Below are 72,089 nucleotides of genomic sequence, written 5' to 3' on the forward strand. Positions count from 1 at the left end.
TTCCAAATGGCTAATGACAGCTATTTTGGAATCATTACAAACATTGTATTCAGTGGAAGAGTGAAATAAGACTAATCATTCAAGTCTCGTTTAAGCGTTTGGCAACATAACCTTTAGTTCAGTAAATAACTTCTTTCCAGTATAGAGTAGGAAGAAAAAAAAAAAAAAAGCACAAATGTTTAGATCTGTATGGGAATATAGTGGAAGATTTGGTGAGGAAGTTAGTTAAATGTAAATACACTCAAGTGACTTGCACCTGTCTGTAGAAAAAGCACATACATCACACTAATTGTTTTACTGACTTTGTGTGCTTGATGAGTAGAACCTCTGTGTTAGATAACATAGGCCTGTGAGAAACTGTAGGCACCTTATCACTATGTCTGAGATTCCTGCTTTGTTGTGAGAAAGAGCGGGAGGCTGCGCCTGCCTGAAGCCTTGAAATACAGGCGAGCTCAGCAGCCCCGGTGATCTTCCAGCAGGGCTGAACTTACCAGCGCCTGCGTCCCCGCTTGTGTCACCTCTGCCTGGGAGCTTAGGTGTGACTTTGGAGATCTCCAGTAGAGAGGTAACTAAAATAAAACTTGCTCTTTGCAATGCATTCATGGCCTCTGGCTCTTCTTGCGATGTGCCTGCGTATGTGTACACAAGATCTTTTAGATAACACAGAAACTCTGATGCATAGACTAACTAGTGCAGTGGGTGGAACAAAATCCCAAAGAGATAAAAAGAGAAGTTAAAAATATACAGAGGGACTTTTAAGCTGGTATCAGAGGGAAGGTGATAATGGTGTAGTAATGCAGGTTTATCCGTTTTCTTTCCGCTGCATGATGCCTTTTTAACAAAGACCATAGCCAAGAAAAATCTGTATGGCTGGTATTTTTTTTTAAATAGTAGCTTTCTAAACAATTTGAGGAAGTTTACAAAGAACCATAACTAGGTAACAGGAAAAGTTTTCATATACAATTTGGAATTTTTTAAACTGAAAGTTAAATTTGGAAAGTAAATCCCATTTCTTTATTTTTTAACATCCTTAAAAGGGGGAAAGAGAAGGGGAAAAAATAATGAAATCTGTTTGTTTTGTAGTAGCTGACCTTGGTTTGAAGATTTTTTTTTTCAGCTGCCTAAATAGAATAGGACAATGGCCCTCGTAGATGGTCCTATAAAATCTTCCCTTTCTTAATTTTTTTATTACTTCTCTAGTCTGTGACCATCAGATAGCAGCCCCATTTTGTGATAAAAACATGAAGTGAATGACTACTGTACAAAGCATGATTGAATTTATTCTCTTCACAGATACAGTCTAACCTTGTTAAGGTTTATCCTGAAAGGACAGCGTTTGCATATCAAATGTATGTCTGTTTGATGACTGCTATAGATGTGTCAATAAATTAATATCTTTATTTTCTAAGAACAGATAAATGTGTTTCCAGACATGTAAACGTAACCATGTATTTACTGAAGGTGGCAAATTCTCATGAGTGAATTCTGAAAATCACAAGGGGACATATTAAAACTTCAAAACAGATGAGAACAAAGCTGGTTTCTTTCTCAGAGTTTTCCTTTCATTACTGAAGCTGAGGCACTAAGCTTGTGCACATGTCCGTTCCAGACTTGGTACATATACAGAAAGTCGCAGTGCTTTGAGAAAAGACATTTGGCAGCTACTAGTATGTTAATCAACTGAGTATTGGATTAGCCCAGCAGTTCCCTAGAGCAAGTGCATTACTGAGAACAGCAGGTCAATTGCCAACTTGCTTAATTTGCTTCTGTAAGAATTTCATAACCAATGCTATGAATATTTATCTGACTTTTCTTTCAGATAATTGATCAGTACTCCAGGCTGAAGGCACATATTTACAGATAATTCACGGAATTGAGAGTATGGCGTTTTTTTAATTAAACGTAATTTATTTACAAGCGAGTCTGAAAACAACCTTTTCCCTCCTCAGCCTTTCCCCAAGAATTACAGATAATAGCCAGACTCAGTTTTTACCCTCTCTCCTTACATTTTCTTTTCAGCTTTTGAGTTTAATGCTTCATATTCCTGAGTGGTAACAAAATTGTGAATAAGGCAAACTAGAGCATTCAGCGTTCTTCCTGAGACTGTAGCATCTGCAAAATCATCCAAAACTACTATCTCTCTGGTTTGCAGATATATTAGAAATTATTTTTCATTTTGGAAGTATTCAGACACTAGTCAAGACAGCTTAATTCATGCTGAACTGCCAGGAGTGCATGACAAGGATGTTATAGCTCTTCACCAGTGACTGTTTCTTTTTTTCAAGCTCAGCACCAACCCCGCCAGGGTCTGCACTCATCAAGCCCTTTACACAGAAAATATTTTATTTTTTTTCTATTGACATTTTATGAGCATTATGTTCTCTCTAACACCATCTTTCTCTGTTTTTTTTCCCTCTTTCAATAGCAAAAATTCACAAAGAAGAGGATTTGAGAAGCTGTGCTGCGCAGTACATGTGCAATATCAGCCAGCATGCCTCACAGACTGAAACTTCAGGCAGGTTCCCTACCTAGAGCATTGAGCAACCAGCATTTTTTCTGGTTGGGAAGAAAAGCTTCCTTCTTGAGAGCATATGCTCTGTTCCTGCGGCCCAAGGGAGCATTGAGCTCTAAGCAGCAGCTGCAGTTTGTAGGTGCAGTTTGGGAAATCACCTTCAAATGTGTATTTCTGTCATATTTTAGAGGATATAGTACGATGTACTACAAAGCCAGAGTTTTACTTGGTCTGGATATTTTCCTGGCCAGAAAATAGGAATGAAAGGTAGGGGCTTAGCTTTTTCTTGACAGTAGCCTGTTAATTTGGTTTATCTGATTCTAGGGAATTCTAACGGTAATGTGACCACTTGGCTCTGAAAACTTAGTTTAAAAAAAATCACAGGAAAACACCTTTGTTTAACCTATTTCACTATTGCTTCTGATTGTAATTAAAGGAATGTAAGCATTGAAATTGACAACAATTTCAGATGCTATAGTTATTTTCATACCTTGAAGCCACTTACTTTAATTTTTGTCCAAAGAATTATATCAGTTCTTCCTGCTTTTATTTTTACCCAGGAAAATTAGTTTATCCCTATTAGAAACATAGTTACAAAAAGTCAGTGGAAAATTGCCTTAAGAAACACAGATGCAGCATTTCAGAGTAAACCCAACACTCTCTGTCCTTGGTTTCCACTAGTGTAGGCAACATTACCTCCATTTTCCATTTCTCAGTGAGCAAGACAGTATTTGTTTTTGTAGCTTTCTGAATCACTTTAAGATTTTAAAAGATCAAAGTAGTCTCCAGTGTTATTGTATATATGCATCAATCTGATCTTCTTTAAACGGAAACAAACCAGAACTGACTCCTTTGAAATCCTGAGGTTTTCTTTGTATGGAAAACAGACCAAAACCAACCCTGGAGCTTATGAAGAGTGTTGATAGGGTGTGGAACAAAAGACTGTCTTGTTTAGTGTTAGCTTTCAGCTGACTTGCTAACAGATGAATGAAAGTACATTTCTAAATAATTGGGTGCTTCCCTTGACATATTTGCTGCTGCATACTATTGAGCAGCAAAGTAAAAAAATTTCTCTGTTACTCAAACCATTGAAAAGTGCCTGACTTTATGATAGACAAGAGTTTACAATTCTATCAACTGCAGTGATGGGAAGTAGGCCAAGACAGGGTTGAAAATGTGGAGGTATAGTTGAAGGCATAGAAATGTTTTTTTCCTTTCCATCAAGACTGCAATGGTTTGGGGTTCTTTGAATGGTTTTGGGGTTCTTTCTGTGAAGGAAAACCACAAAAAGTCTAGGTAATTACAATAAAGCCAGATTGTGCTGGCTAATGCCCATGAACAAAAGTAGTACTGAAGTTGTTTATTGTTGTAAATGATGCTTTGATGTGTGGATCCAACAAAAACTTGGTTTGAATTAGCAGTGTTTATCTAAAAGCAATGAAACATGATGTTTGCATCTGAGATAAGCAGGGAGTCATGCTTAAATGGTTGTATAATTTTTATGGACACTTGAGTGGCAAAAGTTCCCAATATAATAAGGCTTTTATAAAGAAATAGAGAAGAAATAAAGAATAAATCTCCACTAGGAAGTGTTTAATTCAATTGAGAGGTAGAATTTCTAATTAGTGCAGAAGCCCCAAAGCTGCCATGGTGGATTTTGTAAAACTGGTACACATATACACACCAAGAAAAAAAAAAAAGGGAGAACAGCAGCGGGAAAGGTTAGAAGTGTACAGACAAGTACTAACGGAGAATTAAATTTTACATCTGACAGATCATGAGGGCTTAAGATGTTTTCTCTATAAAATCTGACTGACAAACTGAATTCCCAGAATGAGGATATGCTAGGTAGAGAAGTACCATCCAATGAGTACCAGTCTTGAGGTGTCGGCCGCCACATAATTGTTGAGTTAATAATGGGTTTGTGCTCAATGGTGCAGAATCAGAGACACTGAAAATTAGCGTGTTAGAAAGGAAAGGTTGTCTGTGTCTCCTCCTTATGTACATTAATTAAGGATCAGATTCTGTACTTCATTCACACCAATCAACATCTTACTCCAGAAGCAGATGTCAGTGGGATGGCAAGGGAATAAATCTTCAGGCAATGAGCAGCACTGCTGAGTAGCATGATGCTCCCTGTCATTAACTCAGGGATCCCTTTAAATAAATAAATCGGTTTACGGGGCACCCATTTGTTTTATCCTGTTGCCTATTCAAGTTTGTTTATAAGCTTATCCTTGTTCAGCCTCCTCAAATCAAGCATGAATTCTTAAGTTTGCAGCAAAAAGGAGAATGTGTTAACTTGAAAATTCCATTAACAGTTTTCTGCTTTAAATGAACTAATACAAAATGGGAAGTAATTTTTAAAGTGTCAGAGGGAAGCTTATTAGGCATGAAACCAAGGTTTAAATGACAAAGACAGGCCATGTCTGCCCATCTTCTTTTTTTCAGTCTACTTTTTTACTTCCATCTGAGAGCAAGGATGAGCTGTAGTTGTGCTGTCACTGTAGACTTTGTCTCCTAGGCACTTTGAATTGCAAGTGAAAATTATACATTACCTGTCTGGTGAAAAGCTCATTTTACCTTGTGGTCTGCCCCTATTCTCGAATGTTATCTGGGAACATGGCGCCATAAATGATATCTTCAGAAAAATCACCAAATCTAAGAAACTATTAGATATTTAAAACAACCTTCATGCACTTTTAAGTCCCAAAGGGATTTTCACAGGCTCCAGTCTTTGAGTTTGTGAGTTTCAGAGCCTTCAGAAAAGACCTATTCCTTTTAACTCATAAAATCTCATAAAGTACAAAGATATCCACAGTAAGACGTAGGATATGTCTTCCAAGTCTTATTTCAGAAGTAGATTTTTATTCAACATGTAAGGCGCTTTATTTTTGCTGTAGTCTGAACAATACTGAGACACTTTAGCCTTTTTGATTTACTGATTTATTTTCAGTGTTATTTCCTGTAGTACATTAAGGAAGAGTATTTTTTTTGGTTTTTAGAGGGTTTTTTTGAGTCGTGACACCCTGCTGTGGCAAGCCTACAATTAATTAAGGAAAGTGTAAAGCGAAGGAAAAGACTTTGGGAAAGCAAAGCATTTAGATTTTTTGTTTTGTACCCTCAGAATGCACTCTAAAAACATGCAGAGAGATTAAAAACAAGTATTGAGAGAACTGACTCCTACCTGGCCCTGGATAGAAGCCTGAGCCAATAGTCAAGCCTTACACTGGAAGTGGAGAATCAGCAAATTTTGACTGTCAAATTTTGGCTTCAGTGAATCCCAGGTTAAGGGAATGCTGCTGTCAGTCCTTTGCTTCCCAGCTGCACATAGCTTACTGCACAGGCTCTGTCCTGAGAAAACGTGACTAACCATAGCTGCTGAGGTGCCTAAAAAAGGCAAAGTCATTTCTCAAACAGCTAAGCTACAAAGAAACTGAAGAGCTACAGATCAAGGTCAATAACTGATTTGACACCAAATATGATCTTTTTATGCACTGGTACCACATATCTCTATCTTTTGCACTTAGATACAATAACATTTTTGCACTGGTAATTACATTGAAGCTGAAGGGATGCTTGATTTTATACCCCTACTAAAACCTGGCCTTTGGATCTCTCAGCTCCTTGTGAAAGGAAAAGCGGACCTGTGAGGAAATGCAGAAATCTCCTTCCAGCAATCAGGACACTTAGCAATTGGTGCTGAGCCAAGCTGGTATGGAGAAGCTGATGCTGATTCAGATAGGGATTGGGAGGTGGGAATGATGTGAGTCCCAGATCTGACTCATTACTGAAGAATTTCTGAGACATTGTGAAGTTAATGAAAGTAGAAGAGTGCTCATGGCTGGATGGATGTAGAACTGAACCACTCTCACGTTTCTTGATAGCCCGCAGTGAGTGATAAAGCCTGTTTTCTATAGTCAGATTTGGTTTATATGATCATATGTAGAATAGCCCCAAAGACAAGCGTGGAACATTTTAGAGAGTCAAAAAGTGGTGAGTTTGTTTTTAAAACTGATATTTTCAAAAGTCATAAGAGAGAGATTTGAGGAGTTACAGTGCTCTGGAATTATAAAGTGCATAGACTCTGGCCTGGAGTCACTTCATTTTAGATGATCCCTGGAGGGCTGGTGCTGCCTCCTGTAGTGTTCCCCTTATAGCCTTAGACAGATGGACATATTGAGAAATGTTTGCAGAAGTGATTGAATTGGATTGCAAAAAATCCCACCAACAAACCCACCTGTTTCCTACTTGTGTATAGCCTTTGTATTATTTGATCTGTGCTGTCTGGGATGCTTGCACTATCATGAACCTACTCCGGAGACAATTAGATGATTTCAGTAAGAGGGGAAATAATTTCAGAGCACAGGGTGAGCCTTTTCAGGTTCAGCTATAAAAATGTTAAAATGGCAAGTATATATCTGATTTCTATTTCTGTACAATTATTTCAGGAAGCAATCACAAAAAAGCAATCACACAGACAATTCCCTGTTGTTAACTGCCTTTAGTAGGTCAAGATCATGTCAGACTGAGGGTCAAGTTGCTTCCCAGAGTGCCTTCCCAGTGGTTTTGTTCTATTCACAGCAGTTTACTTCCAGATTCCCCCCTGGCTGGAAGCTGGAAATGAGTTAAAAACGACTATAGCTACATGTTTTGCTGAGCAGTCTGTGGTGTTTCTGAAAGGCATTCTGCCAGCACTTTGTCCAAAGTCTTTGGGTATAAATCTTCACAGGAAAATTCTATGAATATTCTAAGGCTGCAAGTATTTGTCCAATTGTGTTTATAACTTGGTAAGCCATTCAACACATGTTAATGCTTGGTTTTTTTCATTCAGGTTTCATTAGTGAATGAAAGGATATCTTGTATAATACTTGCTATGCTACATCAAATTTTTTTTTGTGCATTTAAAGTGAGTAGATAATCATTATCTTTTCATCATTAGCACTAAAAACGAATCGGAGAAAAGCAGTAGGTGTCAGATGTGATACGTGACTGATTGTGGTCTGCTCTTATATTGAAGTTCACATATCAAAGTGTGGAAAATTAAGTTTGAAACTTTCTCCATTCCCTAACCTTAAGAAAGTAAAAGGAATTCATATGTCCTGAAGACAGAAAAATCAAATAAAAGGAAAACAGCTTTTTTGGATGCAGTTTTCTTTGCTTTTTTTTTTTTATGTTGTTGTTCGGACTTTTCTAGCTGTTGTTAAACTTCTCTCTTTTGCCTTCCAGTGGGTCCCAGATACAAGAGAATCAACAGGGAACAGGAGAATCAGCTAATTTATTTTCAAACTTAAACAAAAATGTTCTCCTCTAATAACAACCGGAGAGAAGAAACAGCACTGCTAGGGCAGTGCTTATAGTACACTGCATTTTGCAAGAAGTGTTTAGAGTGCAAGTTTGGCAGAGAGATCTACTATATATATAGACACTGTGACAGGGTAGTCAGTTTTGATTAATGGAGGGCTCTGAGCTTAAGACATATTTTAGTGGGGATTTTTCTTAATACACATCTGTACTCAGGTGATCATGAGAGAATCTGGGTTTGTTTGCTTAAGTGGTTACAGCTCTTGCTGTTACAAGACTGAGAGCTCAAACTATGTGGACTCCAAAGGTTTAAAATGAAAGTTCACAACATGAGAGTCCTTAAATGTATTAGACAGTCCTTAAATATTCTACCATTCTTTAAATCAAATGATTTTCTGAATACTTGGATTTGAGTTTTTCATAGAAACTTGGATGAGTGTTTCATAAAAATCTTTATGATACATGTTACTCTATTCCTTAGAACATGCTGTCTGTTACATGTTATTTAAACTACAATTCCCACAGAACACAAATGTTCCCATGTGTGTATTTGGTTTCACCTCCAAAAAGAGGCAATTAGAATACTGAATAGCCAAGGCTTCCAGGCTTTCTCCTCCACTGCTGTCCCATGTCCCAGCCTTGATTTCTCCCTAAGGCAATGAGGAGTGGTAACAATTGCAAGCTGGCCATTACCTCCTGCAATGTGAGTGTGACAGTTCACCAGGAGCACGTGTCACCCTTCCCTGAACGGTGTGAACAGTCAACCTTGCTGCCTCCTCTTGCCTTGCAGTCCAAATGCAGGGAGAGCTCTGCTCAACATCAGCAGAAACGCAGCCTGTGGGAAGCACAACACTGGGTGCCCAGATCACTCTGTCCTTTGTATATGACCAGCACAACATAAAGTCCAGATGAATTTTTTTCCATCTGTCTTCTCTAAAAGCCATATTGGCATTTCCAAGCAAGTAGAAGTTATTTTGTTTCTAAACACCAGCAAGACTGCTTAGAGGGCAGATGTTTTTATTGAAAGCAGCTGGCTCTGTGTGTCTCTCAGTGTTCTCTGGGAAGGAGTTGGAGTAGGAATAAGTAAGAACTGTCACCTGTAGTTAAGCTATGTAAGTAATATTACCTAAGGTAAAGAAAAGCTGTGGAGCAACACTAGAGCTGTCCTTTGAACTTGCTGTGTGCCTTTACCCCTTGAAAAACTTTGATTAAGGTTCAAGGGTGATTTGAACAGCATACCACCAAGTCAGCAAAGATATTCACTAGGTGCCAAAAGCCAGAGCACTGCTGTTCCTAGGTTAATAGGCTACATTTCTGAAGAAAACTAAATTTCCTGGACACAGTGCCACGAAGACATAGCTGGTTGTGATTCTTGCTAGAGGTGGCTCAGACCTGAGGCACCTCATGGCAAGGTGTGGTGGTAGCATGACCTTATGCAAATGTAGGAGCTGAAGTGCACTTCAACAACCAACAAAAAACAATTTAAAAAAGCCAAACAAACAAAAAACCTCAGCAGTCAAGAGCTTTGGCTCTATAAAGCGTGTCTAAAAATGATAGGGCAGCCTACAAAAGTAATAAAGAAATCCAGTACTGTGAAGGCATCTCACTACAGTGAGACAGCAGGAAACACATCTGCCACCTCTAAGAGTTGGGTGTCTGAGCCATTGCTATAGTGGAGGCAATGGCGTCCATTGAGTTTGATCTCCAGCTTATCCCAGAAAGCAGGATTTACCAGTGCCTTTTGAAAGACATAGGCTGAGCTCACCCTTTTTCAAGAGGTGGTAACAGTGTGAGTGGCCATATTTAATGTAATGACTACTGCATCAAAATACAGAATCTCACGGCTGGATGGATATGTAAGCCCAGCTCTCAGCCCTTGTCACTTGGTACTGGAGTGCATGCTCTGAGCAAGGAGTTCACAGCAGCTGGAGCAGGTGGCTCTGTCCAGATGGTAGCTGCAGCTTGAGGTACATTAGTGCCAAGTATGGAGTTACACCAAACTTTCTTAGACCTTCATTAGACTTATTACCCTAATCATCATCTTTTTCTGTCACATACGAATTCAATGAAAAGAGTGATTTCTATATAGCAGTTAAGCAAGCCATCTGTTTTCAGGAAATGGTCCAGGATAGAGGGATACACAACCTGGAGTAAGGTGCCAAAACCCTGGAGAGACACAGGGTCTGTCCTCTGTGCAGACCCTGGGCACCATATCTGACCATATCTGTCTCAAGAAGCATCTTGACCTCCCCCAATGGCCATCATGAAGCATATTTTGATACTCTTTCCAGGCTTTGCATAAAGCCAACCACAGCAGCAGGGAGTGGATTTTCCTTGGGAGGGGTCAAGGAAGAAATATACTAGGACTTTGGCATTGCAAGGCATGACTTTCAGAAATGTATATTGGTGATGTGAAAAAAAATATGATGTCAGGATCACACTATTTCATTCTGAAAACATTTATACATACTCGAAGATACCGACATGAAATTGTCATCTGTTTTATGAGGTCGTCTGTGTAAAGCTTTTAACAAATGTTTCTGTTAGACTGGGCAATGAAAAATAACCTATCATTTGTTTCAAATTATATCACTATCAAATAACTATTTAATAAAGAGATTATATCTTCCCATGGAGTCACCTCAGTATAGTATTTGCTTATCAGAAATTTTATTGCAGTCCTAGAATAAGTCTATTATAGACTATTTTGTCAGTCATAATGGACTTCAGCCATTTCAGAATAATGCACTAAATTGGTCCCAGGTGGCACAAATATATGGTTGGTCTAACTGGTGGCAGAAATGTTCTTGTTCACAGATATTAACCTTGTGAAATAGATGAGGAAATGCAAGTAACTTCAAAAGAGCGGAGATTGTTTAGGTGACTGAGTAAAGTGTAGCCATTATGCCACATAGTCTGTGAGCTAGAGGACATGAAGTGAATCAAAGAGTGTTCAGAAAAAGGAGGCAGATGTTATTTCAAGAAAAAATTCTGAAACTTTCCTTTCCATTCAAGCAGGCAAATAAGGATATAGCTTAAATTAGCTGAGATTTTGTGGTTGCAACTGGTGTTTATTTTGAGTTCATCTGTAATGCTGGAGAACATTCTTGATTGCCGTAGGGTATTCCTGAGTCCATAAATATCCAGGAGATCCTGTCACTGTTATTCAGTGGGTGCAAATACCAAATACATGCTCAGCCTGACAGAAACAGCCAGAGTCACCATCAAGTAGGAGCCACTCTGAAAACAGCCTAGGAGAAAAATGTAGGCATTTCAGTAACTTCTCCCTTTTTTTGACCAGAGAATTTTGTCTAGATGACCACAAAACTATGGTGTTTTCTTGCAATCTTTCTACTTCGGCACTTCTTCTTACCTGACATTTTATCTTTTGGTATGCTTAGCCCATAAACTGTGCTGGGCAAGGACTGCCTGCTCAGCGGATATTAGCACAGCATATCCAATCTTGGCATCCTACAGCAACAAGATTTATTGCTTAGGTGGGGTGATTTTGTTTTCCATAACAGGATTTATAAAAAAGCAGCAAAATTGTGCATACCTGGATAGAAAGTGGTACTTACTCATATTAGAAAATAAATTACCTACTGAAAAATATTCTTGATCTAGGCCCTGACATAAGCCTTTTGTTATTTGAGAAATTAGCTTCTTTATATTTTGTTTACTCTTGTGATATTTTTAATAGGGGTAAAATAATCACTTCTGAAAAAAGTCTGAAGGTTTACTTAAGAGCTCTAGTTTCAAGTGCTGCAGTTACTGCATGAAGCAAATATTCCCAGGTTATGTATTTTAATATGTAACATAAATTGACTGCTTAAAATGAAGAAAAAGAAAAAAAGAAAAAAAATTAGAAGCCACATTAATTTGACGTTGGAAAGTCTGGTGAATGATTTAAAAAAAAATTGAACAAGGTATACGATGAAGAGGGGAAAAATGGTGGGAATGTTTCTTGCTCTTCCAGTTTCTAATGTTCTTATGCGAAACCTCATTAAAACATATGTACTTCCTTAAATCATGTTTGGTATTAATACTGGTTCTTGTTTACTAAAGATGTGAACAAACACCTTGTTATTAGGCAAGTTCTTATTCTTAAACAAATAAAGGGGATCCAAGGCTTTTGAAACAAAGAGTGATTCATGGATGAAAAAAAAAGAGCAAGTAGGATGCAAAATATGATCCTGTGCATGATAACTTCTACATAATCATGACAGTCAACTTTTTCACCAGCTAGATATATACTTCGTTACCTCCCAAGAAAAAGAGCCCTGTGAAGTGACAAGCCAGAAAACCAAGTAGAAGGCAGTTAGTCTAAAAGCAATGTGCTAATAATCAAAACAGTCTGATTTATCATAATCCATTAAAATGTTTTTAGGGCAAAGATTGTTTGTGGGAAAAATCTCTCTTTGCCCCCATGGTTGAAATCACTAAATAGAATGTTTCTGTCATTCACTTTGGGACTGGAAAAAGGTGGGTGGTTATCATCAACACAACAATTTCTGCTACTTTAGCACAAGATGTTCTTAAATGAAACAAAAAATTACATTTAATATGCCTACAACAGGAAGCTCTTATAGTGCATTTCCAAATGATTTTATTTCTGTGGTTGGGAGATATGTACTTCAAATGGAAAAACTCTTTTTCATTTTTATTTTGCCTTTTACTTTGTCATTTGTAAAATCAGAACAGTAATTGCTGTTATGCTAATGTGTTGTTTTCTTAATAGAAGTTATTGCAGAGAATTTATTCCAGTATGCTTTAGACTGAAGTTTCCAAAATGAATGAAATTCACAACAATAGCTGGGATGACAGAAAATCATGATTTCAGAGAAAAAAAACTCGCCATTATGCTTTTCCAGCTTGTTGTGGGGGGTTTTTGTTTGTTTTGGTTGGTTTGTTTGTTTGTTTGGTTTGGTTTGTTTTTCTCCTTTTTGTGTCCTGATTATTTTGTTAGCATCCTTGCTGTTCAGAAAGAAAGATAAAACCACTATGAGCTTTTCTTTCAAATCTTTACGTCTGCTGTCTCATTGCAGCTGATAGGCAGAATGAGTACGCAACCCAGCCAGGACAATTGCTGTGCCCAGCTTTTAGAAACCTGATATGGAAAGAGTTCTTTCACAGACTCAGGGGAGGTCTGAAAATACAGGGGAATATTGTATGTGTACCAGCAGAAGTATCAGACAACAAGTCGGTAATCTGTTCAGACCAAAGCGATATCCTTTCCTTAAATATATTTCAAATTATAACTGTTTTCCCAGAGAGTCATATGATAGCACAAGATAATGCCTAGGTCCCATTGAACTAACTAAAGACATAGCATATGACTGCCTAATTTTAATATTTCTGGGGTTTGCATGGTTTAAGCTCTTCAGTTTAAGCTGCATATTCCACACATAATACAACACTCAGATAATTCAAGCACCTTCATTTTTTAGAACTGGTCTTTAACTTTTGTCGAGAAACAGATTTAAAATATTTTGCCTACAAACAGTGAATTATTTCCAGATGAATTTGATTGGTTGTGCTGAGAAAGACATAATAACTCATACAGTCTGATACAGCTCAGTTATTCTGATCAGTAATTGATGATAGACATCTGGTTACTGAGCAAAATACCATGCAAAGATAGCTGCATATGGCCTTGTCACAATTACACAGATACTGGAAAATGTCAGCAATAGGCTGAAGTTCAAGGCTCCCATTGATAACATTTTGAATTAATAAATCATTACTTAAATAGAAAACTACAGTCCCCCCGCCCCCCCTTTTTTTTGTACTAAACCAGCTTTTTCTTTTCACTGCTTGTTCTTTCATTTATTTACCCATGACATTCTGATTGATATGATAATGCAGAAATAGCCTGGTCAGGTGGTTACAAAACCATGTTCTCCAAGGAGATCTCAGTGGCAAAGCATGGGAAATTTAGCTCCTGACAAGGAAAAGCTGTACTTGAGCAGGAACCAACTTTGGCTAAGAAGAATTTTAGTAGAAATCTGTGACATGAGAAATTGGGGGTTTGTTTGTAGGGTATCGTTAGGTATTACAATGGAATTGTCACTGACAGAACTGTGAAAAATCAAGCTAAGTTGAAACTAGAAACCACACTGCATTTGAGGAATACATGCATTTGGGACAAGGCAACTAGATTAGATGAACTAGATGGCTTAGCAGTCTCTTAGCAGAGAGTTTCCACCTCTAACATACATACTCAACATTGAAGAACATTTACTCTTCGAGTCATGTACTTACCCAGGCTAATGTAAAGAGGATACATGTCTAAGGCAGAAGCTGGGTTGAAGTTATGTTAATGCTTGTTTATAAAATGTTCTGAGATATTCAGAACGGAGAAACTTTAGAAGAGCAAAGCATTTCTATGTATGAGGATGATTTGGGCAATGTCCTTTGCCTGGTTCTGCTTTGGTTTTGATACAATGCATGTCTGAACACCCACCTGCAAAGTATTTGAACCCCAGAACTAAACAGAGTAACATCTTTCACAACAGTAGCTGCAGAGTTTAACAACGTCTTACTTTAAAGATTAACAATGTCGCATTTTATAACATTTGCTTGTTAAGAGGGCCTGGTACCCCCTTGAAGTACAGATGACAGAATACGATCAAGTTCTCTGCCTCCCTTTGCTGTAGCTATGGTGCAAAGAGATGTTCAAATTAGCACAGGCCCCTCGAAAGTGATGACAATAGCAACCAGAGCAGTTTTTTTGGAGGGCTGATGGCTGGTGCCTTCCTTTGTGGTGGGAAGCCAGGACAGAGTTCCAGATCCTCCTTCCATAGGTCTCTAACCAGCTGCTGTTTAAACTAGCAGCAACTCAAAGTTTCTAACTAAAACCCTTGTTGCAGGAGAGATTTGAAGGCACAAATTGACTGTTGTCAGCATCGACTCCACTACAACAGAGCAAAGCCACAAAGTTCCACTGCTAAAATGACAGGCTTTATTTCTCTGGCGTAGATTTTTTTTTTGTCTTACAAGCTCAGTTGAGTTGCCTTCCACTTTCAAAACTCACAAACAGGCTGTCTCTCATTTTGCTTGCCTGTAAAATGAGGCCTCCACACAGTCAAAAAAAAAAAAAAAAAAAAAAATCAGCAAAACCCACAGACCACTGTTGTTGGCAATACTTGCAGAGCTGACAGTGGGTTTTGTGTTAACAAATACTTATCACCAATTACATCAATCTAAACCATTATCATCTCTATGCTACATCTAACAATCATATTTCGTTACTTTGGACATGGTTCTGCAAGTGTTTTCAAGTTATGCTTATCTGTATGCACACAAGTGGGCTCAGGAAAAGCCATGACATTGTGCTTAAAGATAACCCTGCAAGCAGTCAGGTATTTGTTTTTATATTACAGTTCTAATAGCTGAACACAGCAATGCAGGATTTTTCTCCATGGTAGACACGCCCTCATTTAGTGGACTCATTAAAGTTACAGTTTGTTACCCACTGTGTTCAGCTGTAAATCTGACGGTATATATATGGGGTTTTTTTAAATTACACTTTCACAACATAACAGTGTTTACAGGACAGCTATATACGGTGGCAGGAAGGTGACCTGGGTTTTACTGTTTTCTCAGACCAAAGACAACACTGATTCTAAGAACTGTCTTAGTTCTTCTCATTGGAGGTGAGAGCAATATTGCTACCTTTCAGCTGATGGCACAAGGTTTGACACATTGAGCATAATTATCCCTGTTGATTAGTGCAGTAAAAAGACACCCAGAGAAATGAAGCAACTTGTACAAGGAGAAACTGGCCAAATGAAGCTCTTTTCTGATACCTCACTTAGTACAATAAAGGGTGCCAACTGTGTCCTGTATAAATGATCATATCCTTGGCTACACGAATTCTGACAGCTGGTCGTAAATGCAAGGTATACCCAGACTTATAAGATGCTTCACAATTACAAAAGATTGAAGGATCACTCAAGGAGACATCATTCTTAAAATATATCCCAACATTTTAGGCAAGGAAGAACTTTTGCATTTAGTCATTTTTTTGTTTTGTTTTGTTTTGTTGTTTTGTTTCAGACTCAGGTTTCAAACAAATAATCACATTGCTCTTGTTTCCTCTTGTTATTATCTGTTTTACAAATTAAAGTGTCTGTTGAAGATGTTTATCAGCAGTTTCATGATTCTCATAGAGCAAGTGTGAAAAGAGGGCTGAGGAAGATTTTTCAAGAGTCCATGTTTCTGTCCTGAGGCATGATCAGCAGCTTCTAAACCATTCCTGATACCATCATTCCTGATACCAACATGCCTGACTCTATTCTTACAGTTGCTGACAGAGTAGTCTGGCAAACTCCTGAGATAACCTGTTCCTAACTAACTCCACTGTTAGAGGATATGTATTTGTGTCTAACTTAGATGTACTAGCTGGTAGTTTAAGATTATTATTTTTGCTCTATCCACAGTAGACATTATTACCTCCCCTTTTGCAACAGCCTTCTGCATATTTGAGGCAGTTGTCATGTCTCCTCACAGTCTTTCTTCTCTTTAACAACAAACAAATACTGTTCTTTCCTCACAGGTCTTGTTCTCTGGACCTCTGACCTGTTTGTAGCTCTCCTCTTCACTCTCTTCACTTGATCTGCATTTCTCTTGGGAAACAGCTGAGAACTTGCCTGCAGCCCATGAATTGAAAGGATTATTCCCTCTGCCTCAGATGTAAAACTTCCGTTTGGACATGCCAATAAGTTTGGGGGTCTTTTCCACTTTGTGTAGTTTGTGATCAGTTTTAATAACCAATGCCTTGTCTGAAAATCTGCAGCCTACCATTCATTTCTCAAATGTTTCTATTGAAGCATAACATTTTATAGCTTACTCACATAAATTCATCTGTGAAGAACATGTTGAATCTGAACTCTGGTTCTCAAAATAGCTGAAACACTGGCTGATATTAAATCATAGACAGACTCTCTTTAAATCTTACTTCATACATAACTACACAGTGTTACAGTAAATCTGTGAGAACTACTCTCTGAGTTTCCAATTAACATGAGCTCTTGCCTAACAAATATTCAACCTAAGTAAGCTTTTTATTAATATAGGTGTGCAGACGGAAGAGGTCATCCACAAGTTAGTTTGATGTGCACGTCTCCTTTTCTCACAAGCTGTCGTTTTGTCATAGATAGATATAAGATTTGGTTTATTGTTCTTGACAAATCAGCACTAGCTGTTATTTATTTCTATGTTACCTTTGGGCTGCTTACAATGGGTCCATTTTTCATTTTAGCATTTTCCAAAGAATTTAGGTTAGGCTGGCCAGTCACCAGTACCCTAGCTGCTCCCATTCTATTTTTCAAAACTGGTAATTCTTTTGCTCTTTTCCATCATCTGGAACCTCACCCAGCCATAAATTGTTCCTTGAGTTCCCTGGATGACTTCCTTTTTACCCAATCCAATTCAAACACGTAGCCCATGTAAACAACTTCTTCTCCAGGCTGACTTTTCCCCCCTCTGTCGCTCAACTATATCAGATTTCTCACCCTGTCAGTCTTCTTACTAAAGGCATAAGATAATGTATCCTTCATTGTGTTCACTATTGTTAACTTTCCCTTCTGACTTTCTCCTGATCAAAAAAGTGATTACAGAAATTTCCTATTTGCCCTTTTAATTTCTTATGCTTGATTTTGTTCCCACAGCTTGAACTGTTCCTTGAAATACATCCACTGGTTTTTTACATATTTTTTGCTGATGTACCCATTATCCTGAGCTTTAGGTAGAAAGACGGTCTCTTGCTGTGCTTCCCATATTTCCTTTGTGATCAGTAGTTCACACTTCCATTCTTAGTTTTGTTGAGAAACCACCAATACCTCATTCATCTTTGGAACTCTTGAGACAGAGTTCGTTTCATACATTTAGTTAGCATGCATGCTTGTTCCTGCTGAGAGGCTGATCTCAGTATACTGGCATTTGTCCTGCTTCACCCATGCTGGGGTCTGATGCCACAGAGATTTAGGCAGAGTGATAAGAAAACTACTTATTTTCCCCTTCTCTCCTTCCACCTTTGCCTATCCCAAGCTCTTTCCAGTTCCAAGTCTCTTTTGCAATATTATCTCTCATCCTTCAGTAGCAGCTGGCATGTCCTGGACGTACCTGCCCTATCCTTGTACACTTGTTCTCAGCCCTTGCTTTAGCTCTGCAATCCATCCTGTTTACCTACCCAGACTAATTCTGAAATAATAGGATCAAAGGGCAATTTAGGTGGGAAAGAATGGCTCTAGAGGTCTCTAATCCACCACGTTGTTCAGAGCATGGCCCACTTCAGTCAGATCAGTTTAGGGCTTTGTCTAGTGTTGGAAATCTTGAAGGATGGAGTATCTGCAGTTTCTGTGGGCATCGGGTTCCAGTGTTGAACCACTCCTACTGTGAAATATTTCTTACTTATATCTGGCTGGAATTTCCCTTTCTGCCACTTGTGATCATGGCCTCTTGCCTTTGCTCTGTACAGATATCAGCAGGCAAGACCTTATTAACTCTTTTTGCATGTTGAGGGGTTTTGAAGCTGTAAGGACATGCAGAATCCAGGCATGGTGTGTGTGGACTCGTTAATGATTATTTTTGTCCACTCTGTACTTCAGATGGTATTGCCTTAAGTACTGGTGAGTTTTTCAACCAACCCATTAATTTGGAAAAAAGTAAAAGCTGAGGAGGCATGATGTGGTGATACTTCTGGCTAGCACAAATACTTCTTTGAAGGTGCAGAGACAGAAGGAAAAAATAGTCTTTCACTACAAATGCAAAGGTATTGAATTTTCCAGCTGAAGTTTTCCCCAAAACTCCGAGCAGATGTAACAGCAAAGCAGAAAAAATAATACAAAAAAAAAAAAAAAAAAATAGGGACCTGTAATCAATTAACGCATTATGCAGGTTGAATAATTTCTCTGGGTATCTTATCTCCAATCTTTGGTGAGAAACAGAGCTAACAGAAGAGAGACTCAGAGAGTAGAGATAGAAAAAGAACACATAGTGCTGGAAAGCAGCAAGATATATCATTTTTTCCTTCAATGAATTGATCTCTCATTATGAGAATGTTTCTTTTTCTCTCCACACACATTTGAACAGCAAGTACTGATGATAGAGACTGCTTTTGTTAGATGAGAGACTATGAGCTTTAGAAAGGAAACTGCATGGCACTATGTCAGAACTGAGATTAGGATAAGAGGATGTCATATTTTTTGTTGAGCAGCAGTGCATTAGGTGATGATAACTACCACCTAATAGTACGATGAGGGTGAACCACACCGATACAACATCCCTCTTGTCCCTCCACCGAGGGTTAAGAATTGCCTGTAGTAAAGTGGTTTATGATTTTCAGTTAATTTGCTAGATAGTGGGTTAAAATATCATATTAAAATACTAACTACAAGTGATGAGTAGATCCCAGAAACAAATAATGTGCAGTCATTGTCCTTCAGCAAACAGAGCAAGCTCTGGGGAGTTGCTGAGGGGTATTGATAGGGTTTTGTAAGAAAGCCATTCTTTAGGGAGTCTCCTATTGGCTAAACACTACTCCAGACATAAATCAGGACATTTCATCAGGGTCCCTGTGCTCTTCTGTAGCTGTTTCGTCTTGTTGTCTAATAACTTGGACTCTACAACTCCATATATGGCAAAACATATGTATTTGTGCATAAAAATATATAGCCACTGTCAGAGGGTGTGAGTAGATTGAGTGCAATATCTATACATTAGGAGGTCCTTAAGCATCAGGAAGCAGTGCTCCCTCAGGGGCTATCATGTAATCCATACCCCTTGCTGCATTAAAAAATGAGCAAACAATGGCAGCTGAAATCCAGATCACAAGTTTGCCTTGATTCCCATTTAGCCCAACCCTGTCTTTGGAAATATGGGATTTCTGAGTATTTCTATGGTGCTACTAGGGTACTGATAGATAACAAACAGCAAAATCTTGGAATATAAAATTATTTTCTAATTTAAATGCATTTCAAAAAGTAATCTTTCCAAGAAATGTTTTTTTAAAAACTGATGAAACTTACTGCTTCAGTGAGGTCAAAGCACACTATTTCAATTTTACTGCTCTTTCTGATCACTCCAAAGGATCATTTGTGTTGCTTCCATGGAAAATTCAGCAAACAATGAAAACACTTAATTTCATATTCTGATGAAAGAATGTCTAAAACATATAGCCAAATTCAGTTGAATTCTGAAGTGAAATAACATAAGAACACTTGGAATTGTTTATTCATGCCATGGTCTTGTTTTTCAAACTTACCACAAAGTCTTGGAAGAAGAGTAAATAGACTGAATTATAGTTGTATTAGCTGTGACCCATCACAGGTAAAGAGCTATCCAGAGAAAAAATTAATCAAAAGTTTCTACATTATACCAAAAACTATTGTGATGCAGAAATAATGGCACTTGAAATTGCTTATAAACTACAGAGCAAATATTTCAGCATACATCTTTTGGATAAAGGTATGTGTAAGGAATATATGAAACCTTTAAGATCTATGATCTTCCTAAACTAAATGTTAGTAGTTAAAGTGTCTGTCTGATGTAATAAAAAATTATCCCAGTCTGCCTGGCAATTTTTTGCTAAGCATATTTGATGGGAAGCCAGACTATTAAAATACCAGCAAATTTCTGAGCACTATTGCCCAGACTCCTGATATCTCTCTGGAGATAGGCATGTTCAGAAGAGTGTGTGGACGTGCATATCTGAATGCACAAATGATTCTTGTGAAAGTGTGGCACTTTGACATTCATCTCAAAACAAGGATATCTGCTTCATTTCTATAAACCTGGTTGCCAAGACTCTCAGCTTGCTTTCTATTTCAACCATGTCAGATGTTGCTCCTTTCCTGTTGGAAATGGAAAAGAGCACATTAGCTACTTTGGAAAACTGAGTGTCTTCTTTTCTCATAAGCTGTATTTTCAACAGTGACCATTACTCACATTGTCCAAACACACTGAAAAAGAGACCTCAGTGTGTAGGTCTGTTTTTTATAATCAGGTGTCACTGAATGACTTCCATCTTCTGTTGCATGAAATCATCCCAAAGCCTTTCAGCTTCCACTAGCAAGGATAAGAATACAGTATTTCTACTCTTGCTCCTATCTGCATTGCTCCCACAGAGTTCTGAGGAATTCAGATTGTTGTTCACTGATGTAATTCTCAAAGGATGCTGGATATGGAAATCACCCTTTGCACTCCCAGAACTGTGCAGAAATGCAGATTATTTTCATGAAAAATTGGAATCTACTTTCTGGTTTTAATTAGGAGTGTCTTCTCCACATTTGCTTGTCTTCTTATTAACTCAGTCATTTACTTGTAAAAGTTTGTCTTAGGAGATACTCTAAGGAGGAAAAAGCATACAAAAATACATCCTAGAGCCTTTAGAGGCATGGAGGAGCTGCAACAGATCTTAAGGAAAAAAAAATGGCAGGAATGGTTAAAAGAAGGTGAAGACTCCTTCAGCAAATGGCGTTTGTGCAGACAGGGCCAACATGGAGAAGATCTGCTCTGGACAAAGATAAATGCAGGAAAGTAGGACATGAAATGCTAAAAACTTTGCCAAAATGTTACTCAACTTTTTGTAATTTGGGGACTTGACTTGCAAAATATCAGATCGGTTGAACAACATTTTTTTTCCTCCAAGAACTGTATAGAGGAACCACAGCAAAGAGCAATGAATAGAGCTTAACTCTACAGTTTGGATACAAATCAGGATGTGGTGAGGTCTGTTTATCAGTCTCAGATGTCTGATGTTCTCCTATTACATTAAGGATATACTTGAAGTAGCTAGGATTGTGCAATGACTGATATGAACTGACCTTAGTAATCGCCATCTCATTCCTGTTAGGCCTTTGTAAAAAACTGCCTTTGTCCCATTTGGCACTTAGTGGAACCAACTTGGGGTTGCATTTCTCATGTCAATCCAGCGTCCTTTACTGTCAAACATGGACAAGCCACTTTTGAAAAGGGAGCATTGTCTGGGACATAGATGGATACCTGCTCATTTTGCATGAACATATTGAAGAAGGTGTAAGGAAGTGGTGAGTGGAACTCCTCTTGGGGGAAGGTATCAGAGAAAGTAGCAGTGATATGATGATGATGATGTGAGGTATAAATTATTCTTATTCTGAGCCTACTTATAAAACAAAGAAGATAGGTGACTTAAAAAGCTTTTCTGTGGTTTGCCGTGTCTGCTCTTTTGGATCAAGAAAATATCACAATCAGGCACATTAACTATATAGAAATGTTGTTTTCAGAGATTTGTGGGGTTTGTTGAGAACAGTTCCTCTCTGACTCAACACCAAGGCTGTTATTTTAGCCTAATTAGGTGCACTATTAGCAGAGGAACATTTCTGGTTCATGCAAAATGCTTCCTGCCTCTTCACTAGAATACCTCAAGAAAAAGTTTCTGAAAGCAAGTCCAAAAAAAGGTGGATAAACTTGTTGACTGACTTAAAAACTAGAGAAAATAGAGGAAGAAAGAGAAGTGAGCAAAAACACTGAACTTTGTTGCTGCTTGACTTAAAAGGCCATTGTTTCTATGGTAAGCAAAATATATGGTTCTGCCTTTTAGTTCCTACAATAACAGATTTACCTGGGGAGTTGGTCAGCTTCTGTTGCAGAATTTCTGTGTCTATATTCATGATTTTGTGAGCTCAGTAGTTTCTCAGAACTTCATCGTATTAATAAATTTATCCCCATAAATCCACTTTGGCAATAAGATTTAGTGTTATTTCTTTTTTACAGATATCACAGGTTATATTATATAGCCAAATTCACACAGCATTATCTAAAAGTGATCAAGAAGCAAGTTCAGAGAGCCTTTCTATCAGTCTTGAGTGCTTTGACATAAATCAATCATTCTACTCTTCCTCAGTGCGGAAAGTTTATTTGAAAGAGGCTGTAATAGCACAAAGTGCACTTGAAAAAAGACGGTAACTTGTCATCAAATCCATAGAGTGGGCACTGAAATGTGAGGAAATGCAAAGTGAACCACTGTATCTGATATGCCATGAGTTTCCTGCACCGGAGGCTGATCCACGTCAGAGGTCCATCTGCCAGATTGTCTGTATAAAAGCAGACTGCAGTTTTATTAGTTTATAAACAAACAGTTTATTTTTAGAAGCTGCCAGCAATCAGTTAGAATAGCAACAAATATGATCAAACATGCTATGGTTAGTAAAAGTTATTTGGAGTTCATCTGTTTCTCAGTGGTTTCCTTCATGTTATTGTTTCATAAAGAACAGAAAGGCCTTTGCTAATGACTTACAGGTACTGTGCTTGACAAAATCCCAGAGCAAGGAGGACACTGGTTTCTTTCTGGGGAATAGATGAAGTCTGTGCATCTCAGTCTGTAAGTCCATTTCTATTATATATATATATATACACACACATAAAGTTCCCTCCCCACCTTCTCTCTCAGGTATTCTCAGTCCTTCCAGTCTCCTATATGAAACTAAAATTCAAACCTGATCTGTGAAGAGCCTGAATAACCCAGCAGGTTTATGTCTTCTCTGGTGATGTAGCAGAAAATGTAACAGAAACTCTGGGTTAAGAATAGTTCTTTGTATTTGAATGACATTGTCTTGCCTTACTGTATTAAATAACAGGGTTACAACAAAGCCCAAGATATTATTGCTGTTCTCATGCTTCAGTATTCAGGATGTTCCCACCATTTTGACACCTTTTTTATCTGTCAAATGGCAGTGGATAAATCCCTAGTGGGTTAAGACCATGCTCTAGACAGGCAACTGTTCAGACAAGTCCTAAATTCTCATGAGAAAGAATTCTGATAACTGAAGGATTAAAGAATAAGAATCTTTTCTGCAGACCTGACTACACTGTCTGGGGAAGCCAAATGCAATCAGAAATGTAACTGTATGGATGCTGTATGCTGGAGGTTTTGTAATGCATGTGATTTGAACCACAACTATGCAATATCAGTAAAAGTGAATACCAGGTACTCAAGGGTTTAGCTGACTGAAAGTGTCAAAAAATTGTTAACAAATCATCACTGAGTAGAGAGATGCTCCAGGTGTAAGTACAGAGAGTCAGGTGTTAATTCTAGCACTATTCTAGACACACATCAATGAGGCAGAAGTATATATGGAAATTGTAGAAAATAAGTCATGATCTCTCAGGAGGTCATCACTTCAAAGGCCAAACCAGTGTGCTCATGCTGCTCCTTACAGCTACTGCCCAACCTACTCTTAACACAGGCACTCTCCTCCTCTCCGCATATCCTCAGACTCCAGAGATAACATGTTGTGGTACTGCAGGAGGTTTGTGACCCTTGGTAATATCTGAAGTCAATATGAGAAATGGATTATTGTCCTCTTGCTGACTTTTCCATATCTGAAGACTATTACTACTTAGTCCTCTGGTGTTCTCTTTTCTAGACTGAATACTGTTGACACTTTCAATTTCTGATCATAGGTCATCTTTCTAGATATTTTTGTTGTCAAGTCTTTTTTTTTTCTTTCTCTGAAATGTCTTCACTTGCTTCACAGTTGTTTGAAAACAGGAAGAAGGAAGAGGAAGACAGAAATTCCCTAGATTTCCCCAATAGAGACAAGATATCTGAGGTGGGGTTTTACCAAGGCCCAGTGAAATCACTTTGTGAGTTACAGTCTTCCTGTTCATAAAGACACTGTTTGACTTTTTCACAAGAGCATGACACCGTTCATTCATGTTTGCTTGTGATCTATTGTAAGGCCCAGACCCTTTTCTTCTAGACTGTTACCTAGATCACTGTAATCCACCTTGAACTGGTACAGCTGATTGTTCTTGATACAGGAAGTCTTATATTTGGGTTGGGTTTGTTGTATAAGATTTTGTTTTCTCAGGAAATATTATTTTACTTTATCAAGATAATTTTGCATTCTAATATGATATTCAAATGCACTGGCAGTCCATCTTGGCTGTATACATGGTCAGGGAGCTCTGAGCCTGAGGAGATCTTGATGAAAACAGAATAATTCGTACGGCGGAGCATGGTGCTATATCCTTTTGGGTTTGTTCTTCTCATCTATATAAATAAATGCACATGCAGGATTTTCATCTAGCATCAACATCAACTGCATAGACTCTGTCCTTATTACTAAACTCCAGCACATGGTACCTACATCCAAAATGTGTGTGCATTTGATCTGACTCTACATTAGCTACTGACCAGTATCTGGGGATCACCTGAGAGGGTAATCTTTACCCCACCCAGAACTGTGCCAGAATAATTTACTTGTCTGAGTGATAAGTTCCACTGCCTAGGAACCTCCTCTGGTTTTCTGTTTAATTTACTAGTATGGACTTTGCCACAGCGTTAGCAGTGGCTGCATCCCCGATGGCAGGGTCGCTGCTGCTTGTAGGTCTGTAAGCACTGATGCTCATGTGTGAAGAGACTCATCAAGATAAGGAAATGATGACCTACAGCAGTAAATTACCTTTCAGGCTTAATCTGAGCCAAATGTTTTTTGGAGTCAATAGTTTAAAAATAGGCAAAAATGTAACAGAAAGCAACAAGGAGAAAGACTGCTCTGGCTGAATGCTCAGTGATCACAATTACGGCACACACACAGGGTATCAGCATGCACAGAAAGTGTTTCAGTCATTTAGAAGAGTCTGTACCAGGAAAAAGCTGAACTCTCAGAGCCAATGAGAAATTATCATCTACCTCCAGTGTATCTGGTTGAATATGTTGTTCCTACTTAGAGTACGACTTATTTCTGAAAGATTACATTAGTGTTTGTCAGCCGAAGGACAGCATAATGTTTCTTATTTCCCTCGTGACCAATCATTCACCAATACATTAAATGCAGTACAAGATTGGGCATGAACCTCCAACATTTTTTGGCACCAAGAGGGCAGTTCTGTAATCTCTGATATTGTCATTTGTTTGTTTCTTAGAGACAGAGGACTGCTCTGTTTATTCAGGTTCTTGTACTGGAGCCTATCCTGGAACATTTCAGGTTATGCAAGTACTTATAGGCTGAACAAAGGAGCATTTGATAAACATGTATGTATGGGCTATGCAAAAGGCTTTAACATTCACTTGCTCCCGTAGTGCCCAAGACCAAACTGAAAATACCAATACAGCAAACCTGAGACCTTGAAAGCACCTAAGGATTAAAGGTTTTGGGAAGCACCAAGAACCATGTGAGACTAGGAAAGCTCCATGTTTTTTTCCCTCAGCTTTATCTAGATCCTTTCATGAACATGCAATACAGTGTATGATACAGATTATTTAATAGAATCAGAGATCATTTTGGTTGGAAGAGACCCTCAAGATCATCAAATCCAACCATTAACCTAACTCTGGCACTAAACCATGCCCTTAAGAACCTCATCTATATGTCTTTTAAACACTTCCAGGGCTCGTGACTCAACTACTTCCCTGGGCAGCCTGTTCCACTGCTTCACAACCCTTTGCATGAAGAAATTTTTCCTATGTCCAAGCTAAACCTCCCCTAGAGCAACTTGAGGCTATGTCCTCTCATTCTACCACTTACTGCTTGGCAGAAGAGACCAGCGCTTTCCATGCTACAACCTCCTCTCAGGTAGCTGTAGACAGCAATAAGGTCTCTCCTCAGTCTCCTTCTCTCCAGATTAAACAGTCGTTCCCTCAACTTCTCCTCATAAGACTTGTGCACCAAACCCTTCTCTAGCTTTGTTGCTCTTCCCTGAACTCACTCCAGCACCTCAATGTTTTTCCTGTAGCGAGGTGCCCAAAACCGAACACAGGGTTCGAGGTGGGGCCTCACCAGTGCCGAGTACAGGTAGACAGTCGCTGCCCTAGTCCTGCTGGTTACACTAGTGCTGATACAAGCCAGGGTGCTGTTGGCCTTTTTGGCCACCTAGGCACACTGCTGGCTCTTATTCAGCTAGCTGTCAATCAACACCCCCAGGTCCTTTTCCACCGGGCAGGTTTCCAGCCACTCTTCCTTGACTCTTCAACATCGCATGGGGTTGTTGTGACCCAAGTACAAGACCTGGAACTTGGCCTTGTTGAACCTCATACAATTGGCCTCAGCCCAATGATTCAGCCAGTCCAGATCCTTCTGTATGGCCTTCCTGCCCTCCAGCAGATGAACACTGCCATGCAACTTGGTGTCAACTGCAAACTTACTGACACTGCACTCCATCTCCTTGTACAGAGGGCTGGTAAAGATATTAAACTGAACTGGCTCCAGTACTGAGCCCTGGAGAACACCACTCATGACCAGCCTCCATTCAGATTTGACTCCATTCATCACAACTGTTTGGGCCTGGCCATCCAGCTAGTTTTTTACCCCACGAAGAGTACACCTGTCCAAGCCATGAGCTGCCAGTCTTTCCAGGAGAATGCTGTGGGATATGGTGTCAAAGGCTTTACTGAAGTCAAGGTACGCAACATTCACAGACTTTCCCTCATCCACCAAGCGGGTCACCTTGTCAAACAGGACCTGCCTTTCAGAAACCCATGCTGACTGGGCCTGATCACTCGGTTGTCTTGTATGTGCCATGTCATGTTACTCAGGATAATCTGTTCCATGACCTTCTCGGGCACAAAGGTCAGACTGACAGGCTTGAAATTCCTTGTATCCTCCTTCAGGCCCTTCTTGTAGGTGGGCGTCACATTTGCCATCTTCCAGCCAACTAGGAACATCTCTGGTTAGCCAGGACTGCTGATAGATGCTGGAAAGTGGTTTGGTGAGCACCTCTACCAACTCCCTCAGTATCCTTGGGTGGATCTCATCTGGCCCCATAGATTTGTGGGTGCCCAAGTGGTGTAGCAGGTCACTAACCATTTCCCCTTGGACTATTGGGGCTTCATTCTGCTCCCCATTCCTGTCTTCTGGCTCAGGGGTTTAGGTACCTCAGGCACAACTGGTCTGACTATTAAAGACTAAGGCAAAGAAGGTATTTAGTACCTCAGCCTTTCCCTCACTTTCTGTCACTATGTTTCCCACCTCATCCAACAGAGGGTGGAGATTCTCCTTAGCCCTCCTTTCGTTGCTGATGTATTTATAGAAACATTTTTTATTCTCTGTTACAGCAGTAGCCAGGCTCAGCTCTAGTTAGGCTTTGGCTCTTCTAATTTTCTCCCTACATAACTTCACAGCGTTCTTGTAGTCCTCCTGAGTTGCCTGCCCCTTCTTCCAAAGGATATAAATTCTCCTTTTATTCCCGAGTTTGAGCTGAAGCTCTCTATTCACCCAGGCCAGCCTTCTTCCCTCCTGGCTTGTCTTTCAGCACATGGGGACCGCCTGCTCCAGCACCTTTAAGATTACCTTCTTGAAGAGAGACCAGCCTTCCTGGACTCTTTTGTCCTTCGGGACTGTCTCCCGAGGGACTCTGCCAACCAGCCTCCTAAACAGTTCAAAGTCTTCACTTCAGAAGTCCAAGGTAGCAGTTCTGCTGACCACACTCCTTACTTCTCCAAAAACAGAAAACTCAATCATTTCCTGATCACTGTGCTAAAGGTGACCTCCAATTATCACATTACCAATGAGTCCTTCTCTGTTCACAAACAACAGGTCCAGTGGGGCGCCTTCTCTAGTTGGATCATATATACCCAGGAGTCAATATGGGGCTTCACAGCTGTTAATGTTTTGCTTATCTCTTTGACAAAAGGATCCTGGAAAGCTCTGACCCTAAAAAAATCTTAGAGGTGACAGTGAATAGTCTCCCACACTCTTAGTTGAAATCACATGCAACCATTCTGGGATGTCTGGGAGTACTGATGAATTCCAACTCTCCTACACATTGTAGCTGACAGATATTTGTGAACTCCTCACCTCCATTCTTTACAGCAGGGCTGTTCAGTGATTTCTGCTTAGATGATATTTTATTTCTCTTCCAAATGTTTTTTTTCCAGATCCTCAAGTGTTGAAGAGCTCTGATTGAGGGACCATCTAATTTCAGGAAATCTAGTGAGGTCCCCAGGGTACGGGATACCTGGCTGCAAGCTACTGCTCATCTCTCCTCTTGCTATGGATTCTACCCCAAATGTGTTTTTTTCTTTAAATGAAAACATTTCCAACTGTGATATGGTAATTCTTTTTTATTTTGGCTCAATTCAGATTTATTTTCTAGGTGGAAAAATGAGCAAGTTCAACAGGACAGATGGAAGGAACCAAATTCTGCCACATTTCTGCCACAGTAGGGGTTAAAATAAAGTCTTCATGGGGATATCAGTGCAGATCCACCCAGGCTGTGGGCAAATGTGGACCTACCTCTCCATATCCTGTATCAAGTGTTTAACCACTGCCTATTGCCCAGGGCAAGACTATCACTGACTTCCTTCTCCATTATATGAGTAAGATTTTCTTTGGTTAGCGAATTCTGGGCCGGAGGTGAAGACATTGAAGTTTACAGAGTGGGGAAAGAGAACAAAGTGTATGGCAGCATAGGGATCCACACACAATCTGTGGAATGGGCAGCTGGACAGTTTTTTGAGGACTTGGCAGTTCATTTGGAGCTTGTTTAGGGTACTGTGCGGTGTGGTCTACTCTGGGCAGCCAAATGATCCATGTGTAAGAATTTCCTATTGATTTGCTTGGGTGATGGATTGTTTCAGTTTCACTTGACATTACTGTGAGATAACTGTTGTTACCCATAGGATGTACAGGGAGTTCTTCTAACAATCACATGAAATGTAGCTGGTACTATATACTCAAACATCTCACACATATACATACAGGCTGAAAGCATGTTCTGGGAGGGAAGAAACTGTGACTGGGGTCAAGAGTTGAACATGCCTTCCATCTAAACACTGGAGTGAAGCCATTAATTTAATTATTACCAGTTAATAAACTGATTCTCATCTGAGTTTGTTTGCAAGGCTCCTGAAAGAAGTGTTCACTATGTAGCAGAGTGGCTCATATATTTTCTAATGGGCTTCTTTTCTGTTGAAAAACTCTGAAGAACATCAGTGTCTACATGTCAACTCATGTCAACTAACAGAAAGATCAGTTTCCCTGTCTGATCTTCTGCTTCTGAGTTACCCATGAGCACCCTGGAATACTTGCTGTTTAAGGAGTCAAGAAGTGTGGTAGCAGGCCAATAAATTCATTTCTCACTCTTTCAGAATCTCTCTGTCATCATTTTTGGTTGTAGTATCAATTTTTTTGTTTCTGTCTGGAGAAAATTTCCCAGCTGTGTTTTGGTTTCTTTCCTAAGAGAAAACTGTATTTTCTGTCTGTCTCCGCTATGTACCTGCAAAGTAATTAAGAGACAAGAACACAGTGGACTGGACTTGCATCATAAAAAACAAGAGGTGGGGTCTAGAGGAAATAAGCAAATATTAAAACAAAATTCATAGTCGGCCTTTTTTTTTTTCTTCCAAGCTGTTGCTCTCACATGAGTGTCTTTGCAGAAGCTGGTCTGGAATCTATTTAAAATGAAATGTTTTAGTTCTCCTAAAGCAGGATTACTCCAGGAGGCCACATATAAGTCAAGAAATATGCCATTAACAAAATATAGTAAAGGTTTTCCACATTTGTTTCTTCATTTCAGTAAACAAGTGAACTTTTACTTCACTGAAACTGAAGCAGACGGTGATAAAGGTTGACTTGACTGCTCAGTGCTTCTCGTGTTCTGCTACTCTTCAGGATCCTGTTTGTTCCCAGGTTGTTTTGTGCTCTCCAGAGGAAAGGAAAATACAGAATGTTTTACATGTAGGATGCAACCATTTTCTCCCACCGTCTTGTCTGAAGGGAGAGAAAGCTGTATGAATTACTTTTGTCAGTTCTTTCTTTGTCCCTTACTTCTTCCGTTGTTCACAATGGACTGCTCATTAGCCCTCTCACCTGGTGCTTCACTAGAGAGGCTGTGAATTCTTCACTTTGCAAAAAAGAACAAAATGTTTATGTTAAGCAATCTTCTAACCTGGGACAGATTGAACTTTGTGTAAAATTCCTAAACTGTGCATTAAATTAATTGTATTTCTGTATCTGTATTAGTGACTGTTTTAGTGCAGAATCAGCCATGTGCTCACACAAACTCATTGGCAGTTTCATTTGTTTCCCAGGTGAAGTTTCATCTGCTTATTGCTATTTTCAGAGTGAACTGAAAAAAACCCATGTAAACAGACAGAAGTTTCAGTACATTCTTGGAGAGAATTGTAAATGACACCTGAGGCATGAAAAGTTTACTTTAATCTGGAACATTGGTTTTGATAGACTAATTGGATGCTGCTTGTTCTTCTATTATAAGCCCCAGAGCTACTTCAATGCACAATTTGGGGGAGAGAAATCTTAGCACCATAGCTGTACTGTAGATAGCATAGCAAGTAAAACGAAAATGTTCAGGAATATTTTTAGGTTGTCCATTGTAACCAATAAATAACTCAGTATAATGACTTGTCAAACAGGAAGAAGAAACTAATTAAATTTAGATTAACCTGCAGTGAGCTTTTTTGAATCTGTACTTTATTAAATATTTGTTGACTGAAAGAAAACATAGAAAAACTATATAAATTGCTCTCTTAGTTACTGGTCTCATCGTGTGTACACAGATAATATGACTGTGGAGTTCCTTTGCAAAGCTCTGCTGAGATTTATAAATTATCCCAAAATACAGAAGTACTTGCAAACGGAAGATGTTAAATCAATGACTCAGCACAAAGTGGTTGGTTGGTTGGTTTGCTTTTCCATCTGGTAGCACCTAAATCTAATTCCTTTCACGTGTTTCTCCAGAGAGAGAGAGGAAGGAGTTTTCCCTCATTTAGAAGTGTATGAAAACTGAGGCTATACCCGCATGTAGTGGGTGTGATGTGTTTGTGTTTGTAATAGTGCTGTTGAGATACCTTGCAATCAGGGTTGGTATTCTTTGCTTAGCGTGCTTAAAATGGTTGTCAGATTTGTTCTTAATTCCTAAGTTTTCTCCAGATCCAAAAGGCAAGGATTACTAAATTGGGGGGTTGTTTCTACTTGGTTTTCTTTTGTCTATTATTTAGAATATAGTCTATATCAGAGGTTTATCAGGGCATGTTTCATCTGGGCATTCTTCTCTACTATTGCAGGAGTCCAAGATTTTGTGGACTTTTTTTGTGAACTGATACAAACTTTAAGGTTTGGGGGAGGGGTTGAAATATACCATATATTCCTTCTAAAATTATGTCAACTATTTTGTGGCTTGCTGATGGCGGGAGTTGCATGAGGCAGATTGTCACTGTCCTTTTTTGGCTTACCTGCAATTGCAGAATCTGAACTTGGAGACTCTGGTGGCACCTTCAGTTGTACGTGCCAGAGCACAGTGGTAAGCACAGGAATTGCCTGCCACAAGGCCCCGACTATATGGACAAAGACATAGGCTGAAGCTGAGCAGTGCTTTGGGTGCTCATACCTTCTGTCCCTCACCACTGAGATAAAGAGTTTTGCATCTGGTAGGATGTACAGGGATGGTCTGTTGGATAGTGGTGTGGCAGGATTCAGGACACCTGGGATGTATCCTGCCAGGGCCTCTTTGCCACTGATGAACTGGTGCATCCTCTGACCACCATTTCACTTCCTCCTTCCATATGGAAAAAAACAAACCAAACCAAACCAAAAAAAAACCAAACCAACCAACCAACAACAACAACCAAAACCAAACCAAACAAACAAACAAAAAAACAACCAAAAAAACCCACTTGAATTTGGGCCCTGAAATAATCAGTTGAGAAGAAATGATTCAACACTTTTTAAAAATTATGTTTCTTCGAGGACAATTTTGCAGTGGAAAACTTTCTTTCAGCCTTGTGTTAATAAACTCACAAAACTTTTGGAGCCAGAAAAATACGTATGCGTCTAGACTTGCAGTGCATTTTCTGCTTTGTATCTACTTCATTTCTAGGTAGGTGCTGCTCAAACAGGATATGCATGTGCACGCACATGCAGTGCTGCAACATAATTGTGTTCACACCCCTGTATGTTTTGAACTATAAGTCCCTACATTTGTATTCAGAGCAGCAGAGTGCAGCCCTGCAACCTCAGAGGGTTTTGTCTAGATGGGGGAGGAAAAAATACAAGAATTCTCTCTGTTGGGCGTGTTAGTTGGAGAGAAAGGCAATGAAAGGGCCAGCTGGCCAATACAGTTTTAGATAAATCAATTGCTGCTCTATGCTTAGAGACAGTAATGAATCCTGTCTCTGGGACTTGAACTTGTTGCCTTTAGGAAGAACTGGGAAAAAAGTTACCCTTGTCAGCAGACTGGACTAGGTTATAGATTTGTCAGGATATGTTATTCCATTATTCCAAAACAGGTTGAGGGCACTAAAATACAGAAATGGGGATTAGGAGAATTAGCTTCAAGATGCCATAAACTATCTCATGCCAAGTATCTTGTTCCAGTCTGGCTCTGTGGTAAACTGGGGACGGATGAAGGCATTCCTTTGAAAGGCTAGGGAGTGAGAGTGGATGACTTTATTCTCTCTCCCCATCAGGGAAGCTGGTGGGCGTGTCAGTGTATTTGGCATGAACAGCCTCTGAAAGCTGCTCATACAAGCCTCCATAGAAAAAGAATAATTACCACTATGCTTTGTACAGATTTGCTATTATTTTTGCACCAAACCCAAGACAGAAAACTGTTTTTCCATTGATATCTGTGAAAAATAACAGCTTACTAGCCTTTTTATGTCAATGTCATCTAATGCTTTAGTAATTCTGAGCTCTTGATCACTGTAAGAGCTAAAATGTTTTGTCTGCTTTCCCTTATTCTATGGAGTCCTTTTTATTTACTTCAATAACCTGCTCCACTGACATTTGGCACAGCCAGCCTCAAGCGTTGGTGGCCCAGGTCGACACATGCAGGTGTGAGTATGAGCAGCCAGTCTAATGCAGGCAGCTGACTGCTGAGGCATGTCACAGCTCCACGCTCTATTTTGAGACTATGGCATCTCTATGCTGTTGCTTCCTGACATGTTTTGTCTGTTATTACTATTTCTAGAATGAGGAGCACAGTTGAGTGTGCACGCTAGCTTGGTATGTTACCTTGCTGCAGGGGGTTGATCAGAGGGCACTACTAACCTGTTATTGATTTGTTAGTATCTGGTTAAATTTATTAATCTGTTGTGACTCTAATTCGCAACTAATTTTTGATCTCCTAGTTGATAATTTTCAACAAACTAGTGAGTAAAAAATCTGCCCTGTGCTTTCTAATGTCATGAACTTCCCTTACTACCTTCCTAATCTGCAGTTCTGACAAATGTGCTGAAGTTCATTTTGCAAGGCAAATTATCCTGCTTATTTAAAGTGCTTTTAAGTTAAGAGGGAGCTTACCTCCTCTTACCATAAGAAATGTGTTAAATGTCTTTAAAATAAATGTGTAAGTTTATTGCAATTTTCTGAGATTGCCTAACTACTAAAGGTATTAAACTGAAAATGCCTATGGGCACTTCCCACAGACAGTGCTGTACCATACACCACACATTCTGCTGTCCATTCCCTCCAGCACACCATTCTCCTCAAACAGGCTGTTCAGCTGCATTTCTTCAGCTGTGGAAAACTGAAAGGGGAGACTTACCAGATAAGAACAGGCTGAACAATATAAACCTCCCCAAGTCAAACCCCATCAAGTAAGGCAATTCAGGAACTTTATTTACATTACTAATATACCTGAACAAAAATCTCTACTTTGAATATCTGAAATTGGGACTTAAAATCTATGGATATCAGATTTGAGTGGCTCATTGGCAGTCATGAACCGTGAGGTTAACTCCTTCTTTTCACTCTGTAGCTTGTGCCCATCTCTGTTTCTGCATCTTAGACCTATTTGATTGGATTACCTTCTGAAGAGTTTTCTAATCTATGTGCTATGTTACTATGTTACTCATCTGTTAAAAATGGCTCCAGGATATTTTCTCTGAAAGCTTTAAGTGCTGGTTTCCACATGTCTACAGATCATTCTTAGGATTAAGGTAAAGTACTTGTATTTAGAGATTTCTGGTATCCATGAGCTATGCACCAGGTATTTTAATACTTGAAAGCAGTGGGAAAAGAAATGTTGTTTGTCCACTAGAATCTACAGAAAAATGTATGCAAAATAATGGGATAATTTCTTCCCTTCATTGAATCCAAAGACCTTTATAGTCATCACTTTGGATCAACAACAAAGACGTGAATCGTCACTTCCAGATTCGAAAAATGTTTTAAATCAAACTGTTCTCAATAACTTTTATTATGGCTTTATCTTTTGGAGTATCAACCTGCATCTCAGCCTCAGCAATACAAAGTTAGGACTAAGTATTATGAGAAGTTTACATCTGAGCACTTCCAATTGAAGAAAAAAAAAAAGACAAGCAATGAAAAATGTGGAATGGCTTCACTATGCATTACTCCCTAAAGATAAATATTGCTCAAGTTCTTTGGCAACTCTTTTGGCAAGTAAAGTTACTCCAAACAATAATAAATGCATGCTGGTAGATTTCGACTTTATTTGTGTTGAATGACCACATATTGAATTTTTTTCCCAACATTTTCTTTCCAAATATGCTTAAAATATCTTTAACTATATCTGCAATAGTGAATTTACAGCCAGATGACAGAAGCTACTTCTCCAAGAGATGAATGACTGTACTACTTATAAGAAATGTGACACTTAAGTCAGTGGGATGACTCGCTGTGTTTTTGAAGTGGTCAGTTCATTGAGAAAGCAAGCATCTTGGTATTTGTGAGCACCAGATAACAACTCTCTGTGCTATACCTGTAACTTGCTACAGAAGCAGGACAGAGCTGATCTGAAAAGCAGGTAATTTGATACCTATACAAGGAAATAATTTCACATGATGCAAAGAATAAAGATACAGTCAGCTTCACTAGTGTAACATTAATGCTGACAGTGAATATAAGATTACATAGATACATGTAAGTGAGGTAAATGTACAGATGGAAAACATAGTGGGGGGAAGCACATGCAGTGTCTGAATGAAAAAATGCAGAATGTGAAGGAAGAGCATGTATTTTTAAGCTATAAAATGATGTGCATGAAATATGTACATGTTTATAGTTTGACATCTGGCATAGGTAGCTTTGTCTGAAGAAACTCTACCAGTCCTGTATTAAGCCAAGCCCCTCCCTACAACTAAGATCTGTAGTTCATAGAGCAGCAGCCTACAGGCTGCCAGTGTAAGTGCTCTGAGAAATGTCCTCCAAAATATCAACAGTTCAGATTGCTGACCTTGTACTAGTGCCACCTGCTCCAGGAAAAGTCTTTCTCCATTTGTCTGGGTATGCATGTGGCACATTGTCAACTGCCCGAATCACAGTCAAGTCATCAGGGATGTCATCCCAGAACTTGTACCCTCGTCTGCCAGTTGTGAATTTTCTCTTTTATATTTATATACATGTGAGGACAGTCACTAAGACTAATATTAATTTGAACCTGAGGCTTCACCTTGGCTGTAAATGTAACTTGTACTGTATCGTTCAATTTGATTTACAACAGTACTACTTCAAAACCGACATTCCTCCATTCCACTCCTCTCCCAGCACACTGCTTTTATGAACTCAGAGTGAAATCCCAAAGCTGGAAAAGAATATATTCTTTCTTTGCACTTTACAGCTGATAATAACTCGCTCCTCCATTTCTTGGGTCAGCATCCAGATTCAAAATTAAGCTGTCTCTCCTACCTCTGAATGTGATCATCTATAGCAAGAATTGTCTTGCACATTAATGAATATATTCCTTCAAGTGCTGATTTTAAATTGCTATATACTCTTTTTCATACATGAAAAGTAATTTCTGTAGTAGGATTTTCAGCAGCAAATTAGGCTCTAAGGGGAGTTACTAATAGTTATAATAGTTCATGTTTTCTTGAGAACTTTAGCTGTTTGGGGAAGGGAGGGTCAAGAGGTTACTTTTTTCTGCATTTCTCCCTCTCTAACTATTAGATAGAGTGTATAATTTATGTTTCATCTGAATATGGACCTAGACCTTTCCTATAACCATCCCCTCTTGAGGGAGGTTTGGGACAGGCCAAACAGTTATTTTTATCAATGCCTCTACTTTTTAAGATTCTGTTTTTTAAAGCACTGGAGATAAAAGCTTTCAATGCACAAATCCCAAAAAAGAAATTGTAAGCAGTGCACCTTCCAAGCTTGTTATGAACATGACATAACATGATTGAATAGGAGTACCCGGGGAATTAAAATCTTGACATTACTGGTCTCTCTTTAAAAATCGTTTATTAAAATAAAAGGAGCTGGAAGAAGACTCCATGTTCTGTAATAGACTTTCAGCAACTCTGCTGACATAGAGCACTTCACCTGAGTTCTGGACAATTCACTAGGCAAAATTAATGTGTTCAGTCTGCAAATAATCTTTGGTACACTAATGTATATTCTTCCACCACACTTTGTAATGCTGACCTGTGAACTTCTCCTAAGTACATCAATAAGAATAGAAATTGTAGCATTAACTTTCCTGGGATCCATTATTAAGTCTGTAAACCTTAGAATGGTTTTTAAAAAAGTAACCAAATACGGTACCATCACATCCCTCCATCACATCCTTCCTTATTTGTCTGAAATTGAAGGATAGCTCTTCTCAAAGTGTTATCCAAAATAAACTTTCTGTTTCTCTTAATCCATCAAAACAACATAGTCATTCATACTCTGTCAGTCATTTGTATCCCACATTTCATGTTCTGTTTTACAAAACAATTTATATAATTAAACCAAATAATACCTTTAGGCTTGAACACACAATCTGAGAGCAGGTCTGAACTAGAAATTTTGTTCCAGTATCTCTTCATAAGCAGTAAACTTACAGTGTCCTCATATGCCACTGAGAAAGCTGCTTGCTAGCATGTCTGCTGTAGAGTTGGGGCACTGGAGGTTTTGCCTTTCTTTCCCTTCTTCTGAAGGGGTTGCCAAAGCCTCTCATTTTCACCCATCACAGATTGCTAACCAGGACAGTTTCCCTGGCCAGGTAAGTCTCCGATAAGAGCTTCTCCTCTGTGCTTCCATGACCAGTAACTGACTTAAAATAATTCCACAACTTTTTTAAAAGATAAATATTTTTTTTTATCCTGATAATCCACATCAAAAGAAGAAGATGAGCACAAAACAGGAAAAGGCCTACACATCTGTCTTTTAGTTTAACTTGATGATTTGCTTGCAAGTTTGGGATAGATTCCCCTTCTCTTGGACTACTACCTCTGATACGGAGGGGATGGGCAACCACCACACAACTCTCATGGTGCCTGTCTGCCAGAAAGGCATTAGCTTCAGCTTGCCTGTTTTTTCATTCTTCTCAGTTAATGTCTTTCGGCAGTACAGCATGTCCTTTGATCATGGCTTTGACCTTGCAAGAAGTAAAAGTCTAACATGCTTTTAACAGACAGGTGAGGGGTTGTCCCTTAAAACAGGACTTCCTTGCACACACAAAACCGATAAAGCCAATATGTAAAATACACTGGGCTAAGAAGGTACAACATAACTTCAATTTCACAGTTATTGTTTATTCTATTACCATTTAGCAGATGCAAGGTAATTCACCCCTCTTTCATGGCCATACTTAACACATTTGTACAATTTACATGTGAAATCAGCCTCTTTGCTGATGTTAGTCCATGATGTGCCACTGACTTCCATGACCCCTTCAAAGTAGTGCCTGCTGATGATCTGAATCAAGCCTCTATTAGGTGAGAAGTTATCATCAGACATCTAGGTCTTGTACTTTTTTTTTTCTGCTAGTTATTTCCTTAGTTATATCACTGATGTCCTTCTTTGGAAAAGTTTTATATGTATTAATATTTCAGACAGCTAAAATATTTTAACCATCTTTTCTCTCTCCTAACTGTGACTGTGTTATCTTCTTACATTGCCTTATAGGCTTAAGGAAGCCCAGCTTTTCTGTGATGTTGTGTGAACTGGTTCTGCCTCTGACATGCCTTGGCCTCAGGATACACTGCACAAACCCTTTGCCTGGCTTGAGAGGTCTTCACTGCAAGGGTAGCTCATGGCAGCCTTCTATACAGTTTGCACTAGCATATCCTTCTTGTAAGAGGTGGGAACTTAGGGCTCCTTTTATTGTTTTCATTCTTCTACCTTGTGTGAGAAGGTTGGGCTGGTGAAATGGTGTCATTCTCTGTGTTGCTTTACTGATGCTGGCTGTAAAGGCAATACTTAGCTGGTGTCATCAAAGTTGTGTAAGAGGATTTCAATTATTCTGCAACACCTGCTAATGTCACTCAGAGCTCAGCTCACCAAAAAGTATTTCCAGGTGAAATGAATAGAAGTGATTATTTAATTTGCCTAGGACAGTAGTGGATAGTGAAGCATGAAATGGGTGTTGAAGACTAAAAGGACAGTTCTGTTTACCAGTTGTCTAATATCACAAAGGACATTCTTATATAATGTTCTATTGTACAAAAACCAAACTGACAATTAAAAAAATATTGTACACTTAATCAACGCTAATGACTTCCTCCTTAACCAAGTTACAACTGTCTGTCTCTGTGCTTCCAGGGATAACAATTTTCTCCTGAGGCATTCATGACTGAACAAAAGCAACTTCTGGAGCTTGTCACATTCTTCTGAAACACTGACTTGTCTGCTGCCAAAGGCAAGAGACTGAGTGGAAATGGCTTTTGTCTAGTCTCAGAGGCTGGGTGCAAAGCACTGCTGTTAAAAACTCATTCTGAAACAGACTAAGATATGTCCTGTACTGCACAACAGATGCTTACAAATATTAGGATTAAATGATCAAAGCAGTTTTAGACTGAAAATGATGCAAAATACTATAAGTAGATTGTAAGGAAATTGATTTTGAAAAATCACCTTCTTTTAATACAAAGATTTCCAAATCAAATTGTGTCATCACGTATTCTTAAGTGTGCTGGTTTTGGCTGGGATAGACTTTGATTTTCTTCATAGTAGCTAGTATGGGGCTATGGTCTAGATTTGTGCTGAAAACAGCGTTGATAATACAGAGATGTTTTAGTTTCTGTTGAGCAGTGCTTACACAGTCACAGCCTTTTCTGCTCCTCATACCACCCCACCAGTGAGGGGTCTGGGGATGCACAAGAAGCTGGGAGGGGACACAGCTGGGACAGCCGACCCCAACTGACCAAAGGGATATTCCACACCATATGGCATCATGCTCAGTAATAAGACTAAGAGAAGAAGAAGGAAGCAGGAAGGACAGTTGGAGTGATAGCATTTGTCTTCTCAAGTAATTGTTACACAGGATAGAGCCTGTCTTTCCTGGAGATGGCTGAACATCTACCTGCCCATGGGAAGTAGTGAATGAATCCCTTGTTTTGCTTTGCTTTTGCAAGTGGCTATTGTTTTACCTATTAACCTTTCTTCATCTCAACCCATGAGTTTTCACACTTTTACTCTTTTGATTCCCTCTCTCATCCTGCTGGGGCCCGGGGAAGGAGTGACCAGAGAGTGACTGTGTGGTGCTTAGTTGTTGGCTGAGGTTAAACCATGACAATAAGAAATTTGGCAGGAAGGTACCAATCCAACTGGCTTTTTTTAAAATAAAGCTATGCAAAACAACCAATATATTTTAATAGTCCGGTCTTTGGCTAACAAAAAGCTATCAAAAAACAGTGTTAAATCTTCCTTTTCTTCTTCTCCACCACTCCCAGAAAGCTTCATGGCTCTGAACTGGCATTTCAGCAAAATTTAAGTGCCATAACCATAACCTGTGATTTTACAGCCAGCTCCACTCAGACACTCAGCATCTGTAGTGACGCTGAGCATGTCCAGAACTGCCCTGGATCTTGGCAGGGCTGAGGTGGTTGGCACCACCATCATACCTAATCCCAGACACAGCCCAAACTTGACCTCCTTCCTGCAGGCCCCCACGGGCTCAAACCCAAACAGTTTTCCCACATGGCACCTGGGATGCACCAAGGGGATCAGGCTCTCTACAAAATGTGTTGAGGGCAGTCATCCTCTTTTTTTTTTTTTTTTCTGATGGTACTTGCAGAAGGAGAAGTGCTCATGGTGTTCCCTTCTTTTTTACTCTTTAATAGTCTGGTAATTGCAGGATTCATGTAGGAAGGAGTGGAGGGTCCTAGATTCAACATCTGCTCAGGGTGAAGGTGTTAAAATTCACATCTTCAAGTACGACAGAATGTCGTGGTTTGATCACGGGGAGACAATCAAAAACCATGGCAGATGTATTTTCCTTAACCCTGTTCCCCCTTCCCCCTTTCCCCCCCTCTCTCCTCCCCCTTTTCACTAAGGATAGGCGATTTTGAGAGAAAAGGAAAAGAAGGACAGAGAGAAGAGAGTCAGAAAATTTGAAAACGTTTTACTAACGCTACTAAATAAACATAGAGAAAAAAGAAAGCAGAACAAATATTACTGAACTAGTCTTGCAATTCCCAGCAGCTAGTCCAGCAGGATCCTTCAGCCAACCGGAACTAGATTCAGTCTGTCACGAGGCCTCAGCTTGCAGGGACGGCCACGAGGCCTCAGATTGCAGGGACAGCAGAAAAGAAGCAGAAGCGAAGCAAAGCAGCAGAAAATCCAGCAGAAGAGAGAGAAAGAGTCCTTCTGGTCTCCACCTTTTATATCCAGGAAGTCATGAATGGGATGGAATACTCCAACTGGTCAGTTCATGGTCACCTGACTCAGACCACTTCCTCTCATTGCTCCCCGCAATGACCCAGGGCATAGAACAATTGGTTTAAGAATATTTTTGTAGAAAGCAAATGCAAGCATCATCACTTCTAGTGGTATCAGGGAATCTGCTACAGTTCCCAGAAATCATTATAACAACAAGTTATAATCACCCATTTGTAGGGACAACTTCATGTCTTAAGGAGCCAGATAATATGCCTTAAAATAAGTATTTTCAATTGCTAATTGCTCTCATTGCTCACAGAATGAATTCAAAAAAATGCCATCAAAGAAATATCATATTTAACTGTGTAGGGTGGTAGCTGACATCTCAAACATTATTATTATTCTTCCTATGCTTTTCCTGAATTCTGGTCTTGTGTGCCTTAGTGAAGCAGCCATAGTTGTATGGGAAAACACTTGATCAGTGCTCTCATATTTTGGAAACTGAAAACTTTGAGTCAAAAACCTTTCCACTGAAAACCGAGAATTTCTATTTGGGAAGGCTGCTAAGCTGTCTGTTGCCCAAGTACTCTGCTTGTCCCATGCCTCAGTACTTCTCTACCTCTTGGAATGTGATGAGGTTTACAAGTTAGCACAAGAAGGCAACAAAACAGCAACAAATGCATCTTCTTGCATCTTCCTCTATTTTCTGGCTGAAGTCCAAAAGAGGTAGAGTGGTTCACCATGAAACTCTGGAAACAGACTTCATCAGCCTCCACCCTCCCAATTCCAGCTGCTGCTGCTCAGTGCTTGCTGCACAGCCCACCAAAAATCACAAAGGGCTTGATAAAATGCATGCAGTTCATGCCTATCTCTTCATTCAGGTCAGAGCTGCTTCTCACCTTTTGAGCATGGTCCAAAGAAGGAAATGAAGCCGCGGAAGGGAACTTGCCCTAGTTTATTGTCAGCATATCACTGACGTCAGAGGGAAATAATTTTTTGTCTTAGGCAGAAAGATGTTTTAAAACATCAGTGAAAACGCCATAGTCACTTTATTATTTTTGTAGTGTAAAACACCTCTTTATAATTTAGAGATGTTATTGCTCGAACTTACAGCTCTATCAGCAAGGGAAGAACTAACGAAAAGTCAGAAAAGATCTGCTAGTATAGCAACACTGCTAAAATTTGGACCTAGATTACCCCAAAAGCTTGACCCTTTTAATCTTGGAATACAATTGAGGTTTTGTGATTTATTTTGACAGATCTAGAATCTGGCCTTCAAATACACAGAACTTGTCCTACTTGTTCCAGAGAGACTGTATATCATTTTGATCAACACTCAGAGTTGAAGTTTTCCCCAGAGCCAAGAAAATGACATTTACTGAGCCGTAGCCCATGAAATATTTATGAATCATATCACATTAAATAAAAATAGAAAAAGAAACTGTGAGAGAAAATACCATTTAGATTTATTTCGTTCTGTTTAATTCCCATCTGAAGTGAGATCTTCTGAAGATCTCCTTAAATACCTGTATTTTTTTCCACAAGAAACAAACCAATTTCAAAATAGTTATAAGACATTACAGTGTGCAGCATATGGGATGTGCAAGGCAAAACTGATGACTAACACTGTAGGCATTATTTATTAACCTTAGTTCATACTATCTCATATCCTTCTGTCAGCTCACTCCTCCTCCTCCTTTTTTATTATAGATGAATGGAAGCTGATGCTTTTGCATTCTTTTTAAGCCATTAAAATATGTTAATTATTTACAGTAAGGTATAACAATGAATAATGAGACATGTCCCTGAAGTTTTCAGCTTTCTGCTGCAGTAGTTTCTTGACTTAGGCATTGTTTAAAGCAAAAGACATTAAATGAACCCAAATAAAAAATACCACACTTTTCTTCAGAATTTTAGAGCCAAATTTAAGGGAATCAAAGGTTGCCAACATTGATACTTGTGTCAGTCTTCTAAAACAGTATTACACTCATGTATTCTATGGCGACATGTCCAAATGTGCTTTCAAAAGCTCTTTTATCACAAGAAAAAAGTACAGGAAATGGAAAGGGACTGTCTGTTGATATAGGCTCAGAATGCAACGCTGATTTCAATGTGAAGTCTGCATGAAAATAGTTATTTTGAATATCTTTAGCTACAGTGACTAAAAACGTTAGATTCAAATATGTGTTGCAGGCCTGAACCTTTAGGCCTTTTTTCTCTAAAGCTAAACTGCAGACCTAGAGGCTGGGACCCAATAAACCAGCATACACAGCCCTGTGGCTGCTGAGAGCACCTGCTTGATTCAGGCCAGGTCAGGAGCTCTGATTACATGGAATCACAAACTGGGAACCTGCTCTCAGAGCATTACCTTTGCTCTAAACCCCAAAAAGGGCTCATTTAAAAAAAATAGTGTCTTTAACATTTTATAACAGAGAAAAGCCTTAGAGCTTTCAATTTGTAGTGGGAAAGATCCAGCTTCAGCTCTGGTTTTTATCTACGAGAGGTGAAACCCATTGCCTGCATCCCCAGGAAGGATGTTCGACAGCGTTTAGGGAGGAGTATTTGTTACCTCTCAATCCCCTTGAGGACATGCCATAGTGAGCAAAGGCTTGATGGTTCAAAGTGTCAAAGGAGGAAAGCATGAGTCTTGCTGTGACCCTGCAGCTCCCTGACTTGTGTGGTCAGGGTGAGCATGTACAGGATTGCAGACTGTCCTAGAAGGACTGCAGCAGTATTTTAGCATTTCCATTTGTATCATCTGTCCTTTCAGTAACGTTGCATCAAAATGAAGTGACTGCAGCTTCATCTACCAAAAGAATCAACATCTCTTGCTGTGAGGGCAACTGAGATCTATATGTAACTTGAATTGAGTGAAGCTTTTCAAGGAAGCCTCTGTGACTACCCAGGCCAGATACAGATATTGCTGTGCAGGTGGTGCCTATGCACCTATCATTGTTCTCCATACAGAAGCTTGCTGGGTGCATAAGAACTGCAAGACTAATCCCTTAAGGCTTAGGTTTTTTATAGGTCACAACTATTAATTTTCAGGTTTTTAATTTCTATGGATCAATCCACATCTTTTTGTGACCATTGAAGTAGGCTGAAAAACTGTTTCATCTGTTGTTTCTGATACTTGTAGTCAGCTTAAGGGACAGCTTTTTTCTCTGTAGGGTGGATGTACTAGAGCAAAAGAAATGAAATTATTTGAATTTGAAAGTTATGAATCAACTCTTTGATACGGAATGACTGAGTCTTGTCAGTGTTGGAACCTGTTATGGTTCTCTTTCCATTTGTATAATGCAGGTTATGTCAGCATCATGCAACAAAGATGGATGAGGATATACCTTATCCCCTTCCAATTACATGGCAAGTGATGAGAGATGTGATTCATATATATAAGGTACTACATGCAGCAAAGAGATTAAAAACAGACCTTTTGTACCTCTAACAGAGAAACCAAGGACTGAATACTCCAGCTTTAAATACATAATTATGTGCTAATGTAACAAAAACATTTAACAGTATCTAAAAAAGAAAAATAATGACTTGAAAAGGGTAGAAAGCTAGAAGGCATAAAGGACTTTCATGTTGTTGCTTTTAATCCGTGGATAGAACACATCCCAACTGTTTACTTTGTGCATATCATCAAGTAAATCTCCAGCTGCAGAGCTAAAGACATAATCATATTAATCTGATCTTGATAAATCCATGAAACAAGGGGAAATGGGGTCCTGATTTTGAAAGAAATGTCTTCACACTTCCAAACCACTGCATTTCAGGAAGAGATTATCCTCTCCACAGTGTTCTGAAGAGACAAGTCCCATGCTGTGAAGTATCTGAGCCAGAGAAGAGGACATCCTCCTGCACTGTGTGTGCAGCCACCCCAGCTGCAGCCCATGCCTGTCTCAGAACAGTGTACAGCAGTCCTTCTCTGCCCTGAGCTGCCTTTGTTCAGCTGCAAAGGGATAACAGATAGCTGAAGTTTTTTAAAGCATTTCCAAAACCTCACAGATTTTATGTGAGTCTGAATGAAATTCGTTTTGAGGAATGCAAGTATCAGAGTGAATAATCTCCAAAATGAGGAAAATGTCACTTTGCTGTCCTACATTTCAGAGGTTCAGCAAGAACTGGACATAGATGTGTTTGAAAACTCTGATGGAAGCTGCTATAACAGTATTTCCAGGCCAGTAAAATACAGGAAATATCAAAAATCTTTAGAGGATTTGGGATGATGAGATTAGCACATTAGTTTTATCTGTTTGTAGAATTCAGAGAATTTGGGAATGACTTTGTTGAGCTTATTGGGGAAAACTGAATCTTTAACCCTCTGGAACCTACCAGTGTAGGTTCTCATGAGCTGAACTGCCAGGGATCTCTGGCGAGAGAGAGTTATTATACATCTGGGAAGAGCACAGGACAGTTTCCAACTTCCTTCATAATAGCAACAAAAAAGTCCTTAACTTCACTGAATGATTAAGAAACAAAATATCTTAGGCTACAAAACTTTTCTTTCCATTGCCTTTCTTTCACAAACTTTGAGTAAGTTTTAATACTAAAATTTTTGAGAAATAGTTTGAGGATGTCGTAGCTATCTGTTACACAGCCCCTTCTTAAACAGGGTACCCTTGGGAAAATGTATTGCCCAGGAACTGGAGCAAACGTATACACCATTACACCACAAAGTTAATACTCAGCTGACTAAGTTCTATTTTAAAACAATACATATTCGTGAATTATTTTATTATCAGCAGCTACAGATACACTTCTTATAATTTCTGGGAGTTCAGCAGCTTAGCAGACTGTTGCTTCCTTGTTTCCTTGCTTATGAATAGTATTTACTAGCTAACAGAAAACCATGAAATGCCTCTTTGGTGATTTTGTTTGGTTTGGGCTTGTTTTTTACCAGGAAGACTTCCACAAATTCTTTACTGAAGTGACTAAGTTAATCTGGTCTTTTGGTCACTGCACATCTTTGGTTGCATGACATCATGTGACTACATGGATGAGAAGAAAAAAGGGACTTTTTTTTTTCTGTTTGCCTATGGTAAATCTTGTCAGGTCTCTGGATTAAAACTCTCAAAACTTTAAACCCTTACTCTATGGATTTTTTAGTGACTCATCACATCAGTTGTGTCAGGTGGTGCTTTACCCATGGAGACTTGGAGTCACCTATGGAGCTACAGAATCCAAAGAACCATCAAACCCATGTTCAGAAAATTGTTCAGAAACAAAGTGAACACAGGTCAGTTGGCAAATGGAGTACCGATGTACTCAGAGCAAAGAAATGCAATCATCCCAAGCAGTTGTTAGCTCAGCTGATTTGTCTCTCCTGCTCCCTTGATTGTGTAAAATTTCTTTGTCTCTGTGAGATGTTAGTGGGACTCTGTATTAGTAAGAACTCACCACAGCAGGGAAGTGTTGTGAAATCTCACCCCCTCCTCTAGGAATGGGAGAGGAGGGTGTTTGAGTCTGTGTGTGGGGAGCAAAGGGCAGGGAGGGGAAGGAGGTCATGACTGGAAAAGTATCTAGAATTTACTTTTTCTCTTCTACAATTTCTCCCTTTCCATTTATTATTATTATTATTATTATTATCATCATCATCATCATCATCATCATTATCATTATTATTGTTGTTGTTATAATTTTTATTATTGTTATTATTATTAATTGGGGGGTTTCTTTTCCCTATTTTGTTTTCTTGAAAGTAAAAAAAGCCATGTGCCAAATTTTGAGTGATGGCAATCCAGTATGGAGCCACTGAATGCTTTACACTGGCTAAAGATCTCTGTCTCAGCCAGATGTGTATTGTCCTCAATTTACACTGAAGTAAGTTTTTGTAGCTGATGAGATTCCTAGTATGTTTTCAGCCAGGCACTGAAACTCTTTGTGTTGTAGCAGAACTGGAGTCTGAAGGGCAGAGAGGATATTTCACAAGCAAGGACGCATTCACACAAGCTGCTCTTGCTCCTTGTTCTGGTGATGCTCTCAAGTGACTTTTCACTGGGCAGGCATGCCTCTCAAAAGACTTGGGGATTGTTATCCTGAAACTTGTGGTGTAGTAGTAAAATTCAGCTACCATACCTTAAAGTTAACAATTTAGTTAGAGGATTCAAGAGGTTTTAGAAATACAATAGAAGGGATTGTTCAGTTACTGGAGAAGAAATAGCTTAATAATTTGAGGATTAATAATGTGTTTTCCATTGGAAGAATCTATGAATGAATGCTGCAAAGCCAGAGTGGCGTAAACTAGACCAAGGTCAGGGTATAAATGATAATGAAAGAGGAAAGTTCTCAGAAAGAGATAATAAGTTGATGTTCACAAGGATTTCAGTTGTCTTTTCTAGAAGAGTGGGAAGAGTGGCAGCTCTTGTGCAAATCTCCCCAGACTACTCCTTAGTGTTGGTGAATCTTTTTTGCAGAAGAGGTATGCCAGCTGACGCTCTTTCTCTGGTGGATGTGCCCAGCCTCTGCATGAATTGGGTCTCAACAGCTGGCTTTTGCAACTCCGTATCTCTCAGGTGCTGGTGAGGGTACTTCTGCCATTTAAAAGCACTAATTTTCATATTAATTATTTTGTAAAAACAACAGAAAAAAAATGTAATCAGATTGCTTCCTCAGTTTTCACTTGAACTTTCAGCCTCTGGAAACCTACACCTTGCATGCAAAATAAATATATTTTCTTCATTTCTATCCTTATCATCTCTTCCACAAAATCCTCAATGGTCTTATCAGGAAAGTGATGTTATAGGCCTATTGTGAACAAACAAAATATAATTATGCTCTCAGCTGCACCTGAGTCTTTGCATATTTGTAGTCTGCTACATTTGCCTGTTTCTAATTTGCTTAAGGGCTGATGTAAGAAACAAATTTAAGACTAGTGAATACAGGGGGAAGGTATTTACTCTTTCTTAACTTACTCCCTTTTCTGAATGGACTTGGTCCTAATCTTTGCTGCTGTGTTGTCACACAGAGTTACCTTTTCCTGATTTCTATGTGTAGAAAGGGGTTAAAAATCTTTGCTTGGGAACAGTCCCTAAAACATATTTAACTCTATAGTGCTGATTTCTCTGTTTGAGCATCCACTTCAGTTACTAACACTTCCATAGTAAAAGTAGCTGAAGATGGTTGTGAGGGATCTTTTCATTGGCAGAGACTGTTAGGTTTGGGGGGTATTGTTTGGTTGGTTTGGGGTTTGTTTTTTCATCGCTTGGCAGACCTTTCTGAATAGTTGGATGCTTTTGAATCTTTTAAAAATGCATTTTTAAATTCAGTGTGTGTCCGTCTACCAAGATGAATCATATCTACAAGAACTGCTACAGTAGAGCAGTTTGGGAAAATTCACATAGAATCATTCTGTATTCATTCATTTAAGAAACTGTCCTAGCACCTAGACTAGTTTTTACTGTCAAAGTTTATTTACTGAAAAATGACAAAGGTAGAGACATAGAGCTGAATCTTCAACTGCAAGGTCTTTAATTAACACAAGCTTCTTGGCAAAACTCAGACCTAATTCATTCACAAACCCTGCTGTTTCAACAGATTTCTTTTGAATTTTAAATAAATCTGAATACAGAAAGGTAAGTTTGGTTTTATACCAAACTTATCAGCATCTCTCCCCCTTTTTAAGCCTCAAACATAGCAAAAACTGTTTGCATTCGATCTTATCACTCAGTCAAGGGCCCTAGTTATGACCAGCTTGAATTTTTGTATTAGCCTGTAATACTTTACCAGTGTCATCAGTTCCTCATGCTGCTGTTTTTAGCACACAGGTGGCTTTTCCTCTGGTAGATACTCCCTTCCATGCAGCTGCTCTTTGCTCCACTGGCAGCTCTGACAGCCATTCCAGCTTTCAGCACAGATTCTGTTATTTTAGCTCTTAGAAAGAATGTAACATTGTGAACTGAGACACTTTGTTGCACACAGGATGACCTTAAGGAAATTCTTCTGACTCTTTGCCCTCATGAGACTCCTAAATTTTTTTTTTTTGGACTTCAGATCTTGTGAGAGACAGTCTTGTGTATTTTTTCCTCTGTCTAAGCTATCAACTTTTGTAACTTATGTGAAAAAAGCTATTGCTTTATGTTAGGACGATATGCTATATAATGGCTATACTGATCCATTTTTCTATACACTATTACAACTAGAAATATCTCTCCAATTTATGTCTCTTTTTTAACAAAAACAAACACACAAAAAATAAGTATGTTAAATAAACATGTCACAACCTTGCCACTTGATTCTTAACATTAAATCTCCACTTCTATCAGATGTCAACTGATTAATAGAATATTCACCACATTCCTCCTGTTCGATCTCCCCTCCCTTCCAAAAAGGAGAAGTAGCAGTGGGTGTTTTGTTCTGCTTTAGGCTGTAGGTGTCATACTTTAGAACCAATCTTATTCATTTCCATGAGTTTGCCAGGAACAAAACAAAACAAACACATACACACAAAACTCCAAAACAACCCATAACCAAAACCAACAACAACAAAACCAAAGCCAATATCACCACCCACAATGGAATGTGGTCAAAAGAACATTTTACTTATGAAAATACAAAATGTGCAGTTTCAGGTAGAGCAGAATTATTTGTGAATTTTTCTCAAATTTGGCAGCTTCAGCCAAAACTAAATGAATATTTTAATTTTGCTTTCACAAGCAGTTCTAAATGGTTCCCTCCTGCTCCCCAGGTGGACTCCAGACTAGTACATGGGGTCAGTGTCTGAGAATGGCATCCCCAAAAGGCAACACACTCACTAAATAAAGAGCTACTCAGCAACACAAGTGCGAGGAGGTGTATAGAAAATACCCTGGCCAAGGCAGCCTTGCAGACTACTATAGAACATTCTTATCAGTTGCAGGACAGCAGGCTTGAGCCCTTTGAGTCTACTAACAGGATGGATACCCCCAGGCAGTCTCATGTTATAGAACAGATGAGTGCAAGTGCCACTGGCATGCTTTGGTGTTTTCAGAGAATAACTGTAGGTGTTTCCTGAGAAGATAATGCTATGGTCTGCATCCCACAGGGTCAAGATGCCCAACACACAGAAGATCAGCATCGTCACCACTACCTTACACATAACAGTCAGTTGGTTTTTTATTCACGCTACATATACATATACACACAATGAATATACATGCTATCCATGAAGTTTCATATAATTTTTTTATTCACTTCACAATTCACAATATGTTTTTTTAGACCTAGAATGTCTGTATCAGCTAAATATTAGGCTTGCAGACCAATACTGAAAAAAAAAATTGTGTGGGGGAATTAACAGCTATTCATTGACTTCCTGTTTAATTAAAGCTTGCTGTGACATTTTGCTGCAAATGAATGAAATTCCTTGTTACTTACTGATTAGATTTGAGCTGACTGTTCCACCACAATAAATAAGCCAGGCACTTTGACATTATACCAAGATGTGTAGGATGTTAATAACCTCCTGATTGTGCAATAATTTCTATTAAAAAGCAAAACTTGAAATGAAGAATAAAAGTATATATATATATAATATTTCCAGTGCCATTGCAATCTGACTGACAGCATAATACTGTCTTTTCTTGTACACTCTTTTCAAGAGCTATCTGGGAACTGAAGCCGATAACAAAACCAGAATGGATTCAGAGGTGTTACTGACTTTAGCAGAAAGTTCACTCCCTGGTGAAACTTGATATTGCTTTATTTATTTATGTACACAAGAGAAAAAAAAAAAAAATCAGTATTTGCTGAGCCATGTCACTCCAAGAATTCCAGAGAGGGACATCATGAAAACAAGATCTAAGCCAGCTGTTAGATAACTACACACAGATACCTAAAGTAAAGTTGCTCTACTCTTCTCCAAACACAGCCTTAGCATCCAAAGGCAGAGATATCTGAGACAACTCTGTGACTTATAGTCCAACATGCTCCCTGTGCGCATGGAGACAGGACATTTAGAAATGAGACATTAAGGGAGTGGTAGGACTAGGCCATGCACAAGACTAGCAGGACATTTTGGGAGTTAGTTTTCCCCTTCAGCGTTATGGCACGTATCTAGACAACTCATCACAGTCAAGAGCTTTTTTTGGCCAAGGAACAAAAAAAATATTTGGGTCTCATGTTCCCCTGTTTCAGCAGTGTAACCTTTAGCCCATTCCCACACATGTTATACTCTCACTTTTCACCTCTTTAGCCATGCTTCCCTATAGCACTTGTAGTTCTCCAATATGGATGGCAGTTACAGCAACTGAAAACAGTAAGGAAGGCTGGAGGAAGATCAAGGGACACCACTAAATCTTCAGGGAGGTAGTGTAAGAGGTATCTGCCCTGAACACCACGTGGAGGTCAAGGTAACATAGGGGCAAGTATTCTCAAGGCCACCAGATATTACTGCTATTGCCTCAGGGGCTCTGTCTTCTTTGCAATAATAGGCTGTTTCTCCCTCCACCTGCTTCATGTGCCTCTTACTGGCTGAAGTGCTCACAGGAGTGTCTGCAAGCAGCCTGCTTCTAGGTGGCACTAGGCTTAGGAGAAGAAGACAAGAGAAGGCAGAGACAGCCATCCCCTTGTATTTTGTAGTGAAAATGCAGGGAGTCTGTTCTCTGGGTGTTAGGGAGGAATTTCCTCCTCCAATTTGCTTTGCGTCCATCCCTGCTCCCTGAGCACCTCTTGCTGGCAGCACTGGGCTATGAGCCTCCCAAACAGAGAAACGGAATCAGAGAATCACAGAATATCTTGAGCTGGAAGGGACCCATGATGATCATAAAGTCCAACTCCCTGCTCCTCACAGAACCACCTGAAAATAAACCATATGACTAACAGCATCATCTTGAGGGTCCTTGAACTCTGAGAGTCTTGGCTGCTGTGACCACTTCCCTGGGAGCCTGTTCCAGGGACCACCACGCTCTCAGTGAAGAAACTTTTCCAAATGTCCAACATGAACTTTTCCTGTGACAGCTTCATTCCATTTCCTCATGTCCTGTCACTGGTCACCAGAGAGAAGAGACGAGCACACTCCCCTCATCTGCCCCTCATGAGGGAGCTGCAGATGGCTATGGGGACACCCCTCAGCCTTCTCCAAGCTGAACAGACCAAGTCACCTCAGCCACTCATCATGAGTTTCGCCATTGAGGTCTTTCACCCTCTTGGTCACCATCCTCTGGACACACTTGAGTAGTTCAATCTCCTTCTTACATCGAGGTGCCCAATACTGCATCCAGTGCTCCAGGTGGGGCCGTACCAATGCAGAGTAGAGTGGGACAGTCACCTACCTCGACTGGCTAATGATGCTGTACGTGATGCACCCCAGGGCACAGTCAGCCATTTCAGCTGCCAGGGCACTCTGCTGACTCACATTCGACTCACCAGCAACCCAAACCCCCAGGTGTCTTTCCACTGTGCTGTTCTCCAGCCTCTCATCCCCCAGCTTGTATGTATAATCAGGATTACCCCATCCCAGGTAAAGAATCCTGAACTTGCTTTTGTTAAATTTCATATGATTGATGATTGCCCAAGTCTCGAGTCTATCCGCATATATCCGTGAGGCTTCTCTGCCCTTGAGAGAGTCCACAGTTACTCCTAGTTTAGTATCATTAGCAAACTGATTTAATATACATTTGATTCCTGCATCTAGGTCATTTATAAAAACATTAAAGAGCACTGGTCCTAAAATTGAACCCTGGGCAACCCCACTGGTGACTGGCCAACAGCCAGCTACAACCCTATTTACTATAACACTTTGAGCCCAGCCCATCAGCCAATTGCTCACCCCATGTATTAAGAATTTGACTAGCTGTGTCCTGGACTTCTTTCCAGAAGGATACTCTGAAAGACAGCATCAAAAGCTTTGCTAAAATGCAAAACCATCGCACCTGCTGGCATACCTTAGTCAACTAGATGGGTGACCTTGTCATAAAAGAAAATGAATTTGGTTAAGCAGGACTTTCCCCTTGTGAACCCATGCTGGCTATGATCAATGTCTGCGTTCTCTGAAGTGTTTTTCAATAACTCCCAGAATAACCTTCTCCATAATTTTACCAGGTAGTGAAATGAGACTGACAGGCTTGTAGTACCCTGGGATGAATCTCATAGGACACGACAGACTTATACGCATCCAGCTGGAGCAGGTGATCGTATCTGTCTTGCACAGGAGCAATGACAAGTTGTCTGAAGGTCTTGAAGGTCCTACTCATAGGGTTGCAACTGTTCATACAGGTTGTGTCATCACTGATAGGGACTGGAACATTAGGCAATTCTTTCAATGTCGCTGTCAAAAGCATTTCTGCTCCTGACTAACAGCTGTGGTCATTCTGCTCGTGCCTCTCTCACACCTGTGTGGCAGTGAGGGTGGAATGAGTGGCTGAAGATCTGACACAGACAGGCAGAGCAGCTGCTGAGGCTTCAGATAGGAACAGAAGAGAGTCAGGTACAAGTAGGATGTGTCTCTACTTGCTCTGCATCTCCTCCAAAGGAGATTGCTGGTTGTGCACGGGATGGGTTTCAAAGTGCAAGCAATAAATTAAAAACTAAAACCTCAATAAACTCCTTAACAACAACTAAACAAAGATCTTTTGTACTGTTTTTCCCTTATTCCAGTTCTGACAATTTAACAGAAAACTGAAGAGCTCAAGTTTCATTTAGGAAGCATTAACGAAAAGCAGAATTTTTTCATTCTTGGCTCCCTTGATTTTTTTCCTTAACACAGTTTTCTTGCCTTTTTAATTACCACATATCAAGTTCAGAATGTGTCTTTAGATCTCCCTTAATTTGTTTCTCCCTGGTTGATGTAAAATTTTGCTAATAACACCTTGAATGTTTATGAACACAGATCATAAAGTGCCTACTGGTAACCGGGAAGATATTTAACTGTATCTGCAGGTCATTTTCTGTTTTGCTAATACTTACAATAGCTTTCTGTGTATTTTAGTTTTACTGGATGTGTACAATAAAAATGCCTATATGGCACATCTTTCACTTGATTTACACAGAACAGGGTTTCCTCTGTTATCGGGACCTCTGGAGTAAAAAGGCTAATTATTTTTCTTCATATCCGATAATCATGATTTATACAGTGACATACTTAATAGGAAAAGTGTGCCAAAAACATGCATCCATGATTTTTACTACACTTTCTTCAAAGGTGAGTTTACTGTGATTTACAGTATAGCATGTGGCTTTCCTCACAGACATCTGAGCAGCTAGTCCTGCATCTCATTAATCTGTTTTGATCATGAGATAAGTTCAAAATGCATCATGAGGATTGCTTTCGTGATATTGTTATGAGGTCAGATGCACATATAGCCAAAATAAAAGTCATGTAACTCTGGAAATATTCACTATGATTTCTGCATCATCAGCACCCAGAACAGGCCTACCTCATTCCAGCTGATCCCAGTTCAGTTTGATTTTTCTGGAAAATACATGGTGAAAACCTGTGACGAACAAAAAAACCTTCACACCCGGAAAAGATTAAGCAAATAACTGGATTTATCAAAAGGCAGAGACAAACATAATGTTTTGTTTAGTTCTCATATTGATTTTTTTTCCACTTGAATTAGCATAGTTGATATTGTTTCATAATACATAATATGGTTTATTTAATGCAAGAGCTCTCTAAGAGATAGAGTGTCAGGAAGAGACTGCAAATGTAATCTCATAGATTTGGGCTAAGCTTGATCTTAATCTAATTGGGTCCTTAGTCTCTTCTCCTCTAGCTAAAGAAAAGGCACCATAATATTGCTTTATTTGATTGCAAGCTCTACAGTATCTTCCTCTGTATTTGTATGCTGTCTAGTGCCATGGAGACTTCTCCCCAGTTAAGGCCTGTGGGTGCTGCTGCACTATAAATAAATAAGAATAAGGGGAGTGAAACAAAAAGATTGCTGTAGTCATTCTGTATGTGGCGGTGATGTTTTCCCCTTCCAGCAAAAACAATCCAGGTAGAAATGTAGACAATTCCTCAGAAAATTTTAGTGCAGAGGAATAATGATCCTTGGGACTGATCTTGCTTTAGCAGAGAACTAGAAGAGAATTAGGCTAAGAAACTTACTTATAGCTGAGAACACTCCAGGAACATGTTTATGGCATGAACTTGCAAAAAGCAATAAACAACCATCATGAGAAACGGCAGAGTCAAGGAGTTTAAAGGTTGGAATTTATTAGAACAATGTTTCCTCATACCTGATATTAAACTTTCCTCCACTGAATGTTCATTTCATTTCCTTGTTGGAAACAATGAGAATTGTTCTCAAAAAAACACCTGTCTTATCCCACTGTATGGTCTAGGAGTCTCCCGCCAAACTAAGTCTCGCATCTTTCATTGGAAGTTGTGGACATGGGGAAACATTCATCTGCAAATGATAATACAAATGCATCAACAGTGTATGACAGTCCAAAGACCTTGAAAAACTGAGGAGGGGGGAATCAGACTCTGAGGTCATCAGAGCTCTGTAAGCAAAGTCCAAGGTTTTGAAACAGAAAGCTTTGAAATACAAGTTTCAGCATCAGACTCCTGCTCTTGGGCTTCTAGTGTAGCTCTTGTCTGTGGCCACTTTTAAAAGCCACCCGAGTCAGAAAGCTGAGCCAAGTGTGGTGAGGTAATGCAACCAACTGAACACCATGGTTCTGTTTTTTGTGGTCCCCTTAAAATCACCCAGGGCATCCCCTCCTGACAGAGGCCCCATGGGAATAGAAACACTTAAGTTCTGTTTGCTCTAAGTAGTCTTGAGTAATATCTGCAGACATATCACACTATCAGTGTTATTTAAACATCTCTTCTGTCCCACAGTCTGCTCCTAACACGCATGGAAAGAAAGCCTGAAGAAGCTCCCCAAGACCCACAGTGGACCTGTGACAGAATTGGTTTAGAATTGGATCACCCCCAGACCTGCATTTCACTCCACACAGTATGATCCTCTTCATGTTATTTCATGTGCCCAAGCAGCTTCTCAGGTTGAAAATCAATTTTTGCCCAAACAAATAATTCAACCATATTTATATCAGGGCTTTGTACAGAGCAAGGAAGTGATGAACAATTTTCCTTGTACACAGCCCCTCCAAAACACAAAGGTTGTTAATCAGCAATAGTTGTCTGACATCCAGTTTACATTTTCATACCACTGTGTAAATACACGCCTCCTCCCCATGCCCCTGTAGGGTAGGGGAGTAAATGTTTGATTTCCTCCTCACAGCCAGGAAAGCTGGCACAACTGGTGTGTGACAGTGAGACACAGCTCTGAGCCACTTTGAGAGAGCAAAAAATCCACAATCGTTGAAATATTTGTTGGCAGGAAGCTCTGAAGAACATTTAGTCCAACCTCCTGCTCTAAGCAGGACTATTTCCAGCTCAAGATCAGCTCACATGTGGCTCTATAAATATTAAGTAACCATTGACACTATAAGAAATTCTTCAATATATTACAAAATATCCATAATCTATCATTTTAAGTGGCTCCTTGGGGGGGAGGGGGGGGTGGTTTTTTGGGGGTTTTTTTCGAGTTTGGTGGTTTTGGTTTTGAGTTTTTTGAATATTTGTTTTTTGTTTGGCTTTAGTCTTGTTTTGTTTGTGTTTTGGTTCTGTTTGTTCATTAAATGACAGGTATTTGTTTTAAAAATGCAGTGAAAATAATTGATCATGATTTTGCTGCCACACATCAGAGAAGCTCTCAAACATTGCTCTTCAGTAGGTTAAATTCTATTGGGTGAATGAACTTAGAGGCACATAGAAGCACTTTCAGCAACCTGCTGTAACTTGAGTACGTAATTTCTTGTCATGCCACACACAGTGCCAGGTTAAGAGACATGACTGGTGAGAATCACTGTAAACATGAGTTTTCTGTGCCTGATGGACTACGACAAGTAATAATTTTAACTATTCACTTTTTTTCATTCAATGCTACTTTGTTCAGTTTTAAGCAATGTGTGTACTTCCAGATCAAAGGACTCAAAGCAAATTCCCACACTCATCATGAATGGTTATTTTCTTGAGGAGTTCCCTGAGCATTGTGTGGAAATGACTCAGTGAACATGGTGTTACTGTAAAGTGATCGCCTTCCAGTCCTGAAGTGAGCAGTGGTGAGGATGGCTAGCAGGAAAAGGGCTGATATATTAAGCCACAGGCTTATTGCCTGTTAATACAGTTGTATACTGCTAGTGAGATACCTAGAATTCCTTAGCAGTCCTCCCCAGTCCTGGTGAACACACAACTTCACCCTTTCTCATCCCAAGAAGCTTAAAGACAACAGACCACTTTACAAGGTGCCTATTGCTTCTTTAAGAAATCATGAATAAGAATGGCAGTGAAGGAACAGCCAGGGTCATACCAGAGGTGGCAGGGCCAAAAGGGCCGCTCACTCTCACTGGACAGCTGACCTGCCAAAACCCTAACAAGAGAAGGTATTTCCATTAACCACAAAGAAGATAAATTAGATTTGTTTTGTTTGGCAGCAACACGATGGACAGCTATGTAGCTGTGATAGCAGGAGTGGAGGAAGCTGTAAAGCTGCCTGGCTGGATGGATGCAGCACAGACTCACGAGTCTGTCAGACATGTCAAATATGTGAAGAGGATTTTTCCTAGTTTAGAGGTTAATTTACAGTGGATAGTGGGCGTGCTGACTCAGTTACTCTTATCCAGCCATGTCTAACCACTTCTCACTGCCTCTCCTGCACAGACTTTATTTCCATCAGTGAGACCAAATCTCTTTGCTTACCTGAGAAGAACTTGATCTCACTGCTACCTCAGGAACCTTTGGAAAGTCAAATATATTCAAGTGACAACATAGGTGTATTTTGCTTCATTTAGAATCCAGGCCTCCCTTGATAACTGCTGCTTCAAAGAAGACAGCTTGATGCTCCACATTCTTTAGTACTTGTAGCCATTAACAAATCCTTTATCAAATCTGTTTTACACTCATTTTACAGTTTTTCCCCATGCAAGTCCATCAAGATTCCTGTGCCTCTGTTTTGCTGTTTTATTCCACTGACATTGAATTCAGTAGAGAAACTTCTGCTTTATACTGCAGCTATAATATGTCACAGTCATGGTTATAAAGTGATACTTCTTTTTTTTCATTTTTCTACCATATGATGATTTTCATAGAATTGTAGAATCATTTCAGTTGGAAGAGACCCTCAAGATCATCAAGTCCAACCATAACCATTTTCTAGTAAGCAAAAGAGAAGACACAAAGTAATTTATGAAAGCACACAGGGTTAAAACAGTAGCAAATTGTAACTTCTGAGTCTGCAGTCAGCTTACCTGCAGTTTTATGTCACGTCAAGAGATGTTTCTGCACTTATGAAAATATGGAACTTCCTTTAACAAACTTGAATGAGAACTTGTACAGGAAATGACACCCAATTAAACTTTATGGCACTTAGATAATACTGAAGCCTAGAGTAAGCTAACTAATAAATTATCAAGGCAAATAATACAAAGCATCATACAAATAAATGACGTCTTTTGCTGGCATCATAAATGGTAGAATATTGACCATCAATAGCCCCAGTATAAACTCAAGCCAAAAAAAAATCTCATTATCAAGAATTAGAACAAGGAAGTTCAGTCTGTTGTCTGGCATTATGGAGCTTGGTCTTTAAGAGATATTACAAAACCAAAGGTTGCGTGAGTCTCATGTCTACCTGTCCTTTTGAAAACTGAAATATATTTCCCCCCATGAAAACAGAAATCTTTAAAAATCCACGTTAAAAAAAGAGGAACAGACTTTGCCAGGGGAAAACATGGTCACAAATAAGTGATCTGATTTTCCAAAGCTGACCACACTAGTGCAAGATATTTTATGGGCATTTGCAGGAACCTGCAGGTCTTTTGCAAAGCTGAAATTTTCACTGTGCAATTAACCAGAATTGAAACACACTCCGGAGAGTTCTGCTGAAAATGTTCGTTCAACAGGTCCAGTTTGTTCCAGGCGGGCATCTTTCATATTTCTGCCAATTCTTGTTGGCCTTCTTCTCCATTCCTTCTGTTCTTCTGGAAGAGGAGAGGAGGGAAGAAAAAGGAAGGGAAATCAGAGAAAAAGCAAAGGAGAAGAAAGAAAACATTTAAAATTTGCATTTTCATTAAAATGTTTCCTGAAAAAAAAGTAGCCACTCTACCCTCACACTCTAGTTCCTAAATTAATTTCCTTTCAGAACCTCTAGAATTAAAATTGCTCTGATACATTTATTGTAAATTTTCCGTGTGTGATTGGAGCAATTTCAGCTTCCATCTGTAACCACACTGAATAGATGAAAAACAAAATCCATAGGGTATGAACCATGAGGTAGCCTGACCACAGGACATGATGGGCCTTTGTCATTTAAAAGCCAGACCGCAGTTTCACAATAGAGCCTCAAGAGGAAATGCAGAACTGAAGAGCAAGATAAGAGCAGACTTTCGGCTTTATATAGTGTCAAAGTTCAGCTCTCACTTCTTTTTCCAGACAAGAAGAAAATCAAAGTACACAAAGAACTACTGTAACCTTCACCATTTTACACAGAGCTTGTGACAAATGTCTTTGCATTTTTCTGCTCTGAGCCATTTCTATAGCACTATGGTACAGAGAATCAGCTCTTACCGTGCTGAGGCAGCAACATGAACAAATAAATTATCTTAAAACTAGTTTTCACTATCACTGAAAAAAAAAAAAGGGCATTGCCTATGCCTGGAATCTATGGAATCTAAATTGCTTGTTGGGGGTTGGAGTTTTTTGAAACATTGGATAGCATTTTAATCCATTTTCAGGATTTTTTTTTGAAGATTTTTTTAGAAGGATTTTTCCCTTCTTTCTAGCTGCAATTTTTGATTAATTAATTACTTGGGTTTGCTTCTAACTTTAGTAATAACACTGTTTCAACTAAAAATGTTAAACCTTTTCAAGTCTTTATCTCTGTTCAGTTATTATTTGGCAAAATCAGCAAATGCAGGGGGGTCTATTTTTCAAACTCTACCTTTTTCCACATGGGATCTCACATTTTTTTCTTTTTTTCTTTTCCCCCTTTTTTTTTTTTACTTTTCTTTTTTCTTTTTTCCTTTTTCTATTTTCTTTTTCCTTCTTTTTTTCTTTTTTTCTTTTTTTCCTTGTTTTTCTTTTCTTTTCATCTCTCTGCCCAGATCCACTGGAAGCAGATGTGTTTTGTTCATTTGTTTCTTTTGTTGCCAAGATGTTCAAGAATTCCCTGACTTTCAGCACGCTCCTGGCAATAAACCAAACATTTTCAGAAACAAAAGACCACAGCTGCTTCCTAAATTCCTGGATTTTCAGGAATATCTGTCATGCAGTAGGCCACTCAGAATATTGCATAAGACAGTCTCCAATAATGTTTTACATTTTATGTGTAAAAACCCCAATTACCGAAAGTTAACACTAATACAGAAATTAATCCACCTCAGGAAGGACTGATAGTTTGGAGCTCTATTCATGTAAAAACTCTCCTGTGTGGATACTCTTCACTATTCTGACAGAAACTTTCTGAGATAGCTGTGTACCAGCTACATGACACACTAAGATATCTATACTAGTAAATTAAGAGGTTCAGAAAGTGGTCCGAAAAGCTGGCCTGTGTTCCCCGCGTTGGTAAACGACTTCTGCAACTTCTGAGGTAGTCTCATCCCAAACAAAATTGTCTCCCAGGAAATCCTGGGTGCTATCCAAGGAGAGAGACATAATGGAGAGCATTCTCCAAAGGCACTTTGGAAATGGTGCCCTTCTTCAGAGGCTAAAGGCTAGAAAATGATCCTTGGTAGGGGCTGACTCCAGCCCAGGATGGAGCTTCAAGGAGAGAAGACAAGGGGTCCTGTAAGGAGATAGGGCTTTGTAGGTGAGACCTGCTGGAAACCTTTCTGCATTTTGCCTTATGATCACCCACCTCCTCCCTCAAGACTCTGTGATTTCTTATTTTATATCAAAAAAAAAAAAGCCATTCCCTCTGCTTCTGTTCTTACTCAGCCCCAGATTTTGGCAGGCTGGCTCTGTTCTGTAATTCCTTGAGTACAGGGACCAAAGCAATGTGCATTCAAGTTATTCCTGCTTCAACACCATGGCTATAAATGTCACCCTTTAGTTATCTGAGTTCTTTTTAATTAAGCACAGTAATAAAAGGTTGAATGTAAACTGTTTCATACTAATGCATTCACTCCCAGAACTTCATTACTTGAGTTGTCTTCAAACTGTGGTATTCAAACAATTCCCCAAACTACCTTAAATCCTTCAGAGCTGCATTAGGTGAGCACTAAGGGTTTAATCTGTTTGGCTGGTTTGTTGTTCTTGTTGTTTTTGCCAATTCACACTTGAGGCACTAAGTTAATTATCTGATTGCAGACAGACTTGTAAAAGGTGTTTCTTCCAGAGCAGCTAGAGATGTAAACCACTGTCTTCAATGATTGACAACACAAAAACCCCATTTGAAGTACTTCCTGCCAGAGAAAAGTGGCTTTCAGTTCACTTTTAGGGAATAACATTATGAGATTAAATAAAACAAGTAATTTCCCTGTATAGAAGCAGGATTTCCTACCTTCTTAAAACATCTACATAAATAAACTTGTAACATACTGGTGATCTCTTCACTCTTCCCATCACAACAAGGGATGCTGTCAATGTGTCAAAATTATGAATTGGCCAGGTTAGGTGAGATTTTTAATGTATTCAGCATTGTCTTACGTCTCTGTACGTGGTTGTCAGTGGGCTTTTGCAGACTGCAGTGGAGCAGCTGGGGCTGAACTACTCATACTTCAGAAAATCCTACCTGTTTCTGTCTCTGAGGAATAGGGAAGTTTGGGTATATAACTCAAAAAATATGTTTTCTGCAGCACAAAATGATTTTCGACACACAGTGAGCAGTAATAAATGTTACGTGAGAATGTTTGCATACAATCTGAGCAGTCTGCTCTCCTAACTCTTAGTATGAGAAGAAAAAATCATCAAATTTACCATTGTCATTTCATGCAGCATCACATTACCCACCACAAGAAACTCTCAAGTACACATAGTGCTTTTTCCATGTTTTTCTGATTGACTGAGGGATGTGAAAGTGATTGAAACTTGATTTCGGATTAACCTGTGTAAAACCAGTAAGTATCATTTGCTGATTGCCAAAAAAAAAAAAAGTTTATGAATCTTTGAAACACTGCTTTCCAAGAAGTAGCACTTATTAATTTTAAACAAATAAGTGTTGCAAATCTGAGACTGTCTGAACTGAATTGCAGGTTTATACCAAAATTGAAAGAATGTAAACCACATTTGTTTTAAAATGCAGTGTTATGAAAATTTTAATAGCTCTTTCACTTTGTGATACCTCAAATTCTTTGAAAGTCCAGAATTTTAATGGCTGTTAACATTGCAAATACATGCATCCATGTTAATTGGGAAGTTTATTGAATGAGAAAAAATTTACAGTGGTTAAAGTTGAACTGCTGTTGTCTTCAGGATTTGGCACTTGAAGTTTTTACAGTGCTAAAGGAAGGCAGCAGACAATGAAAATTAGCAAACCCTAATATTAAAAGAAGATGGAGAAACTCTAACATTCTTGGTTCTCCACCTAAGCCAACCCTCTACATACACAGAATGAATCATCACAACTGTCCAGACTCCTGCTAGCCCCTTGGGCATGGTAGTCAGCTGTGTTCAGTGTTCATTGACTCAAGCACATCAGTTCACTGCTTTATATGCTTTTCTATTTTGCCAAGTTGACTCCTTTCTGATATCCTTTTTCCCCAATGATCAATTTGGGAATCACTATCGTTTAGTGTTCACACAATGAGATAGCACTTAGTCATCTCTGTGATGGCTTTCTTATAACTATGTGAACAGTATTCTTGGAATACAGTCATTTTGCTCTGCTGTTCAGATAAATGTGAAAAACACACTAACTTGTTAGTTTTGCTTGGTTGGTTGGTTTCTTTTGGTTTGTTTTGGTTTTTTTTTTTTTAGTGTATTTGTTTGTCTTACCATCTCTTTCCTTGAGGTAACATTCACTCCTATTTATGCAACACAGAGAAATTCAGATACCAATGGGATCTTGCTCTGAATTAGGAAGCATTTGTGTCTAGTCAAGTTATGCTTGGAAAGCTAGGAATTGAGTTATTTGTATTGTTTAGGATGCAGTATGTACAAAACAAAATACATTAACAAAAACATCCCAATACACAACCAAAACACTGGCTAATTTGAGCTAATCACAGATTTTAGGATGGAGTATGATGTCTGTGTCATCTAGTCCAGCTCTCTGCAACTCCACAACCACCTAAATAGGCACACACCAGATATAGCCTCATGCCAGGAAGCATGCCTAACATTGCAAAGGAAATTTAAGACCCGAAAGCTACCAAAACTATATGACATACGTATAGAGCTGGTGAAGCCAATAATTTTGTTTCTGTCTTAGGTCTCTGTTATGGAAGGGAATTCGTTACATGAAAATGCCATGGCTGGTACAAATAAATGTTGTCTTTGGGGAATGAAGTAGATAAATGATAGCAACACTATCGCTTCCCCACCAATTCAGTGTATAGTCCCACTGGTGAGCTCTGTCATGCATAGACCTAGGTTTCTGCTGGGATCAGTGCTGTCTTGGACATCCAGACAGATTCAGAATTCCAAAAGCAATGTGTGTGAATTAAATAATCCTCACAAGGGAAAGTGTTATTTGGAAAAAACAAAGTAAAGCAAAACAAAACAAAAAAGAAAAAGCCACAAACAAACAAACAAAAAATCTCATGATTTATCATCAGCAGATAGAAAAGTCACACAAAACAATAAAATAAAATAAAATAAAATAAAATAAAATAAAATAAAATAAAATAAAATAAAATAAAATAAAATAATCTTCAGTGTTCAAGGGAACTAATTAAAGCAGAACAGATGGCTGATCTGGGACTACACAATGGGATTTAATGACCTGTTAACATCCCATAAGGGGAATGTGTGGTCTGGTTTACAGAGGTATTGAGTGTCTGAGGCACTTCACATTAAAGCAGGGTACTGATACTCGGTATATTTTAAAACAGTATCAGTGACTTTAACCAGGATTAAAAATCCTGTAGCTAGTTCTGATAATGACATTTATTTGGGTGATTCACTCTCCTTTCTGGACTGGGCATTTCCAGCTTGAAATTATTTGGTATTCTGATATGTCTTCAAATAAAACAGACATTTACAGATGTATAAAATTAAGCATTCTGTGAAAAATGAGGCTGACATATGTAAATATAACTGCATGGACTGTGGTGGGAGTTCAGCCTGCTTACTCAGAGGTCAGACATGACCCGTAGAAAAGTTGGGACTTGCCCAGGATCATAGTGAAGAGAAAGTGTCAGAGTTCCCAGCACCTGAGTCATGTGCTTGTCTGAGTCATCCACACCTCTGTCAGTATGTGGCTTAGTCCATCATGCCTTTTTCCTTTCACTCACCCTCAGTTTTCTCCTAATTTAAACTGATAGATCCTGACATTTGTCCTGGGTTCAGACTCATGTGTGTGTGTGTTTCAGTTAACTTGGCTGTTTCCCTCTTTGTTCCTCTTGTTCATTCTGTCCCATGCAGGGCCTATGTCAGTAGCCCAGCCCTATCTCTCAGTTTCTATAAGGAGCATGGACTTGGAGCACACCTCCAGTATCATCCATTCCCCATCCATAGCTTACCCTGCCTAGGAGACTGAGGACATCTTGCTGTCAACTTGCACAGATTTTACCAGTGACATCCTGTCTGTTTGCAGCTAGAGTAAATCTTGTGAGGCCACTGGTCAGAAACAAGAGAACAGTGAGAGAAAAAGTGTATTCTCCGAAAATAATCCCATGATCTATAAGTCAACTCACAACCTGGGAGACATGATGCCATAGCTGTGCTACTGCTGACAGAATGGCAATGTCAACTGCAGCTGCATATTTGATGGTCTATATGCAGCCATATACACTGTGTTTTACCACCAAATACAAGAAGGAAGGCAAAAGTGATACCAAGCAGTTCCTTGATGCCTGACATGCTCTCTTTCTCTTATTGATATTCTTTAAATTTTTTTGAGTACCATAGCTCTGTCTTGAGGTAATATCTTTTGTTTCGTTTTGTTTGAAGTAACTTTCTTTAAATACTTCTTATCTGTTAAAAGTTGCAATGTGTAACTTGGTTTTTATAACACAACAGCGCTGCGTTTTTGGAAAAATTATGATACGTGTATTTGGACAACAGTCTTCTGCTTTGTGTGTCCCAAAAAATTACAAGAGATAATTTAACAGAGGCATAAGTATTTAATAGTCTCATATTTAAAATTCATGCTACAAGAGGTACCATCAAAATGCAGTAATTGTTACTCCTCACTTATATCTTTTTAATTTTTTTTTTTTTTATCTTACAATCTTTTTAAAACCTGTCATCAAGTTGGGTAATTCTGTAATATAACTACAGCACCTGGTCCTCTGTGAAGGAAGTATTAAGTTTTTACCTGGTTTTGACTGAATAGCGCTTAAATCAAGGCTGTTGGTATGTCTGTGCAGACATACCCAAAACAAATGGATATGCCTCTTAATGGGCAAAGAGCAAATATGGCTGAAAAAAACAAAACAAACAAAGAAACTACAACAACAACAAAAACCAAAACCAACCAACCAACCAAACAAAAAAAACCACAAGGAGCCAAACTCATTGAGTTGCTCAGATAATCTTTGGAAAAATTACAAGAATGGATAATTAATACACTGAAGTTCATGGAAAAGAGTCTTTGACACCACCAGCTACTGAATCAGGATTATGTCTATGTATCACTATGTATCCCTGTGCTAGACAGAAGAACCATTAAAGCTTCCTCATGTCTCCCTCTTAACCTGTGGTAAAGTGTAACTAAAAGTCCTTAACATTCTTACATGAACAACAGTTTACTGGATGGAGCAATTTAGATTCTTGGAGGTCATAAATACTCTGTTCAGTTGAGCAAAAGAAAAAAAATAAAAGATAAATAGGTGCAGTAGCTTTTAAGTACATTGACCATAAGGTGAAATCCAGCAGTTCTGTGAGGTGCAGAGCAGAAAGCACGGGCAGAGCTGGAAGCCTTCGAAGCATGGTGCAGAGCCCTGGACACCAAACGTGGGTCTGCCAGCATGGGCAGCAGGAACTGCTGAGCACAGGGGATACATCCAGCACCATGTCCTGCCCTCAGCCTGAGACGCTTTGCACAGGCTGCAGCCCCAGCTCCTCTTGTGAAGGCTGGTGCTGATACTTTTCATTGAAATGACTAAATGAGATCTGCTATTTTGTTTGCAAACAGTCAGAAATAGTGTCTGCTTTGCATGGTAGCAGAGTCCTCACACCACCTGAGGAACTGGGATGCCTGAACTGACTGCCTTCCCTGACCAGGAAGAGTTAAGCCCAACCCTCTCACCTGTAGCTGATCAATGCATCCATCCCCATCCCTCCCCATCCATCTCTACCACATTCAGTAGTCATGGAATGTTGCAGGAGCCTCCTTGGGAAGCACCAAAACTCACGTCCTCGCCTCCTGATAACTGTTGAAACTATCAAGGCTTATGCATTTTGTCCCTCACTCTGCACAGGGCACAACTCCCATGAGAGATTTGAAAACTGCCCTTGCATTGTTTTTTGAGTCCATGTTAGGCTTAGCACCAGTTTGCCTAGTATGGGAAAGCCCTGCACAGGCACAGAAGCAAGACTGGGTGTGCTTTGGGAAGGACCAGGTTGTACAAGGAAGTACTGTGTAAACTCTGGTCCTGTTACAGTTGGGTGTCCACTGAGCAGAAAAGGACTGGGGCTGGTATTTTTATTCAAATGTTTCAGGTGTGCCAAAGTCCTGTCTTGGATTTCTAAATACCTAACTGGATCCAGTACTGAATTCACAGACTTTCTGGCAATAAAAAACATGGATAAACCATAGCTTGAGACTATCAAAAGGTAATATATATATCCAAAGTGTTTGGCAGTATAAATAATTTTAATAAATCCAGACCATCCTAAACTGACATTGTTAGACCATAGTGTCATATGTAGTGATATATAATGGCAAATACATGGAATTAAAATATCCTATTCAGACAAAATACAGCACTTTTATATGTCCTGTCACATTGAGTTTTCCCCTAATCATAAGAAACAATAAAAAGAAATTTATTCATGCGTTCCTTGGAAGTAAAGTACTTGCCATATCTCTGTGTGCAGCTTCTGTCAGACTGCAGCTTTTGTTTTCCAACAAGTCTATCACTCTGGCTTCTACCTGCCAAGGGGCAAAATACAATAGCATAACAAAATGTTGAAAGAGGTTACTCACTCCTACTCTGAAATTTTCTAACTTTTTTCATCTACAGATGGAATAGCAAATTAGAGGAAGGATGAAAGGATGAGAAGTTGTGGGAGGTCAACAGTTAGATCTTTGTTATTTCATTCACCTGTTAGCTTCAGCAAATCTTGCAACTTTTACACTTGTAAAGCATTTCTATTTTGTCATGAGTTCCACTGTAGAGTGCGGTGTATTACAGGTGAGAGGTTCAAATAGACAGAAACAATGGACATATATAAATTATACGGTGTATTGCTCTTAATGTAAGACTTAATTGGTAAAGGAGAGAACAAAATGATCAATGACTACAAATTACCTACATGAAGAAAGAAAAATTATCAGAAATTATCTGTTTCATTCATGACAAAAGACAACAGGGATGTCCAAAGATATGTGCAGGACAGGTCTGGGCTTGATTTCAGTGCTCATTAGGGAAGGAGTTGCATAGCTTCTCCTCCACTCCACAACGAGGGATTATGCTAGGTAACTGTTCTAAGGGGAATTTAATCCCATTAGCCTTCTTCCCTCTGCCCATAGATTTTTACTGCTAGCAATGGATTTACTTAGCGCATATCTCAGTGATTTATTAAAGGTAATGAGTGATGAAATGATTTGATTTGCAGCCACTCTGCATTACTGATATCTTTAATGTGTTCACAGCCTGACGTCTGCTGGAATAGCACTTTGTACAGCAGTTATCAGAACAAAGCTGAGCTTCCTCAGTCTGCTTAGGTCCTATTACTCATGTGAGTTTCCCCTAGAAAGGTGTTCAAGTTTTGCTTTGCAGCTTACAAATGTGAATCTGAATAGGTAATTAGATACTGACCCTGATAGGGCTTCTTCCTCCATTTTTACTTTTCAGGATTACCTCAAGTGGCGAATGGCTTTACTGGTCAGATTTTCAAATGGCCTTCACCTTTCACACTTATTTACATCATAGCAAAATAAAACCATTCTGGTCAGAAAATGTTTAGGAGCCTCATGAACCTCATATCTGCCTCTGATAAAGCTGCCTGTGCAATCACGTCCTGCAAGTTTGCTCACACAGGAGGCCTGATTCCAACTTAGATGAGATAGAGGCACAGACATAAAGTAATCACAGGAGAATCTTTAACTAAAGCCTTCGAGGGACAACCCAAATTCTAGACATAAATGAAGCTAATATAAAGCCAGCTCTTACTGAGGTGAAAGCAAGAGGAAGAATGTGGTGATTTGGAACAGCCAGCATGGACTTCCCAAGGACGCATAATGCCAGACTAACCTGATTGCTTTCAGCCAGAATATTCTGTGTACAAGGGGAGAATAGTGGACATCAGTTAACTGGAATTTAGGAAGGCTTTCAATATGTTTTTCAGTAATATCCTTATAGCCAACCTGGGGAGGTACAGACTGGATGAGTGGACTACCAGATGGGTAGAAAACTCTTTAAACCATCAGACTCAAAGTGTTATGATCAGTGGTTTGAAGTCCAGGTGGTGACTCACCGCTTATGACTGGTCTTTCTCAGGGGCTAATAGGAGTGCAATACTCTTTAAGATCTTTTTCAACCACCCTAGGCAAGGGCCAAGAGGACACCAAAATGCATGACATGGTCAACAAAGAGAAAAGCAAGACTGTCTTTTAGGGGGATATAGATAGGCTGAAGAAATGGGCAGACCAAAAGGTCATGAGGTTCATCAAGAACAAATACCAAGTCCTGTCTTTGATGTGGGCCAGCCTCATGCAGCAGCACAGTCTGGGGGCCATCTGCCTGGAAAGTAGCTTTGCAGAAAAGAATCTGGGCAACTCTGATAGACAACAAGTTAAGGATTAGACAGCAACGTGCCGTTGGAGGGACGAAGGCCAGATATATACTGGGCTGCATTAATGATGTTTCAGCCAGCAGATCAAGAGAAATGATTATTCCCCTTCATGTAACACTCTTCAGGACCACATCTCAAATACCCTGTCCAGCTTTGATTTTCCCAGTAAATAAGGACAAAACAGGGAAAGTCTATCAAAGGTTTACTAAGATAATCAGGGGCTGAAACCCTTTTAGGGAGGGAGCTAGCTTTGCTTAGCTTAGCTCTCTTCTCTGGAGAAGACTAAACAATGATCTAATTGTTGACTTCAACCGTACAAAAGGAAAAAGGAAGTTACAAAAAAGGGGGACCCAGACATATCTCAAAAGTGCACAGCAACAGCACAAGAGATATCTTTCATCAGAAGTCACACCAAGAAAAATGCTAATTAAATACAAGGGCAAAAAATCACAATAGGAGCGGTTGAGTTGGTGAGTAGGTTTCCCAGAGAGGCTGTGGACTCTCAGTCCTTGGTAATATTCCAAACTTGACTAGAGATGGCCCTCAGCAGTCTTATCTAACTGTGAAGACAGCTTTGGGAAGGATAGTGCACCAGACAACCCCTAGATGTCCTTTCCAACTGAAATTATTTTATGATTCTGTAATTACAAGTCAAAAGAAGCTCAGGGATTGTGTCTCACTAGAAAGGACAATTGATGTAAGAGTCTAATTAAAAACAAAACAAGTTTTTAAAAGAGAATCTTTTAGTGAAACCCAGATCCATTTGGTTTTTTGTGGAACATCGGAGAAAAATAGATGCCTAAAACTTGCACTCGGAACAGGCAAAGTACTGAATTTTATTCTCACAGAACGGTCACTCTGATTGAGCCTGTGATGAAAACTGCTGAGGTCAATATCCTCCTCAGTAGCTTTTCTGGGAACTCTCCCAGTCCATACACATTCACAGCCTAGATGCCCTCCTAGTCCAGGAGCCAATAGTCTTCCAAATGTCAAGCAGTTGTTGTTTCCTGTGCAGCATTCAGAAAAGTTCTTATGTGCCTTTGTTCACAATAAAATAAATTGCCTATACTTTATCAGTATTGTTACTTGGACTATATAAGTGGAAAAATACTCATCTGGACACTGAACTTTATTGCCCAATCAGCTTTATTTTAAGACCATTGCAGTTGCTACAAGAGAGGTTTGTTCAGTGTTTCTCCAACCATGTCATCTTTAATGAATATCATAGTAATGGATGAAAACAGATCTGAAATGCCTATGGGTTGCCTGAGGCTCTTCAGACCTGTGTATTCCACTGTCCAGGAATGTTCCCTAACTAAAGTCTATCATTTTTTTCTGGAGCAGGAGTGAAAGACACTTCCTGGTGAGGCTCTGCAAATCTGATTAAAAAACCCCCAAACTATATACTACTGGTGACTGTAAAAAAGTATGTGTATATGTATGTTTGTGAGAGCAAGGGAGACTGTCTTTCTTAACAGAGCATTCGGTCAAGAACAGAAGACCCGAATTTCAAACACAGTGAGGTCTCATAGTGACAACCTCAGCTATTTTTGTCACATGCCCATTTGTGTGCTTCCAAATGTTTCCTGGATAAATCCATTTAAGGTCTTAAAGAACAGAAATGCTTCACTTTGGGATGTCTGTTAAGCTTGGATATTAATTAACTTCCAAGTACTTAGTGCTGTGGACACAATGCAGTATTAGGGATGAACAGAGCTGCAATTCTAGGCGTCTGGAGAATTTTAAGTTCAAAATTAAGGTAACTATAGAGCTAAAAACATTTTACTTTAGAGGGCAATTAAATGAGTTTCCAGACAATGATACCGTATGTAGGCATATAATTCTTCTTCAGTCCTACTTTGGAAATCTATGTGGTTTTTGGCACTGTATATTTTAATGTCTAAGTTAACTTGATCATGGAAATTGAGTGGAAAAATTACTTTAAAAGTGACATTTAAATTCCTTGGAAAAAGATTTACTATTCACATAGGAAGTACTTTAAATAATTTTTTGGGGGATTTAAAGAAGAATATATATACCAAGGGCAGTGAGGGGAAGTTTAGCAGTATGCTTAGGCAGAAAAACAGAAGCCTTGCTCAATCAAATGCCTTCAAGAGAGCAACATGTTCGTTTCACTTCCAGATGGGAAGCTGAATCCATAACCTTATTAGGATCTAACCACATTTCAAGTTCCATTTGCAATGATCATGGATTAAGCTGATTACCTAAAAGATAGCAATAACTATGGGCTTAAACAGACGTTTATGTGTCTATTAACATCATTATAATTAGCCCTTTGTTCACTGATTACAAAATCATTACAAAATAAACTATAAAAATCATTTATAGAGCTACTATCATCTCCATACATAGAATTGTGTAACATTCCTGAACTTAAAGTGCATGCAACAAACACTTTACATAATTTCTTTTTTTTTTCTTCTTTCCCATACAGTTTATACTCATATATATGAACATGCATATCATTTCCATACCTTACATATTGTAATACTGATAATGTGGTAGATCTTTTACAAGTTAGCAGTCTATTATATCATTTAGTCACATACTGCAGTAAGTAGGATTAAAACCACCATAAATTCTCCATGGGTAATGGCAAAAGCGTGGTCTTAATTCTAACAGTCTGTGTAACATTCAGGTATCTCCTGAACACATTTTACTCCCTTGTTCTGGCATTACCACTCAAGAGTCCTATACATCCAAGATA

Source organism: Caloenas nicobarica, chromosome Z, assembly GCF_036013445.1.
Source record: "Caloenas nicobarica isolate bCalNic1 chromosome Z, bCalNic1.hap1, whole genome shotgun sequence".
NCBI classification, from domain to species: Eukaryota; Metazoa; Chordata; class Aves; order Columbiformes; family Columbidae; genus Caloenas; species Caloenas nicobarica.